Here is a 72,089-nt window from a genome sequence, read left to right as displayed (position 1 = left end):
CTTGCATAAATTTGCCATTATCGAATTTCGGGTTGCCATTCAATAGAAATATATCATCGAGCGGTCAATCAAAGGTCACATTCAAATAGGCATAGTTATATTCTATTGAATTTAAAGTACAGTCATCATGGTTATAGTTATAGAAATAGTCGTAAAATGTTAAGTATTTTGCATCTATCTTTTTTATAATCTTCATCATGTTCATTGCGAATCCCACAGAGAAATAATTTGAAGAAGAAAAAATTATAAGTGTGTACCAGTACTCACTGGTAATGTCAGACAAAAATTGTATGTCGTATACATGGTATATGTAATAATCAAAATGGAACTTTTAATAACCGTAGAAATATATATCAGAATAATTTATTGGGTTTCAATTATATGTCATATTCAATCAATTCGGATACAATATAGTATATAAAAAGTTACGACATATTAAAATAAATAATTAACCCAGTCTTTTTTAAGTGTTTCAGTGTAACCAAAAAATGATTTTCTCTTAGCCTTACGTGAATAAATACACAGTTGGTATACATTTTAAGTCTTATAAAAATTAGGAGTATATCTATATGTAAAAAGATGAAGATTTAATTGTTAAATTAATCTTAAAATAAATAAATTAAACCCCTTATGTTCCCTCCTTCTGCTTCAATGTTTTGACTCGCGTCCTACCGTCTATCAATGAAATATTTATCATGTTTATTACGCTTAATGGACTTCACGCTGGTCAAGTAGTTCTTCACTGCAGTAGTGAGACATTCTTATATAATGATTGATAATTTACATGCCATTGGCAATTGCATCAGTCTGGCCAAAGTGACGCGACGGCTAATGATCTTTTAACATGCTTGTGAAATATGAAGACTGATTTTAATAGGTGTCTTTTTCATATTATGAGAAATAAATTGCGGTCAAAAGGTTATCAGTAAAACCTTTTCTTCAGGGACGCTATTTGTAACGGGATATTTCTTTATTGGTTTTGTGTGAATTTAATATAACCTACGCTATTTTAACTACTTTGTAAACAAGAAAATTATTATGAATTAGCATGGACTAAGTTTAAGGTTAAACAGTTTCACTTTGTATCGTTATATTTTCAATCCCTTTTTTATTCTTTGATTTATTTCTTTTTCATTATTCATTAATGTCGACTATTTTAACATCCATGTCAGCAAAATCTGGTCAAGCTACAGACAACAAATTTCTTCGTTCTAAAGCTTTGACAGAATCCTGTTATTACCAGCAGTTTAAGCAACAACTAAACCTGTCGGTGCAAAACAAACAAAACAATACCGCCTATCATACTTATAATGAAATAAATTTAAAAAAATGAATGAATAAATAAATAAACAAGTGAGTAAAACATTACAAATAAATAAATAAAAGTTAACTTACATTTGAGTTTCTTCCGACTCAGAAGTACTGGTAGTTTCATCAGTTGTTTGGTCACCTGCAAGTTCACCGTCCGTACAACTATCCGAATCACTGTATCTATTGGTCAAAGCATTTAAATTGTTAGCCGGGAGGTGATTAGGTACAAAACGACTACCCCTTGCCATCGGAGGTGAAGGGGCGTCACTCTCGTCCTGGGTATTGTTATTGTTGCTAACATCCGTGTCCACATTATCACTAAAAGCCCGGTACATTTCAGTTTCCTCCCCGCTGTCCGAATCGGGCATGGTTACCCCTATTTTGTGATCGTTATCAGCGTACAGATCGTTCCTGTCATTCATAATTTTCCAATGATTTATTTCTCACATTTTTGAATGAATTCATTATTTAACACACACACACATATACAATTTGAACTATTTTAAAATTCATTCAAAATTTTAAATCATGATTTTTTGTTTTGTTTTCCGCGCCATTGGTTAACTGTTATCCGAAAAGAATAATACACAAAGGCGGGTACTGTATCACTACAAAAACTTTTGTATTCAATTTCCAGCACAGTGGAGACCAGATTTTGAACGACCCCAGCTCATCAACTTAACTGAGGCACGTCAAGGGTTAATCCAATAGTAAATTAAGACGGACACTTCTTCAGACACGTTGACTTGTTGATTTTCACAACTTAACATCTGACACGCTTCGCCTTGAGGTCGTTTATAGTTGAAAATAAATAGTCTTTATGCCGTTCTAAAATAACAGATGTTGAAGAGAGACATCAAACGCGTGTTTTCTCCTCTATGGTAATTGCTAATATCAGTAACAAAATGAAAACAGTCTTTTATAAATAAGTAATGTATTAGCAGAGAAAGTGAGTAATGCGTGGAACCACGTGTGAAAGTTATTTTGAAATAGATTCCTGAAATCAACAATATAAACATAAACATTGCTATCGATCTTTTATTCTATGACAAATTATTGGAAAACTATTGGAAATATACAATAATTGATGATTCATCGTTCATTGGAATCGAGGGAAAACCACGGAATTTAAGATCCCGTCATAGATATATGTGGTCATTTCTGTAGGCGAATTTTACTGATGAGTAAATTTACACTTTATAATGAACTCGTCACAGTTGATATGGTCAGCAATTCTAGATAGTCTGAATCAGCTGTTTTGAAACTGATCGATTATTTCAGTCTGTCTTTACTCTTGGAACAGTATATATATATCTGTTTCTGCTTTACTTTACCCAAGGATTTGTATAGTATCACTCTAACAAATCCTTGCTTTTACTTATAATATAAAAATATGGAGATATCGTAAAATTTCCGTCAATTTTATTTTTGTTGATTTATCTGTTTAATTGTAATAATGCATTTGAATTAATTCTCTATTTTGCATGGAATAATAATAATAATGGATCGAGTCTATAGAGTTCATTCAAAATATTATACGAAATACAAATTAATTTTAACAGGCAAGTATTTTCCAGTCGCCGGTAACTATTTGTGTAAAAACATAGCAATGTTATCAAAACTCCTTAACGTGTTCAGCCAAAATTGTTTACAAGCTCCGATTTTTTTTTAAATAGAACTTAGACGCATAAATGTGCATATCTAACCCATATAAAGCGTATAATAAATGGAATACCGAAAAAGTGCGTTAAGACGAGGAAATGCGGGGCCAACTTTTCTCTCAGATAATACGAGATCACAGTTGATCAGAACTTGACAGTTATCTAGAAACAATTTAGAAGTTGAAGCTTAAAGCAAATACACACACATGTAAATAAATATTTTAATTAACCTATACTGTTTGGATTGCTATCTCCATTTTCGTTAATCCCTCAACTTTTTACACGGACATTTTTTTATGTATACACTTTAATCATATAATAACTTACAAAACCATTATTAAATATGAAAATTATTAAAAAAGATATATTAATGTTCCAATATCTATAGTAACGGATTTTACATAAGAACACAATGCATCTCGAGCAATTCATACACACACATCAGGTATAAATGTAAGAAATTTGTATCTTTTGGCCTGGAGATATTTTCTATTTATTCAGTTTTTAATGAAATAAACTGTAATCCCCGAACCATTAAGATAAAAGGTTCTTTTACATAATAAACAACACGCCATTATAAATGATGTTATAAAACTAGATAAAAACTGCTGATAACAGATAAACAAAATATTTACAAATCATTATTTATTTCCGCTGGTAATACGCAAGTACAAAGAGAAACAAAACAAGAGGTCACCTTTGTCGATTCATATTCATAAGTTATCAGTGATCAAATATATTCTTTCTTGAATTTGCTACCTAACGACAACCAAATTTCATTAAACCATCGCGGAAATGTGGTATTTTCTGTGTATATTCTATAATTTGATTTAGCAATTTTTCACTTTTCTATATTTGTTTCCTCCATTATTCTCCATTCTTTTAATATTTTGTCTTTTATTCTCACTTCTTTTGATTTTTTTGTCCATAATCTATATATAATAATATGTAGTCAATTATTAATATGTTTTGTCAGATCTAATCACTCCCCTGTACATTATTGCCTACAGATAAACCAAATTGAAATTACTGACACACAGCATAACACAGTTAAATGGTTATTTCCTTGTAAAAATGCTGAAGATTTTTCGGTTAAAATTCTGATAATAAATTGGTAAAATAAACCGTTTTGCATTAAACAAGTTCAATATAGCAAACTAGTTTTAATAGTACATAACTAGAATATGTATGAATATGTATATGGATCTATATGGAATATGGGTAAATGACAATGGTTGGTTTAATCTATGTATGAAAAATGCATGCATAAAAAGGAATCCGTGTAACAACTCTTTGATGGGTCAAAAGGTGGCTTTTTGACTAAGCCAAATTGATACTCGTTTTGCAGAAGCCATTGAGTTGCCACCAGACCCAATTTGAAGAACCTTTCTATTAATTTTATTGTTCTTGTCATGCATATGGATGAAATATTTGTCACTGAACATTTAATATAAATCCATCAATCTTCTTGTGATTGTATTAAATTGTTCTCATAATGTTATGGATGGCAAACCTTATAACTAGTGCCCCTTGAACACTGTTTTGCTCACCTGGATACATGTGGATATAGTCTCCAATATAGTTCTTGACCAAAACTTTTTTTTTTCAAGTTTAAAGGTCAAAATGGGTCCTTTGTTTCTTTTTTCCATCTATTAGACCATGTTTTTCTCTATTCTTTTTTTTATTTTGTCCAACATTCTCTATTTTTTATTTTAAAGCAACCTATATTGTTTTTATTTCATTAGCTGTTTTTCTTAGTCTTTATTCAACACTTTTTGCTCATTATTTACTTTTTTCTGTAAACCTACGCCCTTCCTTTTAAATGGCATGATCCTTTAAATGGCAAGATTTTGAAAAGAGTGAGGAAAGGCTCATAAAATAGCAAAGTTTGGAGTTTTTAGTGGTCATGTAAAAAGTAAATGCAAATACCATTAATGCAGCTTAATTAAAAGATGGAAAAAGGGGGGGGGGGGGGGCAAATCCACCTGATTGCTGATTATATTGCCAGATAACAATTTCTACTTATGTATTACAAAATTTAATGTGATGGACATTACATGATAGTTTGTGGAAAAGGTTATTCAAAGGCAATGCCTTTGTTTAAACTTTTTGTGAAAATAGGAAGTAGATAGATCTTGCCGTTCTGAGCTTTTTTGCATTTTTCAGATTGAGGGGTCCAAAATATAAGACAATTAATGCATTTTAAAACCAGATGCTCCGCAGGGCGCAGCTTTATATGACAGCAGAGGTTGAACCCTGAACGGTTGGGGCAAGTATGGACACAACATTCAAGCTGGATTTTGCAACAATAACTACTCATTTAAATACATCATAAAATATTAAAATGTAACAAAAGGTGCTTGTTATCACTGAATGGTAAAGATTGTTTTAATTTATCAGTTGGTAGTAAAAGTGAATATACATTGTATATTGTATAAAACAATGATTTAAGTTGATTCAACTACTATTCTGGACAACTCCAATCAATTGAAAATTTCTTGCTATTGCACAATATTGTGCAATTAGATATTTCTTGCTATTGCGCAATACTGTGCAATTGAAAATATTTGCTATTGCACAATACTGTGCAATTGAAGATTTCTTGCTATTGTGCAATACTGTGCAATTGAAAATTTCTTGCTATTGCACAATACTGTGCAATTGAAGATTTCTTGCTATTGCTGAATACTGTGCAATTGAAAATTTCTTGCTATTGCACAATACTTAATATAATAATTTTGGATCCTGATTTGAACCAACTTGAAAACTGGGCCCATAATCAAAAATCTAAGTACATGTTTAGATTCAGCATATCAAAAAAGCTCAAGAATTCAATTTTTGTTAAAATCAAACTTAGTTAAATTTTGGACCCTTTGGACTTTAATGTAGACCAATTTGAAAACGGGACTAAAAATTAAGAATCTATATACACAGTAAGATTTGGCATATCAAAGAACCCCAATTATTCAATTTTTGATGAAATCAAACAAAGTTTAATTTGGACCAACTTGAAAACTGTGCCAATAATAAAAAATCTAAGTACATTTTTAGATTCAACATATCAAAGAACCCCAAGGATTCAATTTTTGTCAAAATCAAACTAAGTTTAATTTTGGACCCTTTGGACCTTAATGTAGACCAATTTGAAAACGGACCAAAAATTAAGAATCTACATACACAGTTAGATTCGCCATATCAAAGAACCCCAATTATTCAATTTTTGATGAAATTAAACTAAGTTCAATTTTGGACCCTTTGGGCCCCTTATTCCTAAACTGTTGGGACCAAAACTTCCAAAATCAAACCCAACCTTCCTTTAGTGGTCATAAGCCTTTTTTTAAAATTTCATAGATTTCTATTTACTTAAACTAAAGTTATGGTGCGAAAACCAAGAATAATGCTTACTTGGCCCCTTTTTGGCCCCTAATTCCTAAACTGTTCAGACCTCAACTCCTGAAATGAATACCAACCTTCCTTTTGTGGTCATAAACCTTGTGTTTAAATTTCATTGATTTCTATTTACTTCAACTAAAGTTATTGTGCGAAAACCAAGAAAATGCTTATTTGGGCCCTTTTTGGCCCCTAATTTCTAACATGTTGGGATCAAAACTCCCAAAATCAATCCCAGCCTTCCTTTTGTGGTCATAAACCTTGTGTTAAAATTTCATAGATTTCTATTCACTTTTACCAAAGTTAGAGTGCGAAAACTAAAAGTATTTGGACGACGACAACGCAGACGACGACGCCAACGTGATAGCAATATACGACGAAAAATTAAAATTTTTGCGGTCGTATAAAAAGTATTAATTAAATCCAGATTTTATTAAGGATTCTAGAATATGGAAACGTTCTGATCAAGCAATATTAATCCAGGTTTTTATCCAGTATTTATTCACTCTGTATTTATTAAATCTGATTAAAATTAGTTATGGCTTTTTCTCATTATTGAAGGCCTACAGTTGCCTATAATTACTTACATCCATTTGAACTGTGGTGGATAGTTTCATTGGCAATCATTTCACATTTCCTTATATTTATACATGTATCAGAGATTTACGAGAAGATCTTTGAGATGATACATGTATCAGAGGTTTAAGAGAAGATCTTTGAGATGGTACATGTATCAGAGGTTTAAGAGAAGATCATTGAGATGATACATGTATCAGAGGTTTAAGAGAACATCTTTGAGATGGTACATGTATCAGAGGTTTAAGAGAAGATTTTTGAAATGATACATGTATCAGAGGTTTAAGAGAAGATTTTTGAGATGATACATGTATCAGAGGTTTAAGAGAAGATTTTGGAATGATACATGTATCAGAGGTTTAATAGAAGATCTTTGAGATAATACATGTATCAGAGGTTTAAGAGAAGATCTTTGAGATGAAACATGTATCAGAGGTTTAAGAGAAGATCTTTGAGATGATACATGCATCAGAGGTTTAAGAGAAGATCTTTGAAATGATACATGTATCAGAGGTTTAAGAGAAGATTTTTGAGATGATACATGTATCAGAGGTTTAAGAGAAGATTTTGGAAATAATACATGTATCAGAGGTTTAATAGAAGATCTTTGAGATAATACATGTATCAGAGGTTTAAGAGAAGATCTTTGAGATGAAACATGTATCAGAGGTTTAAGAGAAGATCTTTGAGATGATACATGCATCAGAGGTTTAAGAGAAGATCTTTGAAATGATACATGTATCAGAGGTTTAAGAGAAGATTTTTGAGATGATACATGTATCACAGGTTCAAGAGAAGATCTTTGAGATGATACATGCATCACAGGTTTAAGAGAAGATCTTTGAGATGATACATGTATCAGAGGTTTAAGAGAAGATCTTTGAGATGATACATGTATCAGAGGTTTAAGAGAAGATTTTTGAGATGATACATGTATCAGAGGTTTAAGAGAAGATTTTTGAGATGATACATGTATCAGAGGTTTAAGAGAAGATTTTTGAGATGATACATGTGTCAGAGGTTTAAGAGAAGATTTTTGAGATGATACATGTATCAGAGGTTGAAGAGAAGATCTTTGAGATGATACATGTATCAGAGGTTTAAGAGAAGATCTTTGAGATGAAACATGTATCAGAGGTTGAAGAGAAGATCTTTGAGATAATACATGTATCAGAGGTTTAAGAGAAGATCTTTGAGATAATTAACTACAGATGCCAGTTAATGGCTGGAACTCAAAAGGTCTTTAAGGCAAGGATGGTTTAAAATGGAAAGGACTCTTTTTCCCCCTTTTTCATCGTAAAAAAACAAGGAAATTTCCTCAGCAGTCAGCATACTTGCATATATGCATTACAAGGTATGTTCATTCTGTTAGTGAACAAACAACTTAACTTGTGACAAGGCCTGACTGCAGTATGGAATACAATCAAACTGGACATCTGCCAAAAATTGCAGACCCATCCCAAGAGGCCAAAATGTATCAATGAAATTTTTTTTTTTTTTGTTGTTGTTGTTGTTGCGATTGTTCAATTGAATATGCCAAGCTTAGTCTCTACATGTAAAATATATGTTGACAGTGGAGACACCTGTCTGTTAGGCAACCATTAAAAATCAAAGTGCTGGATAGCACCTCTGGAAAGTTTGCAACTTTAGCTGTGTATTATTCCAAAAAGGTTATAGACGTGTATTATTTCGAATGCTAGTATGTATTTCATCACAGCTTTGATGTTTCATACTAAACCATTGTCTCGTCAGTAATTATCAAAAATCTCTTTTTTATGTTTATCATAAAAAGTTTTGATATTTTCTCATGATTGCAACCTTAAACTGTCATGACTGTAGATCTAAAATAATGAAATATACATGCAGAAAGCTCTGTTAATTTCTTCAAGTACCCATGCCATGTCAACTTCAAGGGCCTGTGAATTAGTATTTTTCTATTGGTTTAATGCCTTCATATTTGTTTTTAGTAAATTAACACGTAAGTTTTTTTTTGTTTGAATTGTTCCACATGTTTCATATCGGGGCCTGTTAAAGCTTTCAACATGTATATGGTACAAACACTTCTCATTATTGACGACCTTTATAGTCACTGTGGCCTCTAGTTATTAATACATTTTCATTCTTTGAACTCTTTTGGATAGCATTGGTTCTTTGCAAAAAATACTGCATCCTTACTTATAAATAAGACAGTTACAGTAACTTAAATCAATACAACTGTTAAGAAAGTGAATTTATATTAAAGGCTTTTATCAAAAAATAGGGAACATGTCCATGGGACTCAAATGATGCCCTCGCTAGCATTAACGTTATAAACTCATGAACTGTAAATGTGACACTACCAAATTTTTTACTTGATCTGAATTATGGGTTAATAAACATTGTATATCATTCTAATTATACAGTATTGTGCAATAGAATTGTAAGATCTTGACATTTGTTTTGTGTCAGAAACCAATGTTATGTCAACAATTTGATCGCAATCTAAATTCAGAGCTGTATCAAGCCTGAATGTTGTGTCCATACTTGTCCCAACTGTTCAGGGTTCGACTTCTGCAGTCGTATAAAGATGTGCCCTGCAGAGCATTTTGTTTCATTTGTAACAAAGCACAACCCTAGAGCAGTAAAACTAAATCCACAAATTCAAACTTGATCAGTGTTTGTGGTAATGAGAATTGTGTATAATTTTCATGACATTTGGTTAAGACAAACTATACTAATTAGAGAACAGAAACTTAAATTTCCAGCAACTTTTCTTTTTGAAAAGTCGCATTAAACGCTAGAATGGTACAAGTTACGCAAGAAAAATTCAAACTTGACCTGTGAATTGTGGTTATAAGCATTGCGTATCAGTTTCAATCATACAATTTGGTTCAGGCAAACTAAAGTAAGAAAACAGAAACGAATTTTGGGATATATACGGAGGTACTTATAAGTAAGGGAAGAATGTACATACTTACAGAAGAACAAGGATAAAAGTGAATACGGTGGGAGCATAACAACAGCAGTATGACCACATAAATAAAAGATTTATATATACGCTAGATTCATATTTTTTTTTGGTGCAAGCCATTCGTTTGATATATTATGGTAATCATTGCATCTGTGTTTGGATGACAAAGCAATTGAATTTCTATTTAAATAGGGCAAGCTATGCACATGTTTGTCTGTAATCTATATAAATTTTTGAGGTGAAATGCAGCCATTTAAGCCAAAGGGTACATTGTACACATCATCATAATTTCAAGAACGTTAATCATTTCTACAGCACTTGTCTTCATACCCTGAGCTATGTTATTCAAGAAGTAGATGCTGACCTGGTTGCTTTTAATATGGATGCTATATGATACGAATTTGCGATAATACACCAGAGGTGGTATGATGTAAATTATTGGAAGAAGACTGAAGAAGAATTAACGTTGGTCAATGTTTTTCTGCTCTCAGTTTAATCCACTTGAGCATGCTGAACGAGTGAAGGCCCTTATATCCACATTGGAATGTATTTAAAAAAGTTTTAGACGATTTTTGGCATCAAAACCTTTGAAGTTTCGATCGATGTCAGTTAGACAAAAACAATGCATTTTAAAATTATTCTTTTTTATGAAAGCCGGTACCGTATTTACCTGTACTCGTCCACTACTGAGACATTAGACATACAATACATTATCGAGTATTTTATATTCTAACCCCTGTGTTTTGTTATAATCAAAGCGCGAAAGCGCTGTAAAGGCAGTTAATTACAGGTTGTGTGTATTTCTAGTCCAGTTATATCATTATCTTCCATAGAACAGAGGTGGTTTGTAGAATTTAAGATTTAGAGTTCTTTTGTACCTAGTTCACCTATATCTATATAGTCTACTGTTTACAGTATATTTTCTGTGCCTCCCATGAAATGCATTTTTAGCCATGGTCTTGTCAGTTTGCTTTAAATTTATGAGTTTGACTGTCCCTTTTGTGTCTTTCGTCCATCTTCTTTAGACATATAAGAACTTTTTCTTTTCAATATAAATAGACTATTTTTAATTATTGATTGTATACGCATATTCTATGACTCCCATAAAAAATAGTTCACAAAGATTGACTAGTCTCTGTACTGTGTGTATAGCAAGAACATCAAGTAACATAATGGTAAATGTACATAGAAACATGTCAACTTTTTTGATGACCATACCTGCCAACTGTCAGTATTTGCAGAGTATTTCCCCCATCGAGCTTGAGGCTCCCAAATGGCAATTTTGTAAGAGCAATTTTGTCGACTATTTTAAAGAAAACAATTAATTCAACAATGGCTATGAGCTTGTTAATGCACGAAGAAGCCAAAAACCACATTAGAATATATTTGAAGGGAATCCATGACAAATCATCCCACTTTTTCACTAACTCGCCCCACTTTAAAAACAAGAGTGTACACACTGAAATGTCTCGCCTTCTTTACTAATCATTGATATTATGTTGATAGTCCTAATAATAAAGCTTTATTACAACTGTCACATAATCTTAACATAAACCTAGAAAACTAAACATTGACCTTTGGACCATGAAAATGAGGTCAAGGTCAGATAAACCATGCCAGGTTGGCATGTACAGCTAACAATTCTTCCATACAACAAATAAAATTGACTTATTGCTTATAGTTTAAGAAAAACAGACCAAAACACAAAAGCTTAACACTGAGCAATGAACCGTAAAAAATGAGATCAAGGTCAAATAAAACCTGCGCGACTGACATGTAGATCATGAAACATTTCCGTACACCAAATATAGTTGACCTATTGCATATAGTATTAGAAAAACAGACCAAAACTCAAAAACTTAACTTTGACCACTGAACCATGAAAATGAGGTCAAGGTCATATGACACCTGCCAGGTAGACCTTTACACCTTACAACCATTCCATACACAAAATATAGAAAACCTATTGCAAACAGTTTAAGAAAAACAGACCAAAACACAAAACTTAACTATAACCACTAATCCATGAAAATGAGAACAAGGTCAGATGACACTTGCCAGTTGGACATGTACACCTTACACTGCTTCCATACACCGAATATATACTAGACCTATTGCTAATAGTATCTCAGATATGGACTTGACCACCAAAACTTAACCTTGTTCGCTGATCCATGAAATGAGGTAGAGGTCAAGTGAAAACTGTCTGACGGGCAAGAGGACCTTGCAAGGTTTGCACATACCAAATATAGTTATCCTATTACTTATAATAAGAGAAGATTTAACATTACAAAAAAATTTAACTTTTTTTTCAAGTAGTCACTGAACCATGAAAATGAGGTCAAGGACATTGGACATGTGACTGACGGAAACTTCATAACATGAGGCAACCATATACAAAGTATGAAGCATCCAGGTCTTCCACCTTCTAAAATATAAAGCTTTTAAGAACTGAGCTAACATCGCCGCCGCCGTAGGATCACTATCCCTATGTCGAGCTTTCTGCGAAAAAAGTCGCAGGCTTGACAAAAAACTGCCCCAACCTGGATTACCAAATCGCCCCACTTGTGAACTGTGTTATATCCCGTTAATATTACTCCTGCCAACTGGTCCCACCTAATGGAAATCGGTGAAATCTAGATAAATATATTATTAACCAGGATGAATTTAGTAATGCCAACTGAACTCGCCCCACTTATGGAAAAAGATGTTATCCCATTGAATATAAGTTCAATTCCTTATATTGCATTATGATACATTTAACAGGTTTCTTTTTAATTGTTATGCAAATAACTAAGCTTCAAAACTTACAGTTATTCTTCAACAATCAGTTTTTTTTTAGAATTATATATAATTTCAGTATATATCAATAATAGTAATTAAATTAATTTTCGGTTTGTTTGTATTCTGTGTATATTAGTTTTCATTAAAGTGGTGTGAGTTTTTATTTTTAATTATATATATATTAATCTTAATATTACCGTTTTTTTATAAGTAGGGCGAGTTGGCAGGAGTAATATTAAACATGATTTAACCAATTTCACATGTGGGGCAATTTGATAAATCAGTTTGGGTCGACTTGTCCTGCTTCCATTTGAAGGCCCCCTTGAAGGTTTTGTATGACTATATGAACCATCTTTCACGTAAAACCCCCATGTGCATTTTGAAAAGTTGTCAGATATGTTTCTAACTCCAGACAAAATCTACCGGTATGAATGAAAAAGAAGTTTTCAATTAAGGCTCTGTGGCCATAACAGCTGTCTCATTAGCATTTTAACCACTTCCCATATTTGCAATTAAAACAATAGAAGAAAATTATTCAACGCAAAAACAAAACTTACTTGTAAATATGAAATTCTCTTTACGGTATGTGGTTTTCTCATTGTTTGAGATTGTACAGTAGTACCTGTAACTGCTTATACCTATTTCTTATTCATTTTTGCTTGATAAACTCACTAAATATCATGTATATACATTGTACCACATCTCCTTATTTTTATAAGCATTCCAATAACATGTACAATTGTAATTCAATTCTATATACCAAAGCAAAATGAACTGCACCACTTTCATTCACTAGTATGCATCTTTTGGCAAAATACAAGTTCTTAAATGACACAATATATATTTATTGATAAAAAAATAAAATTTAGTATACAACTCTTTAACAGGTATAAAAAAAAGCACAGCTGTGTCATAACTTGTGAAATCTGTGCTGAAAACATAGACATTGATGGTATTTGAGTAATTCCATATGTGAAGCTCAACATTAGCTCGTCAGTTGGTGGTGGACAGTTATAGTTCCTTCCTGCAGGCTAGGATGAATGACTTTTCAGGAAAACCAATTTCACAAATCAAAACTTTCCTCTAGATTTCTCCTACAATATTCATCCAGTTTAGTTCTTTTGTTTTAATTGGACACCGTCCTGATTTTTAATTTTGCAAACCATACAGTCTCTTGCTTGCAAATGGTGCATGAAAATAGGATGGGTATGGCAGTAGACAAGTCTCTTTAATGTGGGTTTGTGCCCTGAAAAAAAGTTTTATAACTTAAGTTTTTTGGAAACTTGTGCAACACACATACCTAAATAACTATAACATAGAAGAGAGCATCATTCGTGTCAATGTTTCGTTCCTGTTTACATTGTCATTGATATTTTTTCAGAAAGCCTGAGGCATAGCTCATGAATTCCTGTCATTACATCCTAAATTAATATAATTACTGCTAGTATAATTACTGCTAGAATAATTATCAGCATGATATACGTACACTATCATTGTACAACCCAAGTCTTCAGTATATACAATTGTTGCATTCATTCACTCCTGTGTTCAGTCGTTCAAAAATATTTAAACATCAACAAATGAACTTTAATAAGGACAAGAAAACACACGTACATACAACCCGTGTTTTACAAGTGTATTTGAAAGAGAAATATATCTGGTTAAACGATGTATAAAGGAGGAAAAATTGTAGATATTGCATAACGATGCTTTCTACCTAATAGCACGTGGATATGTTTACATATTTAGACTTGACCCAGTATGACCCGTACCTTGTAGGTCACCGCCGTCGTTTAAACACTAGACTACAGTCGTGTATAAGACAATAAAAAGCTTACGCCTGTACTATTTGTGTGAAGTAAATGTGTTTGTTCTGTACATTTAAATTGTTTTACCTGATAGCAAGAACGTATATCTATCCGTTTCCTTCTGAATTCACTTTGTCAAATTCTTCGAACTTCTTCAAAACATACGTATTACTGCGCCCGGAAGTGAGAAAAATATGAGAAATCCTCGTAAAATAATGCTATCTTCAATTTTGTGGAATCCATTTTGTTATATTAATTATACAAAGATAAAAAAAGTTACGATTTATTATGAATTTGCATATCATTATACGGCACGTTTATGGACTATTTTCCATAGCTGTATGTCGGTCATTTTGGCGGGAAATCATGTACACATACACACGTAGATTGGCTGGTACCCGATCGTAATGTTACACATCACATATATCAAATAGCTAATACCCGGAACGTAGTACCGGGAACCAGGATAATACGTAGACAACATACATAACTAATACCGAAATTGAAAACGCTTTACGGTTTCTCGTTCATAAACCGAATTCCGCTTTGATTTATAGAAGATGCAATATTAATCATGTTCAGTCGACTTTTCATTGTTTTATCAACGTCTGAAAGAATCTTTAGATGTCAGATAACACTCGAAATTGACCCGACTTCTTTCCACACGGAATACACATAATGATAGTTTGTAGTCAGGTTGACTGCTTATAATGCGAAATACACACTAATAACAAGTTCTATAAAACGAACAATACACACTGATCGTTTCTTTAGTCCCCAATGTAAATGAAAGAAACAAAAACCATATCATACCATAAAAAGAAGAGGAGAAATTCGAACATTTCCGGATCTATTTCTGGCAAAAAGACCCCCTGCAAAGATTGCGTATGAAAAGATGAACCTCATGACTTAAAAGTCAGGCCTTAAAGCACTGCCTTTAAAAACCATTATCACTTGTCAATTATCCGACGGCTTGCACCTCATTCCCGATTTTTTCGATACTCTCGGGCTTTTACCACGTTTACGTACGTACATAGTAAACAGGTAAAAGTAGAGCGGAAAATGTTCATTCATGAAATTTTCATGAATGAAACTGACGCAATCTGGCGTAGATTTCTTGTGATTTTCTCTTCAGCGTATGGAAGATCCGCGAAGTAGTGTTTGAGATACTCATTTTTAAAATGAAGTTAAATTCATCTGAATCGTCGGTGAACATTCAATTCTTTTTTATTAAAGCTGTAAAATTTTCAGTCAAATGAGAAGTTACTCAAAATTTTAAAAGAACCTTCCAAGAATCAGAATTCAAACACTAGTACTAAATTATCTCGGATCAGAATAAATGGCGATAATCTGTCACCATAAGTTTGAGGCCGATGGCTATGGAAAGTAGCAATAGCAAGCTATAGCAAACTTTCCAAAAAACATTTATTTGATGTTGCTTACCCATGCCTAAAAGATATAAATTAGGTACTGGTATTTTGGCCAAAAACATAAGTTACATGGTTTAGAAAAAAATGATGTAACAGTAGGAAATAAATTGCTTCCCTGAGCCCAGCTGGATATGACCCCAGATGTCCAACCTTGAAAAGTTTGTGTCAAAATGGACACAATATTCACACTTGATACAGGTCAGAATTTGGATTGTAATTAAATTTTTTTTGACACATAATAGGTTTCTGACACAGAATACCTGTAGTCAAAGAACTTCAAATTAATTATATGATTTGAATTTATATTCATTTTTTTGGCATTTGTGCAATATTCTATGCTGTTGAATATCTTAACAACTAAAAAAAATATTTGAAGAAATTTTCGTTTAATTTCTTAAATCTGAAATGAAAAAAATTGTCCCCTCCCCCTCAAATATTATTTTTCTCAAGGCATGGTCAGTAACTCAATTCAAATTTCTAATGGAGTTTACAACCATAATTACCCATTTAAATACATCATAAAAGTTTTAAAATATAAAATGACATACATTTGTACATAGTCATGGTTAAAATTAATATTGGCCAAGTTCGAATGGATATCTAGAGTAGATGGGTTTGCATGGTCATATATAACACCTGTTATGATTGGATATAGCTTTCCTGCCTTTAGAACTCTAAGAGCCCTGGGTTGTGGCAGGGTTCCTCGAGATCGACTTGATATCCTGGATGTTATGACATCAATCCAATCAAATTTGAATGTAAACATCTTCAGAGTAGGGGCCTAGTACTTCTGGTAATTTAGGGGCCAGTTGAAGGACGCCTCCGGGTGCGGGAATTTCTGGCTACATTGAAGACCTGTTGGTGACCTTCTGCTGTTGATTTTTTCTATGGTCGGGTTGTTGTCTCTTTGGCACATTCCCCATTTCCATTCTCAATTTTATTTAGAGACCTTACTCTTCAAAATTCTTTACCATTCATGTGGAACTCTAGTCAGAACTGGAGTTCCATTTGAACTTGGCCATTAGTATTGATTCATAGTAACTGCTAAAAATAAATTGACAGCTGATCAGCAGAAGACAATAATTTCTAGATACATCATTTACAAGCATTGAAAGGGAGGTAATCAAACAATGTTCTTTTAATTGATTTGGATACTCTACCCCCTTTTTACACTGCTTTTAAATTATCTCAATTGTCAGAAAAACTCTTGTTTTTCCCGTTTTTTTGCCCCTAATTCCTAAATTGTTTGAGCCAAAGTAAATCCTAACCATCCCTTTGTGGTAAAATTTCAGAGAGATTCATACACTTTAACACAAGGTATTGTCTGGAATTTACAAAAATACTTATTTGGGCCCCTTTTTGGCCCCTAATTCCTAAACAGTTGGGACCATAACCCCAAAAATCAATCTCGACCTTCTTTTAGTAGTTATAAACCTTTTGTTAAAACTTTTTTGATTTCTATTTACTTATATTAAAGTTATTATCCGGAAACCATCTGTCTTTGGACGAAGCTGACGACGACAAAGACAACGTGATACCAATATACAACATTTTTTTTTTTATTCTTGGGTTTGTTTAAAAATCTCCTATAAAAAAAAAGCCAAAATATGTCTATGGGACACAGCTAACACTTGCATATCAAATAAAGTTAAAAAGGGCCATAATTAAAGAACGGTAAAACTGATGGTAAAAAAATTGTACTTGTGCTGAGTTTTGTGGAAATAAGTATTGTGTATAAGTTTCATAAAATTTCATTGAGGAAAATTTAAGTTAGAGAACGGAAACAAAAAAATCTGCAATTTTTCCATTTATAAAGGGATATAACTCTAAAACAGTAAAAGTGACGCCACCAAAATTTAAACCTGATCTGTATTTTGTGATAATAAGCATTGTATATAAGTTGCATAACATTCGGCTAAGACAAAATTAAGTTAGAGAACGGAAACCAACTTTGGGATGTACATACATCCTGACAAGGGTAATTCTTAATGCCCCCTACACTACATTGACATAAAACTTTAAAAAGACCAAATGTAGGATCACTATGTCTCGCTTTTGCAACAAAAATTGTAGACTCAACAAAATTCAAAACAAATATCATATTTTATGACCATATAGTATACATGATTCATACAAAACCGTAACAAAAACTCATCATAATTAAGTATAATCTGTTATGTGATATCTTAAGATTGTTCAACAATACAAGGTTTTTACTATCATTAAAAATAACAATGTTGACATGTGGTGAAATGTGTTTGGTCCTTTAAAGCAGTATGGTTCTCCATTAATATGCCATTAATGTCTGCAACAGTTTGTGTCTTGCTTCTTTGGACTGGTCTAATAATGGATGAGGTCTGGAATAAAATGTTGTTTATATTAATACCTTGATATGGTATGAGTGTCAATGAGACAACTCTCTATATAATTCACAATTTATAAAAGTAAACCATTATAGTTCAAAGCATGGCCTTCAACACGGAGCCTTAGCTCACACAGAACAGCAAGCTATAAATGGTCTAAAAATCACTAAAATCAAACAATCATTTGCTACCATTTAATAATGCTAGATTATCTATTTGACTACAGTTTGTAATTTTCAAAGTATACATTAAGTTGAGTACTTCATACTTAATGTAGTTAGATTTCCATTGACATAATTTTATATTGAGTTATTTCCCTTTGCTGGCCAGAATGATTTTCTTATTTGACAACCAAGTTTTACCATGTATTGCATGTGAAGGTTGATAAACGTTCCTTAGTAGATCAAAGTGATGAAATAAAAAAAAGGGTTAAACAAATCAAAATAGATATGAAATCAACTTCTGTAAATTGCCCCACAACCTGGTGTCAAAGGGAAACAATTCTAGCACAAATTGAGAACTATCTATTGCTTGTAGATACTTTTTGTTTATAGGTTAAAAGTAAGAAAACTTGGCACTTATTCTACATGTTCTGGATATTACCCATGTAAACAAATATTTAATAGAGTACATTATTTCCTCTTTGTTCTTCTTTTAACTTGTAGAATGCATACATACAAAAGATCTGTTACATACTAAGAACTTTTGAAATATGTATATATTGCAAATTCAGAAATTATTGCGAGTTTTTTTTTTATTGCGAAAAAAATTGTAAATGCAATAATTTGAACCTGCATTTTGAAATATTTTATATGAATTAAACAAGATTTTTCTCTAAATCGTAAAAATATAAATCTCATTTAAATCTAAAATGACAAAATCACAATTATAAATGCACGCAATAATTTCTAAATTGACAGTAGACAAAAATATTTATAATTCTTTTTTACTGAAACATGATTGAGAAAACTGCATATTACTGTAAATTCCCAAAATTATTGCAATGTTTTTATTATTGCGAAAAATGTGACAGGTTTATAATCGCAATAATTTGATCTCGAAATTTTGAAATTTTTTGTATGAATAAAACACGATTTTTCTTAATTTTGCAAAAAATAAAATCGCAATAATAAATGCACGCCATAATTTCTGAATTTACAGTAATATACAGTTTCCTCAATCATGTTTCATTAAAACAAGAATGTGTCCTCAGTACACGAATGCCCCACTCGCACTATCATTTACCATGTTCAGTTGACCGTGAAATTGGGGTAAAAACTCTAATTTGGCATTAAAATTAGAAAGATCATATCATAGGGAACATGTGTACAAAGTTTGAAGTCGATTAGAAACATCAAAAACTACCTTGACCAAAAACTTTAACCTGGAGCGGGACAGACGGACGGACGGACAAACGGATGGACGAACGGATGCAGGGACGAACGGACGCACAGACCAGAAAACATAATGCCCCTCTACTATCGTAGGTGGGGCATAAAAATTATTAATATACATTCTAATCTAACTGTATGAATTCAAAATAAAAGATAGCTTACTTGCTCATAAACATAGATAATATTTCTCTTGAAAACTTTGGGAAGAATGGCTGCTTGACAAGGTGCTCTAATACCAACAGCGGCCCCATTAACGTACTCGGAGGTTTGTACTTCTTATCTTCACCCTGAAACAAACCAGTCTATAGTTCTAACAACAAAGATTAAAGGTATATATAACTCAAACTTATTTGAATGAGTTAAGAAGAAAAAAGTAATTTTCAATTGTTTCAGTATAGTTATATCATATTTTCTGGAACTATGACACATTTAAAATATCAAGATGCTAACAAAAATCAAGGTTCAAGGTTATACATGGAAAGTTTTATAATATAGATTTTTAAAAATTATAATGGTAAATTATTTCCAGTACTTAATCGATGAAAATTTCTTAAATATGCAGTTCTTATGTTGTACTGTTACACCACTGTTCCAGGTGAGTGGGAGGGTTTAACCCCACCACATTATGTATGTATGTGCCTGTCACAAGTCAGAAGCTTGTAATTTAGTGGTTGTCGGATTGTTAATTTGTTACCTTTTTGTTGTTTGTTCATTTTTTGTGAATAAATTAGGCTGCCAGTGTTCTCGTTTCAATTGTTTTACATTGTCATTTCCGGGCCATATATAGCTGACTATACAATATGGGCTTTGCTCATTGTTGAAGGCCATATGGTGACCTAGCCGTATAGTTTTTAATTTCTTTGTCAATTGGTCTCTTCTGGAGAGTTGTCTCATTGGAAATCATACCACATTTTTTTTTATAGTTAAAAACATTGTGAATTTTTCCAGTCACTCAATTTTTGTTTTCCAATTTACAACCATTTGCAAAATTACTCAAATATCATGTTAGCTGATTTGAAAAGATTTGAAAAGTCCCTTCATACCCTTCCACCTTCATGTGAATTGAATAGTCCAAAAGCAACATGGTGGGTGGTAAAGGGTTATTCTTGTGCAACATATTTTGCCATTTTTATTTCACATACAGCTGTGAAAAAGGTTCGTTATTCACCATGTTTTGTGAAATTGGTAAAAAGATCAACGTGCAAAACATTTTTAATTGTTTGTTCATTGTGAAATGGTAATTTTGTTTTGCAATCTTCCGTGTGGTTGGACTTTGTGAATACAGCTGTTTCTCAAACCTAGCCTCTTTTAAAGAGATCTAGAATATTCATAGAAAATTAATTTTGTTTACATACTGGTTCCCAGTTATGCTCTCAGTGTTCCATCTCAAAGAGACATAACTTGGGAATGTTACCAGTAAATATACATGTGTATATTGTTTACATTAAAATCTGTGGTAACCCTTCATTCGAGGTAGGGATAGCTAAGAAAATTTGTGTTAGTTTAAACTCTGAAATGTTCAGGGCATATAAATGTTGAAAATATGCCGCACAGCCCTATATTTGACCTTTGAAAAAAAATGTAGTGCATATGAACTTTCAATTCTAGAATAAGATTTTTTTCAAAACTTCTTAGTAAAAATGGTACAGTTTTAGCCATAAAAGAAGTTCCTATGGGAAATTGCATGGTCAATATTTACAGAAATGCAACATGTCGATACCCCCCTTTACGCCCCTAAATATGTTGTAATTATTGTCAGGGTCATAGTTTCATATTACTTCTATTTAGAGCTTGTTAATACTTACCTTTAATATTCCCATACTGACTAATATACTGTTAGCTAACATTGAACCTGTGTTGTGTTCACTTTTTAATGTCTCCTCTATAAGCTTTTCTGGAATAAATATATTTATGATGTTATAAAAGTGACAAATAAAAAAAATATTTGTCAACATGAAGTACACTAGCAGTGACAAAAAATATTTTATTTGAGCCTAAAAAATATCTACAATGTTTTCAATATTTAATTCTATAGCATTGCCAGTATCTGTGTCTCGGCTTATGATCAAGAGATACATATTTTCTTTGGGACCAAATAAGAGTATACTGAATGGCAAATCTGAAACCATATACATACGCAGGTAAATTTCGCTCACATGAATTTTACATGGATCTCACATGGATTTCACATGATTTTTTTCTATCTGAGATTTATCGGTAATACACAAGCCTTTGGATGCAGAAATTTCATCCCCTCGTTAGAGCCTTATGTCAAGTTAACAAACACAGTTCTATTGATTCTTATCTTACAAGACATTTTAACTTTTGAAATAGAATTTTAGGTTGAGTGAGAATAACATCTTTTAATTTTTTTTATTCCCAAGAAAAACTTATTATTAACACACAGTGTAGATACTATTCTGTACGCTTTCCGGAAGTCGCGATTTTCGAAGCGAGAACTTTTTGGATCACATTTTAAATTTGTCGGATATACTATATTAAACGGTAAGATGTTCATCTGTACATTGCTTAATGATTAATTCAGCTGACATCGATACTCACAAATGGTTTATAATTAAATTTAGCACATTCATTATTCGTATCTTTGCCTTAATTAAGAGATTTTCAAGTGCATCACTAAGGAAAATCAGTTGGTGAACCTAAAAACAATCTTTTTGCACTCTTACTGTACAAATTAACGTAAAATCCAGACTTAATTTACTAGATAAAGTGTATTTTAAGTGGTGGTAAAAGTTTCAGCCAGATCTTTGAAGCCAGAAATAAGAAAATTACACTTGTTTGAATTTCTCACTGTACGATCAGTCTCGCTTGTATATTTTGAAACTGTATGATCAGTCGTTATTTCACTGTATTCTAGTAGTGATTTCAAAGTTATTTACGATACATTAGAAGATGGCATTTTTCTAAATAACACAAATATATTTTAATAAATTCACATCCTGTAAACTTTTCAAACATGTTTTAGCTTGATAGGGTGTACTCGACTTATTACATTAAGTATAAGGATGTTTGAATGTGGCTGAAATAAGAAAAAGGTTTGTTTGTTTATAGAAGTTTCAGAAATGTCCTCCGTTTTACTTAAAATTGTACAAACACACAGATTTAATAGTTACTATATAAAAATGCATGAATTTACAAACATTCGAGGCCGTACTGTAGCCTATAATTGATCACAGTTCCTTCACTTTGTTTTGGATGTAGATCTGTCTCTTTCACACTCAATTGTACACCACTTTGTGAGGCGATGGTTTATAGTGATAATGAAGTCCGTCTTTCCGTTTGTCCGTTGGACCGGTACAACATGTTTCGCCGGTTTTGCAAGCGCATCTCCACATACACCACTTAATATACATTGGTGTTTCCAGACATTTTTAAATGGAGAGGGGGTCCAATCCAGGAGAAAAGAGGATTCCAAATATATGTTCCCATACAAATGCATTGAAAGTTAAAAAAAAAAAGAGTTTCAAACCGCCGGATCCCAATTTTCTTGAATCCGTCACTGGTATAACTATTAATTATTTTTTTCTCGGATTCCGTATCATAAATATAAAAAATATAAAAAAGAAGATGCGGTATGATTGCCAATGAGACAACCGTTCACAAGAGATCAAAATGACACAGATATTAACAAATGTAGGTCACCGTATGGCCTTCAACATTAAGCAAAGCCAATACCACAGAGTCGGCTATAAAAAGCCCCGAAATGACAATGTAAAACAATTCAAACGAGAAAATTAACTGCCTTATTTATATAAAAAAAGGAATGTATTTCTGATTTTATTAAGAATATTTTATGGGGTCTCTTTATATAAGATACCGACTTGGACATTGCATTATATGGGGGCACCCATCAGATATTTCCAACCGTGACCTCCAAAACCAATTGTTAAACTTTTCTAAAATTGCTCCATTTGTAATCTATTAATATATGTATGGACCTTCTATTTCGAATATTTTGTAAAAATATTTTTGATGTTTCTCTATCGTAAATACGGACTTTGTCATAACCTTATATTGGGCGTACCTATTTTATATCCACAACTTCCTTCAGACACTTGCCATAACTTAATGAATCTTTTTTTTCAGATTCCTTATCATTTAATTCAATTGTGTACCTCTTATTTTGGTTTTTCGAAAAATCATCAGTTTTTTATTTCCATGATATGGACTTTTCCATTACCTTATTGGGTGGTACCCGCTTACTATACGCAACTTTCAAAAACTTACCATATACTAGTATTAATAAAACTTTCTCATATTCGTTATTAAATGATGCCCCTGTGCACCTATAATTTAGTTTTTCTGGTGGTTTATTTTTTTCCAAAACATGGACTATAGAAGTGGCGGGGTATAATTTCGTTAATTCTTTCCTCAATACCTAAAGTTTTTTAACAAAGCTTTCTCTATCTATTTTTTGTCATTTTAAAAGAGACAGGCTTGATGTATGTAATCACCAATTGATCAACGGTAGACGGTGTAAATAGTCTTTAAAAATGTAATAGTTAAACAGATAACTGCAACGACACACTAATACAGTCCACAAGCGAATCATGTATTGCTTTTTAGGCATTTGATTTTAAGTAAGACTGACGGAACAAAAATTAATTTGCCGTCTACAAAAATCATCAGAAATATATTTGTATTGTCTGATGAAAGAAATTACACGTTATAGTTCCATGGACACAATCATAATATCACATAGACACGTACATACCTTCAAATTGCCGTTGTTTTTCAGTCAAGGTCGTTAAAAACTTCCATTTGTTGTTGTTTTTTTCTTCAAAATCACGACTGGTCATACAGACAAAAAATCTGAAATCGCTACTAGAATACAGTCAGTTTTAGACTGATCGTACAGTAATTTATTTTGGGTTCCTCAAGGAAAGCATATTTTTTTATTTGAAATACGAACATTCTACTTAAATACGGTAGGAATATTGAAACAGTATATATTTTACTGTAAACTGATGCAAATATTCGCAATAAAAGATTATCTGCTTTGTACTACGAGAGCAAAATTGTCAATCGATTTCACTTTTTTCTATGAAGTTGGTGTGATGCACGCGAATATTTTATATTCTACTGCATGTTTTTGTTACAGTTACTCATATTTATGATGTTATACATACATTTAAGATGTGCAAAGCACTTTATAGATATAGGAGTAAACAAATGATGAGAAAAAGCACCAAAACAAAACCGTTCTGTTAGCCAGTTTGAAATCCTCGCTTCGAAAATCGCGACTTCCGGATAGCGTACAGAATAGTATCTACACTGTGTAACATGATAGTGTGTTTTTATTTTTACTGACCTGCACATTCACATACAGAATCTTTTGTGTCTACATCGTCCTTTGTAACAATGGAGGATATCTACAAATCATCATACATAAGTACAAATATTTAAGGAATGACTGTAATATTTTTTCTGTCTATGAAGAAATAACATAAAAAATGTGGTGCACACTGAATAACGCGTGTATGTTATTTTGAATAGACAGAAAAAATATTACAGTCATTTCTTATAATTTAATTCTAAATTCCATTTTAAACTGTAGAAAACCATGAAAAAACATTGATGACTTCACGGTCACATGACTAAATTATGTCTATGGGCTCATAACAAAATAACGTCAGCCAATCAGAAGACGTGTTACATCCAAAATTAAATTATTTATAAATATTCATTGCATTTAATGACGTACAAACAAATCCTTATTGTTATATTAAATCACATAATAACAATCGTATGTGTGCAAAAAAAAAAATAGTATTCTCACGTGTCAGCAAGGGCCCTACATGGACATTTTTGTGTGCAGCACAGAACAAAATGAATTAGTACTGATGAAAATTAATCAAAGTAATACTTGTTACTAGAGTATGAAACATGTAGTTTTGTGCCAAATAATATTTTGCCAATTGATTTCGGACTTAGTTTTGAATTTTCCTCGTATAGATTTTTTTTGTTTTTTTACCTTATACTCAGTTTAAAATTTTATTTGCATCGATTTTAAAATCATTCTATTTTGAAATTGCGCTCAACATATATTTTGCAAATATAAAACAGAAAATATTTGAGATCAAAGATAAATTCATAAAAACTACTTTCATTCTTAAATCTTACCCTGAGAAATGTCTGCATGACTTTGTCTATATCGGTGATTTCATTCTGTAAATAAAAAAACCAATGCAAATCTACAGATTAATTTGAGTAATTTTTTTTTTTGGTTGATCATGAAATCTTTACTAGCTATTTAGAAAATATAAAAACATTGAAAGAACAGATTTTCCAATCACGTTATTTTATCTGCCGAAGGGCAATAACTCTAATGTATTATGTTTTTATTCATACATAAAAATCTTACATGAAATGTATGCCTGTTATCATTCAAGAAACCAAATTTTAATATCATTTATATTTTCAAAATACTTCGTTTTCACTGATTATCAATCTTTACTTAATTTTGATCCAAATATAAAAAAGAAGATGTGGTAGGATTGCCAATGAGACAGCTGTCTACAATCGACCAAAATAACACAGACATTAACAACTATAGGTCACCGTACGGCCTTCAACAATAAGCAAAGCCCATACCGCATAGTCAGCTATAAAAGGCCCCGATAAGACAATGTAAAACAATTCAAACGAGAAAACAAAGTTCTTTCAAAATTCTGCCCGTTACAAAGGAGAGGGTGATTTTTCCATCTGTCATTTAGTAACATGTGTTTCTGCTGTTGGTCTAATTCTTCTAAGCAAATTCGTTATAGTTCATGCAATTCATCTGATGTAGATAAACATGTTGTTTTTGTCTAGAAGCTCTAAATTTCTAGAGTCTTACTGTCTACCTACCCCAAGTTCTTGTATTAAGTTATCAGCTTTTTGTTTTCCCATTTGTTTCAGTTTCTGCGGTGATGGAAACGCCAAGAAGTCTTTAGCAGATACAGCCTAAAAATAATATTACTATGATTGTACAGATGTGGAAGACTTATCATTCTCACTAAATATCTGAAATGTTCGTCAAATACCTCTCTTAAAACCATTAAAGAATCTTTCTTAAAATCAAAACTACTGTCAACTCATTTCTTTATTCAATTACAACAAGAAAATTAAATCCTTCAATCAATTTGAAGAGAACAAGAAGGGCTTAATTCAAAATTAAGTAACTGCAAAAATAAGTTGTTATGTCAATGACCACAACAGTTTTTACCTCTAGTGTTAGTAAAATATTGGTATAAAAAAAGTCTATTGATTTTGGATTCCCTCAACAGATATTTGGATAGGGATACTGTGTAGGCACTCAAATTACAGGTGAGTTGTTAAACATATCTTTGTAGGTCAATCCGAGTAAACTTATCGATTACTAACCTTAACTGCTATGAAAGGATATTTTTAATTTTCCAGGAGGCATGCATTGTATGATACTTATCTTGTCACTCCATTTAATTTTCCTTCCCATAATGCAATGTTTGTTTTCAGTAGCCATTTTTTTTTGTTATAGGGATTCAGATACTACAGATACAAACATTTTCAGTATAAAAATTTATATCATGTGCTGGGATTCTGCAAGAATTTGTTTGTAAACTGATCTTAATATAAAGTACACAGCTACAGAACATTATATTATGACTTCATGAAATTAGGTGTTCCACAGTTTGGTTCCTTAACTGATTTTAGATTGATGATTAACACCACCTTGAAAAAGTAAAATCACAAAAATACTGAACTAAGAGGCAAAAAATCAATTTGGAAAGTCCATAATCACATGGCAAAATCAAATAACAAAACGCATCAAAAACGAATGGACAAGAACTGTCATATTCCTGACTTGGTACAGGCATTTTCAAATGTAGAAAATGGTGGATTAAACCTGGTTTTATAGCGCTAACCCTCTCACTTTGATGACAGTCTCATCAAATTCCGTTATATTTACATTGAGCGATATCTTGCATTGGAAGTCAGTTTTAATCAGTGTAGGAAACCAGAGTGCCCAGAGAGAATCACATGCTTTTTTCAGTAAAACGAGCAAACCAAAAAAAGAAAACAGAGGCCCTTAAAATTTAACACAAGACAACTGATAATTTTCACTACTTGAAGCAGGCACATGAACATGAGGCAGTGTTAAACTAGTTCCCTGAGATCCAAATCTTTCACCTAAAATTGCTTAAAACATAAAAAGGATAAGTATAAAACTATTTTGACATGAAAGGAAACTAATGCATTATGGGATTTTTTCCAAATCAATGGTGTATATGTCTCTTCAAACTACCAAAACACAAAAACAGATGTGTCAAAAGTTTATTCATGCTATTATGCATACACAGTTTGCCTTGATAAAAAAGTGCAAAAAAAGATCTAGCAAAAACATTGACACAGTAACATTTAAGTATGTAACACATTTTAAGATAATTGAATATTAAAATCATTTCAAAAATTTAATATCTTATAACATTTAAATGACAGTTGTATAGTTAAAGTATTTGTTTTTGACACAAAGGAAACATTTTAACAAGGGCTAGCTGAATGTTTTTTTTTAAACCATGGTTAATAAACTGTTGCATATATGTGTCACCTTTTTGTAATTTTGACATTAAGATGCAAATGTTGAAATTAAAATAAAGATACTGCATTTAATATGCAAATATTTTAAGTCAATCAACCATAACTGAAGGTATTGAGCAGTCAGAAACACCATACCTAAGTCTTGCTTTTTGACTACTTCAAGGAGAGACAAAAATACCATATTCTGAATAAAGGTTTCATACAATAACAAGCTATATTATGTCCAGTAATAATAAATAGTTGTCTTTGCAAACTCTCAATAATGTGTTTTTTTAATATTTTTGTTGTACAGTGCTTCTCATAGGTTTTAATACATGAATTAGCCCTTACATTTTAGAAGTCTTGGGAGAGATCCATTAGGGATTGTGAGTAAATATAAACAAACAACAAAAAAAGCCCTGATGGCTTCTATTAGCTCTCAAATATTGTAAACTCAGAATTGTTTGCATTGTTTTTATTAATGCGAAATTGTAACAGGTATCACAAATACAAAAACTAAAACTTTCTAGTATCGCAATAGTATATCTCACATTCGTGTCTGTTGTTCAATGATCAAAATTAATCTTAGGAGAAATTTCCTAATTTATTGTTTAACACTTTGTTTTTTTTTCTTCTTAAGAACATGTTCCCTGGTCGGAAAAAAGCTAACATTATATAACAAGTTGGACATCAATAGAGGAAAATCTATTATCATACAGATACTTCTCTACTGCTTTTGATGTTTTTAAACAGGATCCTTGGTTTTGCATGTTTTGGTTTTATTTGTTGTTATCACACAAATATGACTTAATCAAAGGACAAAGCAATGCTGAGGGACAATTGGACATATCAACAGACTCATGAATAAAAGGCAGAGTTATGACTAAAGTACACTGCTGAGGGGTTCTCATAAAAAATAATGCATTTAAAATTCTTGGAGGGAGTTTTATAAAAACAACACAGAAGCACCCTGAGATCATCTTAGAGAAATAGTCCTACACATTAAAATTAAAATATTCTATCACAGTTTGCTCATTTGAAATAACAGTCAGCAGGAACACAGTTCTAACAAATGCAATTGTGTGGTACACTTATGGTCATGTGATCTACACCTATACACAAAAACAATTTAACATTACACACTAAAAAAATAATGTTCAAAATTAAGATCACATTGTTTAAATTTCTTAGACAGTTTTGTTATGCAAACACATTAATTAATAGAACTTTTTGGTTTTTATTATAAATTTAACAAAATTGAAAAAAATCATTTACAATGATTGAAATTGAAAAATCTTACAATAATAGTAACATAACAAATTTATTCAAAAAATAGTTATGTGAAATATTGCATTTAAAGTACATAAAAATACTGCCTAATAACCTTATTAAAAGGTTACACTTAAGTAGATGTAACTAATGCACACTCGATCATGTCCCCTTTAGTAAGATATTTCAAGGTCAATAAATTTTCTAAAAATTTGCAATGAAGAACAACAAACTATCAACAGTTATGTGAAATTGCATTCTTGAAAATTTGTGGATTGTCAAACATTGAGAACTAATCCTATCTTTTGAGTTCCTGTTTCTATAGCAACCATCGTCATGACAAACTCAATTTCTGAAGGTCATCTTCAAGTGTGGCCTCCGTCTGAAAATACAGACAAAAACTTACTAATAATTTAGAATTAGTAAAAGAATTGTGGGAAAATTAATCTGTGTGAAAAGTGAAGATTGTTTTTACAGAAACACACACAAAAAGAAGAAAGGAAAGACTATTCTAAAATATTTAACTTTCTATATCAAAATTATGGTAAAAGTTTTGTAATTTGATATTAATCAAAATCAACAATTTCAGAAAGAAGACCACACCTGGTTGAAACTGAGTGCTAGCTATAAATATTATTAACTGTTGACACAGAGATATATGTCTTGTCTGTGTAACCTAATTACAATCATTAAATATTGATGATGACAATGGTGCAAACAGAATGGTCAAGTCTGGCTTCTATGACTTTTTTAAAAGCCAGAAAATAATCATATTTAATTTTCAATATAGATCTCTATTTATTATTTAAATGGTAAACCACTGCAATCCATTGCATAATTTACTGCAATACTTTTAATCATTAAAAACAAAATAAACCACCAGAAGCATATAAAATACTCTGTCCTTTGGCATGACTAGATGTGACACACATTCAATATTATGTAGCTTCTACAAAAGCATAACTGGATATTTGTAATTCTTTTGACCTTGACAAATAGCTGAGGGTCATCTTATCAGTGTTTGAGATGTATATTCTTTGACCAAGAGCTATAGCTAAGGGCCATCTAACCTGTTTTTAAGCATTATACTTTTGCCCTGGACTTGTAGCTCAGGGTCATCTAATCTGTTTTTTGAGATGAAATGCCTTTGACCATTACCAGTAGCTCAGGGTCATCTGTTGTGAGGTGTTATGGCATTGACCTTGATCTGCATCCTAACTATCTTACCTGTTTTTAGGTTTTATGCCTTTGGCCATCTTACCTGTGTTAGACATGTAATGCCTTTGGCCTGTACATGTTTCCCGACTAACTTACCTGTTTTTTAGGTGTTATGCCTTTGCCTTTGACCTGTAGTTCAGGGTCATTAATGATATCTCCTTCCTGATCTTCCTGTGCCTCATCCTCTTCTTCCTGAAAGTGATAGATTCATGAGCAATCACAAACTCCCTTTATGGTTGATTATGACCTTCACTGGATTTGGTTATCATTTTAGGTCCAGTGTGTGTAGCAATTGAATTATCATGTCAACTTTTGAAAGGTGTTCCGTATAATAACATCAGACAAAGCTCTAATCAACATGATCAATGAAAATGAAATATTGGAGTCATTAAATTTTAGCATGTTTAATTACTGCTAATCAAAACAATTTTGGAAAGATGAAAAAGGGGTGATTATTATACACAACTGTGTACTTTACACAGATAACTATGTACGGTACCAACCTCATCATTGTCATCTTCTACATCATCCTCATCAGCTGATCCTTCATCATCACTGCAAATAAGAAATTTAAGAATTTCTTGTATGTTTTGTCATGTTTGTGTCAACCATTTTAATTATAAATATTCTAAGCTTCTAAGTAATACTGCATATTTATAAATTTTATGTAAAAAGAATGGAAATACAAAGAAACTTCCCTTTTTTTATGCTATAACCTTTTAAAAAGATTATTTTGGGGTATATTGATGTAGTTAGACACATAATGAACTATCACCTAATGAAATTTGCTTTCTCTATTTTTTATTGCATGTTTTTGAACAGAAGTCTTCTTTCCCCTCAAACCATTCTAGTGCCATATAAAAATTAAAACAAACCTAAGAGACGCCAGGAGATCCACCTTGTCCATCGCTTCCATTGTTCCTTTTAATTCCTCTACACCATTCTCTCCTAACATATTACCTGTGTAATATAAACATATTACCTGTGTATAAACAAAATATTATCTGTGTAGTCTTCACGACGAACTGTTAAATCTACAGACCCAGAGCTCAATTTTTGTAAAATTTAAGTTAGATTTTGTTGGCCTGTAGATATGAATTTTACAGGCCCAAGAGCAATTTTACAAGTCTAGGCTGCCACTCAGTGTGAAGACTGCCTGTGTATCATAAACATATTACCTGTGTATTAATTATACACAATTTTTCGTGGGTTTCATTGGTACAGGTATATGTTCAACAAATAACAAATGGTCTATTTGCTAAATGTATGCAGAGATTGGTCAACCACAAATCGAATATATATCCATAAAAAAGGCAAATTTTCCAAAATCCATGAAAATAAATAAATCTAAGGTATGAAGTTTCCAGGGATTAACTAACGACCCATTTCAAAATGATCGTATTGTGGTAAACCAATGTAAAGCAACATACTATAAAGATAGGGTGTGAATACCAACAAACAACTCTCTACCAGACACAAAATGACATAGAAATTAGCATCTATAGGTCACAGATCTGCCTTTAATAATGAGCAAAATTATATAGAAAACAAGACTAATTTTGTATTCAATGAATGGACACCTGATGACACATATAATATTGACCCCATGCCATAGTCCAAAAAACAAAACTTCCCTTTCAACCCTTTTTCATCCATTTTAAAGGGGTTCTTATTGGGGGGATCTGATCCCAGATCCTGCTTACTGTTTTGTCAGATTCCTATATCTCACTTACACTATGTACGAAAGCAATTCTTATTTTTTTGTAATTTCCCATGTCTGGCTAGACTTCATTACCCATTTTCATGGCACAATACTTTTACGTGTCACGCTTACAAAAAATCAACAATCCTGCGTCTCGCTTAGACCCAAATGAGACCCACTTTAAAGGAATAGTCCTCCAGTTTAATGCAAATTGATCTAATTTCACAATAAACTTACAATTCAGATCTAATTTTGTCAGTTTATCCTTGCCCTCCATACTCTCTGCTATCGCCATTGCTCCATCTGTCATTATTTCATTCCCTGACAGGTTTAATTCCTATAATATAAATGTATTCCATATTACTGTAACCTGCACAATATCATACAATTGATTGCAATAAATGCCAATAAACATGATAGAGGTATAAAAAGGGGGGATGGTTTAGATCTCGTTTAACCCTGCCAATATTCATATTCCTGTCAAGCTCTTCATCGATGTTCACCTAACATTAAATCTTTGAAATGGAGTTATTGTAAATAAGTGTGGATGAAGGTGGCAAATATTTGATAATTTCTGTTTAATTTCTTCACAAATTTTATCTGACTTTTATACAAGTGAGAGGTTTAGCTAGCTATAAAACCAGGTGTAATCCACCATTTTCTACCTAAGAACATGTCAGTACCAAGTCAGGAATATGACAGTTGTTATCCATGTGTTTTGAGCTTTTGATTTTGCAATTTGATTTAAAAGGACTTTCGCTTCTGAATATTTCTCAGAGTTTGGTATTTTTGTACTTCTACTTCTTTGTAGAATTTGCTGTATTATTATTTTTGCTTTTGGGTTGCTGTACCATTGATGTAAATGCCGTTTCCTTTTATTCATATATATATTATCCTGTGAATACATTACTGTTCATGGGTTCCATTTTTACTTTGATTGCGTGAGTTTTCTTTTTAACTGAGCAACGAAGTAAACAATTTTTAAAGGCCTGTTTACAGAAATCGACAAAACAGTGATATAAATATCAAAGAAAAAGTCTTCATCAATTATCTAACATACACTGACAAGCCAACTATAAATTTTCATGGATATTTTGATTGATTGATTGATTGATCGGTGTTCAACTTGACTCATAGATGCCAACCCTCTTTTGACACAATCAGTAACAATCTATCATCAAATTTTCCGTAATTTTGAAAAGTTTTCAGTATTCAATCAAAAACGTGCATGTCCCAAAAAAATTACTGACGAGTGGTTTTAAAGTGATGTGCACTAACATGTTTCGTTAAACATGTTATCTATCAAACAATGATGTAGTATGTATTCCATTCATTAATTGTTCAGACGTTCTCGACTCGTACATTCGTTTTGTCAAAGAGAAGTAGAGAAAGGGGGAAAGCTACTTCATGAAATGCAAATTTGCCCCTTTGGAAGTCAGTTAGTAACCAAACAATAGGTCGATAACTCCCAAGAAACTGGAAGCATTACATTGGCATTTTCTAAATACTGGACCAGGACGCAAAAGTAATGATAAAAATCCGCGTTTTACAAAATTAAATGGTGATGACTGGGAATCCTTAACTATTTGACTTTGACCATAATAGCGTAGTTTTGATCGCAAAATCAGAAAAATTACGGAAAAATCGTAATGGTTACCATCTATGTTGACTTTGACTACTGTTGGCTTTTTGTTGCCATTTTGAATTGGTAGAGTAAGCTGAAGTGCCTCAAGAGAATTACTGACAATATTGAAGTTAGATTGGAGTAGAATACATCTGCCACATTCGGGACTCAACACACAGCCTCAGTGAGTAGTTGAACTACTTAGAAATATCATCCATCGACACCCAAGCTAATTTTTTAGCAGAGAAAGTTATGTCAACAATGTTATTAGTATCGTACTTACTTTTAACTTCTTATGTCCACCCTTCAAACTTTTGGCTAATATCTTTGCTCCATCTGTTTTGATAAGACAATCACCAAAATTTATAACTTCTAAATTCTGTAAATTTGGCAATACCTAAAAAAAAAATATAATAGGAAATTAAACAAGTTAACTTGTATCAAAGTGTCCTTTAATGAAAATATTTGAAATCTAAAATCTAAAAGTAAAAATTGACAGTATTTACAGTCTCATAAAGTCAGCTGTTAAATATTCAATAATTCATTTTTGGGGCCCTTAATAGCTTGCTGTTCGGTGTGATCCAAAGCTTTGTGTTGAAGGCTATACTTTGACCTATCGAGTGGGGTGCGCATATTCGCCGGGGACACAATTTCGCCATTTTACTATTTTGAGGTGTAAATACTTCAAAAGATGGCTGAAATGAAAGAAATATGCCGGTGACTTAGATTTTTATAACAAATATGGTTATTTTTTAAACTATGACAAAATTGCGGCACTTACCACAGGGGACCGAAAAACGGACAACGACTTTTCGGCCAATTTCCTGAATGAAAAACACGATTTCAAAGAAGTATTTACTAGTAAATTTTTTACTGATTGCCCTAAATTTCAGTTCTGTGCACCTTTAAAATGTCTGCTATTGCCATCTATAATGAAGTTGATTTGAAAAATATTGTTTAAAGCTGCAGTTATTTGGGTTTAAATAGATGTATAAAAACGGCGAATATGTGTCCCCCATTGACAAAACATCAGGCAATTTCAAACACCCTTAAATCTAACTTTTTAGATGATTATTTTTAAACAAACACGTTTTCAAGCTTAAGAATATTTTGCATTTGAAGTTATCTTCATATAGAAATATCAGTATACTTCAAAAACATATTGACCTGAACATAAACTGTAGAAAACATGGAAAGATATGGCGAAAATGAGCACCCCACTCTAATGGTTTACATTTTACTAATTGTGACTTGGATGGAGAATTGTCTCATTGGCACTCATACCATATCTTCTAATAATCAAATCAGATAACAACATCATTGAAGAAAAAATTAAAATCTTTATGAAAAAAATATAATGTGCCAGTATTTTGTAAAGATCCAATTTTAAAACCAAACTTGTTATATCAGCCCTATTAAGAAGTTAACATCAATTTTTCTCAAAAGACTTGTATTATGTAAAGGTTAACCTAAAGACAAGAAAATCTCTCTAGATTGTTCAAACATTTGATATTTCAAAAACAATGAAAAATAAAAAAATATCTTTGGTTGTTCAAAAAAGACTTGGTGTGTAACTATGTGTTACAAAATTATGAAAAGAAAAATAGGGATAGCTGAAACTAGCTGGCCAATTTTTTATGGCACTACATGGATAAAACCAGAACATTATAAATATCTAACAAAAAGTTAAACTACAAGACAATGAAACATCCTTAAAGTTGCTGGGGTGTCTGCTTCCATCTTGGATTTTAGCATAGCAGATAAGGGCTATTCCATTAAAATTTATGTGGGAGGGTAGGTAGGGAGTTTAATTATTGAATGTGGGTCATGGGTCTTTTTTCAGTATGCTTCTATTATAATTATGCAAAATTGGACCATTATCTAAAAAATGGTTCTTGATTGTAGGGATATTATGAAAATCCTTTCCTACCCTCCCATATACATTTTACACAACCTGTAGCCTGTAAGAAAACCTGGTGACAAATGTACTTGATATTATTTTTTTGAAAAAAGCCTGATATGAACTTCATTTTGACACATTATTAAAAAATTCTATGGATACTTATCTACATTAAATAACTCAAAGAATGTAAATAACAAACCTTGGCTATTCTTTGTGAACCTTTTAAACATTGCAAAGAATGTAAATAACAAACCTTAGCTATTCTTTGTGAACCTTTTAAACAACGCAAAGAATGTAAATAACAAACCTTAGCTATACTTTGTGAACCTTTTAAACAACGCAAAGAATGTAAATAACAAACCTTAGCTATACTTTGTGAACCTTTTAAACAACACAAAGAATGTAAATAACAAACCTTAGCTATACTTTGTGAACCTTTTAAACAAACCTTAGCTATACTTTGTGAACCTTTTAAACAAACCTTAGCTATACTTTGTGAACTTTTTAAACAATGCATAGAATGTAAATAAAAAACCTTAGCTATACTTTGTGTAAATAAAAAACCTTAGCTATACATTGTGTAAATAAAAAACCTTAGCTATACTTTGTGTAAATAAAAAACCTTAGTTATACTTTGTGAACCTTTTAAACAATGCAAAGAATGTAAATAAAAAACCTTGGCTATTCTTTGTGAACCTTTTAAACAACACAAAGAATGTAAATAAAAAACCTTAGCTATACTTTGTGAACCTTTTAAACAACTCAAAGAATGTAAATAAAAAACCTTGGCTATACTTTGTGAACCTTTTAAACAATGCAAAGAATGTAAATAACAAACCTTAGCTATACTTTGTGAACCTTTTAAACAACGCAAAGAATGTAAATAACAAACCTTAGCTATACTTTGTGAACCTTTTAAACAACACAAAGAATGTAAATAACAAACCTTAGCTATACTTTGTGAACCTTTTAAACAACTCAAAGAATGTAAATAAAAAACCTTAGCTATACTTTGTGAACCTTTTAAACAACGCAAAGAATGTAAATAACAAACCTTAGCTATTCTTTGTGAACCTTTTAAACAACACAAAGAATATAAATAAAAAACCTTAGCTATACTTTGTGAACCTTTTAAACAACACAAAGAATGTAAATAACAAACCTTAGCTATACTTTGTGAACCTTTTAAACAATGCAAAGAATGTAAATAACAAACCTTAGCTATACTTTGTGAACCTTTTAAACAACGCAAAGAATGTAAATAACAAACCTTAGCTATACTTTGTGAACCTTTTAAACAACTCAAAGAATGTAAATAAAAAACCTTAGCTATACTTTGTGAACCTTTTAAACAATGCAAAGAATGTAAATAACAAACCTTAGCTATACTTTGTGAACCTTTTAAACAACACAAAGAATGTAAATAACAAACCTTAGCTATACTTTGTGAACCTTTTAAACAACTCAAAGAATGTAAATAAAAAACCTTAGCTATACTTTGTGAACCTTTTAAACAACACAAAGAATGTAAATAACAAACCTTAGCTATACTTTGTGAACCTTTTAAACAACGCAAAGAATGTAAATAACAAACCTTAGCTATTCTTTGTGAACCTTTTAAACAACACAAAGAATATAAATAAAAAACCTTAGCTATACTTTGTGAACCTTTTAAACAACACAAAGAATGTAAATAACAAACCTTAGCTATACTTTGTGAACCTTTTAAACAATGCAAAGAATGTAAATAACAAACCTTAGCTATACTTTGTGAACCTTTTAAACAATGCAAAGAATGTAAATAACAAACCTTAGCTATACTTTGTGAACCTTTTAAACAACGCAAAGAATGTAAATAACAAACCTTAGCTATACTTTGTGAACCTTTTAAACAACGCAAAGAATGTAAATAACAAACCTTAGCTATACTTTGTGAACCTTTTAAACAACGCAAAGAATGTAAATAACTAACCTTAGCTATACTTTGTGAACCTTTTAAACAACGCAAAGAATGTAAATAACAAACCTTAGCTATACTTTGTGAACCTTTTAAACAACGCAAAGAATGTAAATAACAAACCTTAGCTATACTTTGTGAACCTTTTAAACAACGCAAAGAATGTAAATAACAAACCTTAGCTATACTTTGTGAACCTTTTAAACAACGCAAAGAATGTAAGTAACAAACCTTAGCTATACTTTGTGAACCTTTTAAACAACGCAAAGAATGTAAATAACAAACCTTAGCTATACTTTGTGAACCTTTTAAACAACGCAAAGAATGTAAATAACAAACCTTGGCTATACTTTGTGAACCTTTTAAACAACGCAAAGAATGTAAATAACAAACCTTAGCTATACTTTGTGAACCTTTTAAACAACTCAAAGAATGTAAATAAAAAACCTTAGCTATTCTTTGTGAACTTTTTAAACAACGCAAAGAATGTAAATAAAAAACCTTAGCTATACTTTGTGAACCTTTTAAACAACACAAAGAATGTAAATAACAAACCTTAGCTATACTTTGTGAACCTTTTAAACAACGCAAAGAATGTAAATAACAAACCTTGGCTATACTTTGTGAACCTTTTAAACAACACAAAGAATGTAAATAACAAACCTTAGCTATACTTTGTGAACCTTTTAAACAACACAAAGAATGTAAATAACAAACCTTAGCTATACTTTGTGAACCTTTTAAACAACGCAAAGAATGTAAATAACAAACCTTAGCTATACTTTGTGAACCTTTTAAACAATGCAAAGAATGTAAATAACAAACCTTAGCTATACTTTGTGAACCTTTTAAACAACACAAAGAATGTAAATAACAAACCTTAGCTATACTTTGTGAACCTTTTAAACAACACAAAGAATGTAAATAACAAACCTTAGCTATACTTTGTGAACCTTTTAAACAACGCAAAGAATGTAAATAACAAACCTTGGCTATACTTTGTGAACCTTTTAAACAACACAAAGAATGTAAATAACAAACCTTAGCTATACTTTGTGAACCTTTTAAACAACACAAAGAATGTAAATAACAAACCTTAGCTATACTTTGTGAACCTTTTAAACAACGCAAAGAATGTAAATAACAAACCTTAGCTATACTTTGTGAACCTTTTAAACAATGCTAAGAATGTAAATAACAAACCTTAGCTATACTTTGTGAACCTTTTAAACAACTCAAAGAATTTTAATAACAAACCTTAGCTATACTTTGTGAACCTTTTAAACAACGCAAAGAATGTAAATAACAAACCTTAGCTATACTTTGTGAACCTTTTAAACAACGCAAAGAATGTAAATAACAAACCTTAGCTATACTTTGTGAACATTTTAAACAATGCCAAGAATGTAAATAACAAACCTTAGCTATACTTTGTGAACCTTTTAAACAACGCTAAGAATGTAAATAACAAACCTTAGCTATACTTTGTGAACCTTTTAAACAATGCCAAGAATGTAAATAACAAACCTTAGCTATACTTTGTGAACCTTTTAAACAACGCTAAGAATGTAAATAACAAACCTTAGCTATACTTTGTGAACCTTTTAAACAATGCCAAGAATGTAAATAACAAACCTTGGCTATTCTTTGTGAACCTTTTAAACAACGCAAAGAATGTAAACAACAAACCTTAGCTATACTTTGTGAACCTTTTAAACAACTCAAAGAATGTAAACAACAAACCTTAGCTATACTTTGTGAACCTTTTAAACAATGCAAAGAATGTAAATAACAAACCTTGGCTATACTTTGTGAACCTTTTAAACAACGCAAAGAATGTAACTAACAAACCTTAGCTATTCTTTGTGAACCTTTTAAACAACGCAAAGAATGTAAATAACAAACCTTAGCTATACTTTGTGAACCTTTTAAACAAAGCAAAGAATGTAAATAACAAACCTTAGCTATACTTTGTGAACCTTTTAAACAACGCAAAGAATGTAAATAACAAACCTTAGCTATACTTTGTGAACCTTTTAAACAACGCAAAGAATGTAAATAACAAACCTTAGCTATACTTTGTGAACCTTTTAAACAATGCCAAGAATGTAAATAACAAACCTTAGCTATACTTTGTGAACCTTTTAAACAACGCTAAGAATGTAAATAACAAACCTTAGCTATACTTTGTGAACCTTTTAAACAATGCCAAGAATGTAAATAACAAACCTTAGCTATACTTTGTGAACCTTTTAAACAACGCTAAGAATGTAAATAACAAACCTTAGCTATACTTTGTGAACCTTTTAAACAATGCCAAGAATGTAAATAACAAACCTTGGCTATTCTTTGTGAACCTTTTAAACAACGCAAAGAATGTAAACAACAAACCTTAGCTATACTTTGTGAACCTTTTAAACAACTCAAAGAATGTAAACAACAAACCTTAGCTATACTTTGTGAACCTTTTAAACAATGCAAAGAATGTAAATAACAAACCTTGGCTATACTTTGTGAACCTTTTAAACAACGCAAAGAATGTAACTAACAAACCTTAGCTATTCTTTGTGAACCTTTTAAACAACGCAAAGAATGTAAATAACAAACCTTAGCTATACTTTGTGAACCTTTTAAACAAAGCAAAGAATGTAAATAACAAACCTTAGCTATACTTTGTGAACCTTTTAAAGAATGTAAATAACAAACCTTAGCTATACTTTGTGAACCTTTTAAACAACGCAAAGAATGTAAATAACAAACCTTAGCTATACTTTGTGAACCTTTCTTGGTAAATGTATTGTCATTTAGGTTGAGTATTTTGATCTGTTTATTTACTGACAATGCTTCTGCTAAGGCTGTGATTCCAGGATGATGTATCCCATTCTGTGGCATAGATATCTCTTCTAATGTACCAATAGCCTGTAAAAAAATACAAAAATTGGTTATTTTCCCCTGCAAATGTATTCATTAGATATAGTAAAGTTAAATTTTTATTTTCAACTTTAATAAGAATAATAGAATCTATTAATTTAACAATATCCTTTATTGAAAGAAAAAAAGAAAACGCATAATTGAGCATGCATCAACTTTGTGTACACAGCTGGTTCAGTTAAGGAAAATTATATGTACAGCACCATCTTGTATACTGTATCAGTTTAGTTCTTTCTTTCAATCTACAAATTTAAAGACAGAATGGCAAATTATGTGTCACATTAATATGAGGCAGGCATTTACCTGTAAATGGGGACGAAGTCTGTATGAATTATTTTTGTAACTTAAGTATTTGTTAAAAAAAAGAAACGGAAATACCGTAACGTTTCCGATTTTGGTTCTGTTGTTAGGGATTTTAGTTGTGACGTTATTTAAATTATGACGTCATATGCAATGTAAACAAAGAAACGTTATCATCAGGTAACGTTTTTTCATATCAAGGAATTATTAAAAATGAAATTGGTATTGCGCGTTCCTTCCTATTTTATACTAGACTGATAAATATATATTTTACTCAAAGTTTCATACAAACGAGACCGGAAAAGGAAGTACATTGTACATTTCTGCGCCGGTCCGGGATTTCAAAACACGACAAAAAAAATTTGAACGATTTTGAGTTCATTAGTATACAATAAAAAATTCGGGAAATTTTCCCGTATTTTTTTTTTATTGAATTTTCTACTGTTATTGGGGACTCCGTCCCCATATTATTTAAATAAGGAAAATTAAAAGATTGAATACAAATATTGAAATTGTTTTACTAATACCAAATACTTATTGTTTGTTCTTGTTCATTTCAATTTATCAACTCAAAGGACAAGGGGAGATAACTTTCATAGTAATTGTTTTATAAAGAAATGTCAATAATCACTAGCGTTGTTGGTTCACTGTAAACCCGGTGAATGTCAACTGCATTTGATATAAATATTCTCAATCAAGAAATAATTTTAAATGAATACCTTGTTATCTTTGTAAACTCTAGTTATCCTAGTTATTCTACCATACAATATGGCACACTTAGATAATAACCCACAAAACAATTTCTTTCAATGTATTACCTTAAATGCCTGAGCCAGTGCAATAGCTCCTTCATTTTCTTGTCTATTTCTCCCACAGACAAATACTTTTAGAGCCAGTGGTTTTCCTGCCTGACAACTGGTCTTGTGACAATCTAATAATGACTGGGACAACATCTGAAAGGTGGAAATATAAAAGATAATAGATACTGTGGATTCATTAATGTTCGTTGGATACCAATTTTCGTGGATTTCGTGGGTACAGGAGAACAACGAATTTAGATGTTCAACGAATAACGCATTTTCTAAAGGAATGAATGCAGACTTTGCCAAAACCACAAATTTAAATATCCATGAATACGCAAGTTTTCTTCAATCCACGAAAATAAATGAATCCATAGTATCTAATGGTACATTCCTTTGTAAACCTCCATATAAGCGCTAGCACATGAAGAGATTGATAGAGGTACATTCCCTTATTTTCTATAAAGTTAAATTTGCTGGTTGGATAAATCATTTTGATAAAAGTATAATATTTGGTGTCAGAATAATGTTTCCCTAACTGGGTTTGTGTTCTCTCAAGTTGCTTAAAAAATGAAATGAACTTAACTTCGTTTTTATATAGATTAGACCGTTGATTTTCCTGTTTGAATGGTGTTACACTAGTAATTTTTGTGACCCTTTATAGCCTGCTGTTTGGTGTGAGCAAAAGGTCTGTGTTGAAGGCCGTACCTATAATGGTTTACTTTTATACATTGTTACTTGGATGGAGAGTTGTCTCATTGGCACTCACAGCACATCGTCCTATATCAATTAACCATTTTAACAACTGACCTTTCCCCCACCAATACCCAGACCATTGTTGTTGAGCCTGAGCTCCTGTAATGTGTAACAGCTACTGCTCTTTAGAAGTTCTACTAATCCTTCAACACCCAATGGTCCAAAGGCATTGTCACTCAAATCAAGTTCTACAAGGCCAGCTCCAGATGACATGATGGCTCCGCCTAAATGTTTCTGAAATAATCAAACCTTTTAATTATATCAAATAAACTTCTGACAAAATTCAGTTCAATTTTAAATGAATATTTACTATAATGTTCATCTTAATTGTATTAAATGTCATTCTTTTTTTTAGAAATTATTTTCACATAAAAGTTCAGTTGAGGAAATAAAACTTTTCCAATTTTTTTGGTGAATTCATTGTTTTCATTTAGACATTGATTTTTGTGGATTTTGTAGGTATAGGGTTAACAATCAAATTAAATGTTTAAAAGTACAAATTTTACAAAGGCTTGAATGCATACTTTGGCAAAACCTTGAAGGCATAAAACTTTGCTCAGTGCTCGGAGCACAAAAATCATGCTCGACACATGAAATCCAGCAATTTGATTGATTGATTTTTGAGTACGAGTACAAAAAACTGACTCGAAAGTTTTAAGAACGCAAGGAAATAAATATCCATGAAAATAAATATCCACATTAGACAATGATATCAAGCACTTTCTATTAAACATAGTTTTGATCATGTTGATGCATCACATAGTCTCCTCAGAAAAATACTTCATTAATCATGTAATATCATCATAAGTGAAATATAATCCAGAGGTATAGGAGGGGGTTGAGATCTCACAAAATAAGTCTAAACACCTCCACATGTTTTTGTCTGCTTCAAGTCATGAACCTTTAGTTGTTGTTAAGTCTTTTGTGATTTTTTAATTATTTTGGTTAATTTATATGGTTAGGAGATTAGTGTTGTGTCCATCTTGCCGAACAAGTATACATTATTGTTAAGGGGTCAGCTGAAGCCAAACTTCAGTGTGTGGATTTTCTCTCTAGTTGAAGATCCATTGATAGCCTTGTGCTGTATTCCACTCTTAACTTGTTGTCTCTCCATTCTTTTTAACAATATTTTACTTCTGAAAAAGTGTAATAGTAAATGTTTAGATTCACTCACCAGTGCTTGTGGTATTTCTGTTTTTAACCTCCCAGTAAACATATCACTCCATAGTGCTCTCTAGAATAAGAAAATTTATTCATTAGTATGCAGCTAAAACAAATAACATTATTGTAAGTTGTAACCTGCTTTACAGGACTTACGCTACTTCAGAATTATAGGGAGAAGTGACTTCTCTTTTTGAAACTGATAGGGAGAAGTGGTGAGATTTGAAAGAGAAGTGCTTATTCGCGCAGGGCGCTACAATGTTTGGATTTTACTATAGTATAAAGATTCATATGTTAATAATGCTCTTTTTATATTGTTCTGAAACGGTACTTGTGGAAAGTGAAGTGACAGTCGGTAAAACGACTTCTTCGCCCAAGTCGCCTGGTAGTGTGAGCCCTGACTTTTAAGAGGGTTATATTTATTAAGAGTGTGAATACATCTAGCTTATGCTATTGTTTGAAGAGAAAAAAAAATGTTCCTGTTGTTTTTTCTGCATTGAAATTCAGTGCATACATATTACAGCATTGCACACACTGGTGAATTGTACATTTGTAATCATTTTTTAGCTTTGAAATATACATTGTGATATTTGTAAAGCATATTCAAGAAACTAAAAATTTGCTGGTACCAACAAATGTAATGATTTATTTTCTATTTGAAAACCCATGATGAAATCTTCATTTATATTGAACATGTTGAAGTCAACTTTAATTGTGGGGTCCAACTTGATAGCAATAGACCCAACCTAAACCAGATACTTTTGATTTAAATGCTGAAATTCTTTATATTTTTCTGAGTTCCAATGAAATGAATTTTGGATAATTTACTTAAAATTTGGATATTTTGACAAATAAATATTTTATGAACTTTTACCTGGAATTCCCAATTTATAGCTATAGCTCATTGTACAGTACGGGTAGGGACTTATTTTTATGGATGTCTTAATCCGTCTAGTCGGATATGAATAATCGGACATTTTTATGGTAGGTAGTATGTTCATTAAACAACAGATCCAGGTGTGAATGGTCCTTTCATCTTAATCCGTGTTGCTAAAATTACGGTTCACTGATTTCAGAATCAGATTACCTGTAATTTTAACCTCTCAGTCACTTTATTGATTATATTAGTTCTACATCGTATTTGACATAAAATATTTTTACAGGTGAAGTACTGGAGAAAACTTTGTTTAATAAAAATAGCCTATTTTTGTTAATTATGGTTTTGATATTTCAACTGTTAATATTTATTTTCTTTGTTCCTAAAAATTATTTTTATTTTATGTTCCTTTTTGTTTTTTTTTTGTTTTTTTTGTATCTTTTTGTTATTTGTTTGCATAAATTGTTTAAACATATATATTTTTACATGTATTCTATTTCTTGAAGCTTACGGTTATTTTTATTTTACTGATTTATTTTCCACGTAAATCCATTGATTAGCAGAATGCTATCTCAAGTGCTGCTGCATACATTTTAGTTTGACGCGGTCACATGCAAAATATTTCTAAAATTTGTATTTAATATTCAGTCTGTTGTGTCAGTTCCGAGATAAAAATAATTACAGTGAGCAACACTTGTATATTATTAGTAGCTTGATGATTCTTTGTAGTTTTTACTTTTTACTGTAAACAAATATTGTCAGAAAGTTGGAGATGTATGACTAAAATAGAACGCAAATAATAACACTAGAAGAAAATATTGATTCTTCCCGGGCATAAGTTTATTTTAAGATTTCCGTGTTTGTTCATTATGCTAAATTAATATAATTGATCTGCATTTGGGGGTTGGGGGTAAAAGGGGTCCGGATCTCGAAATCCCGGGCTTAAAAACACGAAGTCACAAGGTCCCGAATTTAAATAAATTTAAATCCCGACATCGCGAAAAAAGAATTCCCAGATCCCGAAAGGGTTAATCCCGAAATCCCGAACTTATTTGCATAATATTAATTTACGCACAATCCATGTAACAAAGGAAACTTGTATGTTATATCTTTTATAGCAATCTAAAAGAAAAAATTGCCGTGAAAAGACAATTCCATGATACACATATCAGTGATCAACAGCGTGTGCACGTGGTTGAACTTTAACTTGACTCCACTCTGAACAGATATATCATGTTAAGGAGGGGTATTTGCGAAAAATACCAGTCGAGAGAATGTTAAATTTCACGAGCCGTAAGGCGAGGGAAATTCATTCTCAAGACTGGTATTTTTCGCAAATACCCCTCAATAACATGATATATCTGTTTAATTACACCGAATGTTAATGTACTAAAACGCATTGATGATCGTGACGTTACAAGCGTCCAGTCGGATAGAGTATTTTTTGGCAAATACCACGGCAGAGAGGGTAAAAAAGGCATATCCTTTTAGCAAATACCCCGGCGGCGTTAAAAATGAACGATATTCATTTGATAACAGTAAATTGGTGAAAAATACACCGGCTATTAACCAATCAAAACCCCGGATTCTTACATAAGGTGTAATTAACAATAATATTGAATGCTAATAAAAGATATTAAAGATCGATTTTGTCCACTGCACGAGATTTTTATATGGCGGGAAATGTCGTAACAGTAAACACAGGTGACCTTACTGACCGACCGTGGGAAAATTCATTCATGATTAAATTTGATGTGGAATGATTGACAGTATTGTGTTTTAGTTTTGAGGCTCTTGATCGATTTACCAGAATAGAAATTTAATCGATTTACATACATGTATAATAAAAACACGATTTAGTCTTCTTTAACTATTTTTTTGTTTTATTTTTATCAGTTATTTCCCGGATTCCCATTTAAATAATCTATTTGGAGACCTCCTTTAAACTTCGGAAATAATACAACATCGATTTAAAAAATCAAACTGACTGCGCGAGCTTTAAAATGACTAGAAGTACGACGAAAAAGTAAAGACAGCTGATCATGACTAGTAGGACTAGCGTTCAACCCCATTGGGGTATAAATGTGCATTTAGTCAATAAACTATATAAGGTTAAACTTTGATTTTCGTGTATCGATTTGATACAATTTGTAAAATATATTTATAACACCCGCGATTTTCATAAAATATTTTAGACATGAAAATAGAAAGGCATATTATCTCGAGTGTCAACAATTTGAAATAAAATAAAAACCAGATGCTCCGCAGGGCGTAGCTTTATACGACCGCAGAGGTTGAACCCTGAACGGTTAGGGCAAGTATGGACACAACATTCAAGCTGGATTCAGCTCTAAATTTGGATTGTGATTAAATAGTTGACACAGCATAGGTTTCTGACACAGAATGAATGTGTTCTAATGAACTTAAAATTTTTGTTTCTCTTAGAGCAATTCACTATGCTGTTGAATATTAATCCTCTCAAAAAAATGTTTGAAGAAATTTTCTTTTTTATTTATGAAATTTCAAATGAGAAAAATTGAACCCAATTTTTTTAATCACATCCCCCTTTCCCTTATTCCAAAACTAATCTCAATTAAAATTTCTAATGGAGTTTGCAACAATAACTACTCATTTAAATACATCATAAAATATTAAGATGTAAAAAAACTGCTTGTTATCACTGAATGGTAAAGATTATTTTAATTTATCAGTTGGTAGTAAAAAGTGAATATACATTGTATATTGTATATAACAAAGATTTAAGTTGATTCTGGACAAAGAAAGATAACTCTAATTAAAAAAAAAATTTGATATTTCACAATATTGTGCAATTAGATATTTCTTGCCATTGCGCAATACTGTGCAATTGAAAAGACTTGCTATTGCACAATACTTAATATAATAATTTTAGATCCTGATTTGGACCAACTTGAAAACTGGGCCCATAATAAAAAATCTAAGTACATTTTTGGATTCAGCATATCAAAGAACTTCAAGATTTCAATTTTTGTTAAAATCAGACTAAGTTTAATTTTGGACCCTTTGGACTTTAGTGTAGACCAATTTGAAAACAGGACCAAAAATGAAGAATCTACATACACAGTTAGATTTGGTATATCAAAGAACCCCATTTATTCAATTTTTGATGAAATCAAACAAAGTTTAATTTTGGACCCCGATTTGGACCAACTTGAAAACTGGGCCAATAATCAAGAATCTAAGTACATTTTTAGATTCAGCATATCAAAGAACCTAACTGATTCATTTTTTGTCAAAATCAAACTAAGTTTAATTTTGGACCCTTTGGACCTTAATGTAGACCAATTTGAAAACGGGACCAAAAGTTAAGAATCTACATACACAGTCATGACAGTTAGATTCAGCATATCAAAGAACCCCAATTGTTCAATTTTGATGAAATCAAACAAAAGTTTAATTTTGGACCCTTTGGGCCCCTTATTATGTTGGGACCAAAACTCCCAAAATCAAACCCAACCTTTCTTTTATGGTCATAAACCTTGTGTTTAAATTTCATAGATTTCTATTTACTTTTACTAACGTTATGGTGCGAAAACCAAGAAAAATGCTTATTTGGGTCCCTTTTTGGACCCTAATTCCTAAACTGTTGGGACCTAAACTCCCAAAATCAATACCAACCTTCCTTTTGTAGTCATTAACATTGTGTTTAAATTTCATTGATTTCTATTTACTTAAACTAATGTTATTGTGCGAAAACCAAGAATAATGCTTATTTGGGCCCTTTTTTGGCCCCTAATTCCTAAACTGTTGAGACCAAAACTCCCAAAATCAATCCCAACCGTTCTTTTGTGGTCATAAACCTTTTTCAAAATTTCATACATTTCTATTAACTTAAACTAAAGTTATAGTGCGAAAACCAAGAAAATGCTTATTTGGGCCCTTTTTGGCCCCTAATTCCTAAAATGTTGGGACCAAAACTCCCAAAATCAATACCAACCTTCCTTTTGTGGTCATAAACCTTGTGTTAAAATTTCATAGATTTCCATTCACTTTTACTAAAGTTAGAGTGCGAAAACTAAAAGTATTCGGACGCCGGACGACGACGACGCCGCCGACGCCAACGTGATAGCAATATACGACGAAAATTTTTTCAAAATTTGCGGTCGTATAAAAATAGGAATCGAAATATGATCTCGTCGTTATAAATATTGTATTTAAGGAAACCAATTGTTTGACTTTCAAAGAGATTAACGGGAAATATGTCAAAATAGAAAGCACGAGTGATCTGTCTGACCAAAATGTTTCACTTGCGAGAAATGATTGACAGGTGTGAATAGATGTAGAGGCTCCGACGGGGAAAGTTGTATCAAAAGGAAAATAACTTAATTCACAATGCCTATATATATTTCATAAATACGATATGTTGGCCTTATACTTAAAATTGAGTTTCTTATAATAACATATAAAGGAACAGGACGTTAAAAGCGGGAAATAATATAACCATCAACGAAAACTCGTATAATTTACGGGATTGAAGTCTCAACAATTTGATAATGATTTAACTTTTAACAGTCTTGGTTGTTATTAGGCTTATTATTTTGAATTAGATGAAATATTTACGGTTTACAAATACAAATACAAAATAGTTTATTGGCACAAAACTATTGAAATAATTGGCAACACAATATATTGTTAAAAATCGTCTTTATTTCATTTTCAAATTATAAAAAAAATAAAATTATATTTAATTTTAATTTTTATTCTTATATTTAATTTTAATTTTATTTCTTATATTTAATTTTAATTTTAATTCTTTCTCTTTGAATACAAAACAATATTTTACATTTATCTATCCTCCATAAATACTAATATATCTGTACAGGTAAAATTTAATTCTAATCAAGCTGGTACAGATTGATTTAAGACCTTCCACTTGGATATTGCACAGCAGGTGTTTATTACACTGGGACAACTGTCCGACCAGTCTGACATCTAGACGGATTAAGGCATCCATAAAAATAAGTCCCTACCTGTACTGTATTATCACAATAACAGAAATTCTATCGGAAATCCTGGATGTTTTGCTAAATAGATATTCTGTGACTAACTGGACAAATGCTGGAATCCTGGATGTTTAGCTAATTAGATATTCTGTGACGTACCTGAAATTCTGGGTGTTTAGCTAATTAGATATTCTGTGACTTACCTGGAATTCTGGATGTTTAGCTAATGCTTTAGACAATTCTTCTGCTGCCTCAACACCAAGGGTATTCCCTTCCATTCTCAAGGCTGTCATAGTTTTGCATTTTTCAATTTCACTAACTATGTCTTTCACTGGAAAATAAGAGTTAATTGATTATCATACTTTTGACAATTAAATCTTATCCATCACCTTGTTTAATTCTAATTAAGGAGATATATTTTGCCATTTAAAATTACAAATATAAAGTGTGATTTATTTGATGTGGAGTACTTTTATGGTTTATAAAATTTGTTTGATTAAGAGTTGTCTCATTGGCACTCATACCAGATCTTCTTATATCTATCAACGGTTTATGACTGCATAAGTGTTAAATAGATAAATTGGATTGATTGATTGTTGGTTACTCTACTCTGCATTAGCACAAAAAGGCGACATATAAATAGGAGGAAATATGTATCTTTTACAAATTGTGTAGTTCAAGTGGGCCAGTTTCTCAGACTCAGGTCAAGTGGTGAAGATTTCCAATTAGTAATATTGGGAATGTGCTGGCGTTGCCATTTTAGCATTTTGTGAAAAAATAAAAGTTATGGTGATTAAAATTCAGTATTTGCGATAGAATTAGGCGAAAAAAATGTAAAAATTTGATTTTGTCCATCTTGTTTACTTTTTACGGTTTTCTCTGCATTTACATGATCGGACTGTATTTGGAATTCACCTTGACCTCGTTTTGACTTTGACAGAAAATCAATTATCAGGTGAGTGCATTTTATACCTGTAGGCAATAATGGACTTATTAATAAACTTTATTGAAAGCACTTTACGCCCATATGGGCCAATGGCTTAAAACATTATACATAATACAGTTTTGATTGTACTATTTAATGAAATGATGTAATTTATAGGTGTCACATGTCATCTGAATCATGTGAATGATTAAATAACAACTTTGAAATGTAAGCGTTTAAAGCATAATTTTATGTCTCTATGTTTTCTTTTATAACGATCATGACGATGCTAAACAGAAAACTGTTGTAACATATTACGAAAAGCTGTTCAAATGCAAGAAAAATCTCATACTTTATAAACTTTTTCCTTAAATAACTTTGATAATGATTGATTTCAAGTGAGTACCAGTACTTTCAATTTTTTTGGGTGACACACTTATTTTAACTTGACCTGCATCATTTGCATAGTTAAATGTCTTGACATTTTCTTTTTAAGATGGTCAAATATATACCTGGCAATCTGATTTTTGTATAAGAAAAATCTTTTTATGTTAGTTTTAAGTAAGCAATAAAAAAATGAAAGTTTGGAAAATGTGTATATTGAATTTTTGGCACGCAGATGGCAGTTAGGTCCGCTGCTGTATGCCCTGAGGTAATCGGTGCCCTCAGGTAATCGTGGCAATAGTGCCCATATGCGTAGTAATTACATGTTCTAAAAATAGAATAAACTAAAAATACATCATTGTACTTTCTATTTCGACTGACAGTATATGTGCGACAAATAGGAGAAAACAGGAACACATACAATTTTTTACAATAAGTTACGACAAATAATTCACGAAAAAATCCAAATATTTGGTTTATTTGTGATCATTGCAACGTGAACAGATATTTATTTAGTGAAACGTAAATGACTTAAAATAATTAAATAGAAAACACTTTTTGAATGGCGATTTAAACTTTTATAATAATAGTTGTCAAAAACTGGTTTCATAGAGATTTATGTAAATAAATGTATATACAATTATTTAAACTAACTATTAAAGAATAAAAGTTATCCACACATGCCTAAGGCAGCCAACATTTGATTTTCGGGGGGGGGGGGGGGGGGGGGGGGGGCTATGGATTTTTTTCCTTCGGCGAAAGACAATATTTTTTGGAGACAGGTCGAAAACATTTCTTTTCTTTCATTTCAATTTTAGCATTACATATAGTGGCAGAACAATTAGAAACAAACTTTAAAAAAAACAACCATACCCCCCCCCCCCTCCCTGAAAATAAAATGATTGCTGCCTAAGTTTCGTGAATGTCCTGTTGAAACTTTGACTATCATTGTGTTTGGTAATATATGACACTTACATATGGACAGATTACGCATATATTGATTTTGGTTACTTTTTTTTAAAGTAACATAAGTAGCAAATGATAACATTTAATAGATAGGTTATTAAAATCAGTCCATCTTGTTCGACTGCATAAGGGGCAATGGCGGATCCATTCATTTTTTTTAAAAATGGGGGAGTCCCCAATCCAGGACACAAGGAGGGGATTCCAACTATATGTTCCCATTCAAATGCATTGATCTCCAAAAAAAAAGGGTTCCTATCCCCAGAACACCCCTGGACCCACCACTGAGCTGTTACAAAAAATATCGCTATAAACTGTCACGGCATTATTCGAATTTAAGTGTACTGCATGCATCTTGCACTGTAAGATTAGCATTAACACTAATGCAAAATTGTTAAATAATTACCACTTTCGTTGGTTTTTTTTTATCTTTATTTGAAATGTATTTTATTTAAAGCTTCTTTGTGTACCATTCTTTGTTTATTCGAAAGGGGTAGTAGATATATATATATGTACAATTAAAATAGAAGAACCTAGATAACGATATGTATGCGTTCAATAATGATACATATAAAAAAGAAGCTGTGGTATAAATCCTAATGAGACAACATGTCCACAAAAGGACACAGAAATTAACAACTGTAGGTCACCGTACGGCCTTCAACAATTAGCAAAGTCCATATCGCATTGTCATCTATAAAAGGTTCAGAAATAACAATGAAATCCAATTCAAACGAGAAAACTAACGGCCTTGATTATATAAAACAAATGAACAAAAACAAATATGTAGCACATACTAGTAAACAAACGACAACCACTAAATTACAGGCTCCTGACTTGGGGCAGGCACATACGTTTTTTTTTCTTATAAAAGTTGTACAAACAATCGATATGTGAAAAGTATTCCATCAATTATATCAAAGTATAAATAATCATAAATCTTTATCATTTAAGCAAAGCATACATTTATAGATCCGTATTTTACTCGATTGGCTTTAAAATAGTTAATAATATATAACACTAACATATGGACAGATTACGCATATATTGATTTTGGTTACTTCTTTTAAAGTAACATAAGTAGAAAATGATAACATTTAATAGATAGGTTATTGAAAATTAGTCCATCTTGTCCGACTGCATGAGGGGCAGTGGCGGATCCATCCATTTCAAAAAGGTGGGTTCCTAATCCAGGACACAAGGAGGGGGTTCCAACTATATGTTTCCATTCAAATGCATTGATCTCCAAAAAAAGAGTTCATATACCCAGAACACCCCTGGACCCGCCACTGTCCATTGTTCAACTACTAAATTGTCTGTTTTACTTACTAGTACACTTGGTACAATAAAAAACCTGATAATAAATTGTTCAAATAAGGCCTTTGAAAATAGTGGAATTAATTACTTTTGGAGTGTCAAAAACTCGTTAGAAGTACTTGATAAATTGCATGCATATATTGGTGATTTTAAATCTGTTCAAAGTTTTGATTTTTCTACCCTATATACCACTTTGCCTCATATTCTTATTAAGAAAGAATTCACATCCCTAATTAACTGGGCATTTAAAAAGTTGGAATGCGAGTACATATGTTCAAGCTCTTTGCGATCATTTTTTAGTAGCAATAAACAAATGAACTATGTCAATTGGACATGCTTTGATACTATTTATGCGCTTGAATTTTTATTTGATAACATTTTTGTTCGCTTTAGAGATTCCGTATATCGTCAAGTTATTGGAATTCCAATGGGGACTAACTGTGAACCAATTATTGCGGACCTGTTTTTGTATTGTTATGAGTTACAATTTATGACTTAAATTAGCTAAGACCCATCAAAACAATATTTGATACAAAAATTTAACAATACTTTTAGATATTTGGATGATGTATTGGCTCTCAATAATAACGACTTCCGTATGTATACTAAAGAAATTTATCCTGTAGAACTTACTTTAATTAAAGCTAATGATAACAATGACCACTGCCCTTTCCTCGATCTTGATATCTATATCATAAACGGGAAGATTAATACAAAAATTGTTGATAAGAGAGATGTTTTTTTCATTTCCTATTGTTAATTATCCATTTGTAGATGGTGACGTTCCCTTGTCATCATCTTATGGTGTTTTTATATCTCAACTTGTACGATTCTCTCGTGTATGTAACAACGTATTAGATTTTAGCGAGAGAAATTTATGTATTACTAAAAACTTATTACACCAGGGTTTTCGATATCACAAACTGGTCAAAACATTTACTAAATTTTATCATCGGTATAAGGAAATAATTCGTAAATATAACTCAACATGCAGACATCTTATACGTTCAGGTATTTCACATCCAATTTTTTATGGAAGTATTCTATATAAAGAACAAAAATGTCAGTATTCTCCTCAGAAACTAACAAAACCTTTAAATAGACTTATTAAAAATGGATATAGTTACGAAACTGTTGTCAGGTCATTAAAGATTGCATATTTTGGCTTTAATATTGATTCACTGATAGAATCTTCGAATCGGAACTAAACACATCTATTTCTAAAAAACAGTTGTTGGCATGACACGGGTTATGTTCTTCTCAAATATTTTATGATAGTATGATACTAAACCCCTAACGGGAGGGATTGTGCCTGATATTCATATGATGAACACAGAATCTTTCAATCAGTTTAACTGAGGTCTGGAGCTGATATGTAATTTAACTGCTAGTAGTCTGTTGTTATTTATGTACTTTTGTCATTTTATTTATTTTCTTTTGTTACATCTTTTGACATCGGACTCGGACTTCTCTTGAACTGAATTATAATGTGCGTATTGTTATGCTTTTACTTTTCTACACTGGCTAGATGTATAGGGGGAGGGTTGATATCTCATAAACATGTTTAACCCCGCCGCAATTTTGCGCATGTCCCAAGTCATGAGCCTCTGGCCTTTGTTAGGCTTGTATGATTTTAAATTTTTGTTTCTTGTGTATAATTCGGAGTTTAGTATGACGTCCATTATCACTGAACTATTATGCATATTTTTAGGGGCCAGCTGAAGGACACCCACAACTGCGGGAATTCTCGCTACATTGGAGACCCTTTGGTTGCCTTCGGCTGTTGTCTGCTCTATGGTCGGGTGGTTGTCGCTTTGACATATTCACCATTTCCTTTCTCAATTTTAATAACTATGTTTCTGATCTAATTTTGTATTCTATAAACGGCATCTATATATTTACACTACAAATCTACAACTCTCAGTCTATGGCTACACGTGCTGATCTTATCTATATTCATGCATAATATTCATTAGCTGTGTATGAGTATCAAAATCGTATCATACACGATGATGACCAGCCAGTACACACTGTAAGGATTTTATTTACCAGTATTAAAAAAGAGAAACATTGCAGTACGAACAGTAATCTAATTTTTTTTTTCATTTGACATTACTCTGAAAGTAACGTAGTTACAAGCACGGGTTATATAGTATATAACTGCTTTTTTAAAATGTTAATTGTCTTAATCAATCTTATTTGAGAGATGTTGGATATTTTCAAGGAAAAACCTCACTTCTCCAGTGGACTTTTGTACATGTTCTGATAACCTTAGGTCATCTCTAAATTACTGTGTATTTCCTGTATCTCAGATCATATCTATGATTGCTCACATGGTGAGGTTACCTCAGGTCACCTCTGTATGATTGAACATTGTGAGTTACCTAATATTACCTCTGTATTGCTATACATGGTGAGGTTACTCTGTATTACTGCACATACTCGTATTATCACACTTTGTATAAACTTTACAAAACACTATTTTTTTAGTTTTTCTCAGGGCACTTCTGCATTTCTATACATGGCCAAGTGCACATGTTAACTAATGTCATTTCTTAACTACTGTATATAAATATGTAACCTTAGAATACCTCTGTATGTTAGAATATGGTGAGATTACCTAAGGTCACAACTTCATGGTCATTGTACCAGCTGCATGTTACCACAGATAAACTTTGCAAAACGCTAATTTTCTACAAACCTCAGGTTACCACAATTGAATGTTCATAACTCCCTTCGTCAGCTTAGTCAGTACAGATTACATCTATGTTCTTTTTTTTTCACGGACAGGCTACCTCAGGTCATCTGTAAATTACTGTATATGACCAGGTTACCTCAGGTCATCTGTAAATTACTGTACATGACAAGGTTACCTCAGGTCATATGTAAATTACTATACATGACCAGGTTACCTCAGGGAACCATTGTACTACTGTGCATGGTAAGGTTACCTCAGGGAACCATGGTACTACTGTGCATGATCGGGTCACTTCAAGGAACCATTGTTCTACTGTGCATGGTCTGGTTACCTCAGGGATCCATTGTACTACTGTGCATGGTCATGTTACCGAGGGAACCATTGCACTACTGTGCATGGTCAGGTTACCTCAGGGAACCACTGGACTACTGTGTATGGTCAGGTTACCTCAGGGAACCATTGTATTACTGTGCATTGTCATGTTACCTCAGGGAACCTTTGTACTACTGTGCATGGTCAGGTTTCCCCAGGGAACCATTGTACTATTGACATGGTCAGGTTACTTCAGGGAACCATTGTACTACTGTGCATTGCCAGGTTACCTCAGAGAACCATTGTACTTCTGTGCATTGTCATGTCTCCTCAGGGAACCACTCTACTACTGTGCATGGTCAGGTTACCTCAGGGAACCATTCTACAACTGTGCATGGTAAGGTACCTCAGGGAATCATTGTACTACTCTGCATTGTCAGGTTTCCTCAGGAAACCATTGTTCTACTGTGCATGGTTATTTCACCTCAGGTAACTATTGTACTACTGTGCATTGTCATGTAACCTCAGGGAACCATTGTACTACTGTGCATAGTTAGGTTACCTAAGGAAACCATTGTAATACTATGCATTGTCAGGTTACTCAGGGAACCACTGTTCAACTATGCATTGTCAGGTTACTCAGGGAACCACTGTTCAACTATGCATGGTCAGGTTACCTCAGGAATAAATTGTACTACTGTGCATTGCTAGGTTACCTCAGGGAACCATTGTACTACTGTGCCTGGTAAGTTTATCTCAGGGAACCATTGTACTACTGTGCATGGTAAGGTTACCTCAGGGAACCATTTTACTACTGTGCATGGTCAGGTTATCTCAGGGAACCATTGTACTACTGTGCATTGTCATGTTACCTCAGGGAACCTTTGTACTACTGTGCATGGTCAGGTTTCCCCAGGGAACCATTGTACTATTGACATGGTCAGGTTACTTCAGGGAACCATTGTACTACTGTGCATTGCCAGGTTACCTCAGAGAACCATTGTACTTCTGTGCATTGTCATGTCTCCTCAGGGAACCACTCTACTACTGTGCATGGTCAGGTTACCTCAGGGAACCATTCTACAACTGTGCATGGTAAGGTACCTCAGGGAATCATTGTACTACTCTGCATTGTCAGGTTTCCTCAGGAAACCATTGTTCTACTGTGCATGGTTATTTCACCTCAGGTAACTATTGTACTACTGTGCATTGTCATGTAACCTCAGGGAACCATTGTACTACTGTGCATGGTTAGGTTACCTAAGGAAACCATTGTAATACTATGCATTGTCAGGTTACTCAGGGAACCACTGTTCAACTATGCATTGTCAGGTTACTCAGGGAACCACTGTTCAACTATGCATGGTCAGGTTACCTCAGGAATAAATTGTACTACTGTGCATTGCTAGGTTACCTCAGGGAACCATTGTACTACTGTGCATGGTAAGTTTATCTCAGGGAACCATTGTACTACTGTGCATGGTCAGGTTACCTCAGGGAACCATTTTACTACTGTGCATGGTCAGGTTACCTCAGGGAACCATTGTTCTTCTATGTATGGCCATGTTACTGTACTACTGTGCATGATCATGTTACCTCAAGGAACCACTGTACAACTGGGCATGGTCAGAAAACTTCAGGAAAGCATTGTACTACTGTGCAGGGAACCTTTGTACTATTGTGCATGGTCAAGTCTCCTCAGGGAATCATTGTTCTACTGTGCATGGGCATGGTCCTTCAGGGAATCATTGTACTGCTGTGTATTTTAAAGTTACCTCAGGGAACCATTGAACTACTGTTCATGATCAGGTTACCTCAGGGAACCATTGTACTACTGTGCATGGTCAGGTTACCTCAGGGAACCATTGTACTACTGTGCATGGTCATGTTACCTCAGGGAATCACTGTACAACTGGGCATGGTCAGGTAACCCCAGGGAACCGTTATACTAATATGCAGGGAACTTGTACTGTGTATGGTCAGGTTACTTAAGTGAACCATTGTACTACTGTGCATGGTAGGTAACCTCAGAGAATCATTGTACTACTGTGCATGGTCATGTTACAACAGGTAACCACTACACAACTGAGCATTGTCAGGTAACCTCAGGGAACCATTGTACTATTGTGCATGTTCAAGTCTCCTCAGGGAAACGTTGTTCTACTGTGCATGGTCATGGTACCTCAGGGAACCATTGTACTGTTGTGTATTGTGAGTTTACCTCAAGGAATCATTATACTACTGTGCATGGTCAGGTTACCTCAGGGAACCATTGCACTACTGTGCATGGTCAGGTTTCTTCAGGGAACCATCGTACTACTGTGCATGATAGGTAACCTCAGGGAATCATTGTACTTCTCTGCATGGTCAGGTTACTTCAGGGAACAATTGTACTACTGTGCATGGTAAGTAATTAGGGAATCATTGCACTACCGTGCATGGTCAGGTTACTTCAGAGAACCCTTGCACTACTGTGCATGATCAGGTTACTTCAGGGAACCATTGAACTACTGTACATGGTCATGTTACCTCAGGGAACCATTGTACTACTGTGCATGGTCAGTTTATCTCAGGGAACCATTGTACTACTGTGCATGGTCAAGTTACCGATGGAACCATTGTGCTTCTGTGCATGATCAGGTTTCCTCAGGGAACCATTGTACTACTGTTCATGGTCATGTTACCTCAGGGAACCACAGTACTACTGTGCATGGTCAGGTTACCCCAGGGAACCATTGTACTACTGTGCATTGTCATGTTACCTCAGGGAACCACTGTTCAACCATTGTTCTACTGTGCATGGTTATTTAACCTTAGGGAACTATTGTACTACTGTGCATTGTCATGTAACCGCAGGGAACCATTGTACTACTGTGCATGGTTAGGTTACCTCAGAAAACCATTGTAATACTATGCATTGTCAGGTTACTCAGGGAACCACTGTTCAACTATGCATTGTCAGGTTACTCAGGGAACCACTGTTCAACTATGCATGGTCAGGTTACCTCAGGAATACCTTGTACTACTGTGCATTGCTAGGTTACCTCTGGGAACCATTGCACTACTGTGCATGGTAAATTTATCTCAGGGAACCATTGTACTACTGTGCATGGTCAGGTTACCTCAGGGAACCATTTTACTACTGTGCATGGTCAGGTTACCTCAGGGAACCATTGTACTTCTATGTATGGCCATGTTACCTTAGGAAATCATTGTACTACTGTGCATGGTCATGTTACTACAAGGAACCACTGTACTACTGTGCATGATCATGTTACCTCAAGGAACCACTGTACAACTGGGCATGGTCAGAAAACCTCAGGAAAGCATTGTACTACTGTGCAGGGAACCTTTGTACTATTGTGCATGGTCAAGTCTCCTCAGGGAATCATTGTTCTACTGTGCATGGGCATGGTCCTTCAGGGAATCATTGTACTGCTGTGTATTTTAAAGTTACCTCAGGGAACCATTGAACTACTGTTCATGATCAGGTTACCTCAGGGAACCATTGTACTACTGTGCATGGTCAGGTTACCTCAGGGAACCATTGTACTACTGTGCATGGTCAGGTTACCTCAGGGAACCATTGTACTTCTATGTATGGCCATGTTATCTTAGGAAATCATTGTACTACTGTGCATGGTCATGTTAATACAAGGAACCTCTGTACTACCGTGCATGGTCATGTTACCTCAGGGAACCACTGTACAACTGGGCATGGTCAGGTAACCCCAGGGAACCGTTATACTAATATGTAGGGAACCATTGTACTGTGTATGGTCAGGTTACTTAAGTGAACCATTGTACTACTGTGCATGGTAGGTAACCCCAGGGAATCATTGTACCACTGTGCATGGTCATGTTACAACAGGTAACCACTACACAACTGGGCATTGTCAGGTAACCTCAGGAAATCATTGTACTACCGTGCATGGTCATGTTACCTCAGGGAACCACTGTACAACTGGGCATGGTCAGGTAACCCCAGGGAACCGTTATACTAATATGCAGGGAACCATTGTACTGTGTATGGTCAGGTTACTTAAGTGAACCATTGTACTACTGTGCATGGTAGGTAACCTCGGGGAATCATTGTACCACTGTGCATGGTCATGTTACAACAGGTAACCACTACACAACTGGGCATTGTCAGGTAACCTCAGGGAACCATTGTACTATTGTGCATGTTCAAGTCTCCTCAGGGAACCGTTGTTCTACTGTGCATGGTCAGGTTACCTTAGGGAACCACTGTACAACTGTGCATGGTCAGGTTACCTCAGGGAAACATTGTACTCGTGTGCATGGTCAGGTTACCTCAGTGAACTACTGTACAACTGTGCATGGTCAGGTTATTCATAAAGATAGACAAGAATGAGATTTACAGATAATTTAGTAGACTGAATTTTTTTCTGAACTCATTTTTTTCTGTTTGTTTATAGGTTTATGGTGAATGGAAACATAAATATAGACTTTAAAAAAAATCTTGCATCTTTTGGGGATATCATTCCGGGAAAGTGGAAGGATATCATGTTTACTTGAAGTGGTGAGGTCTAGTAAAAATAGCAAACAGAAAGTAGAAAAAAATGAGTTGACTTCAGGATTGCGTAAAGTTTTATTCTTCGTGGCAAGACCCCCTTTTTCAATTAAATCACCATTTCGCTTTGGTACATCCATGATATGAACATGATTTTTTTTTCTAAGATCAGCTGTTTTGCATGTAAGCCTATGGAGCAGTCAATAACAAGACTGCAACATTATGTTAATTTGATTTGAATCGATTATATTTGTTGTTATTTTTTGGGTTACCTGAGGTAATCCTGTTATGAAAGAATACTTCGTAAATACTTTGCTGGTATATGCATTTATGCTGTAATTACACAATTTCTTAATTTAAAATGTAGGACTTCATATATTTGTATTGTTTATGCGATTATATGTAAATGTTAAACGAGTTCACCTGAGTTAAATGGGTTGTATTTGGTGTTATAGTTGGGGTTACCTGAGGTAACCCTGTCATGAATGAATACTTCGTAGATACTTTGCTAGTCTTTACATTAATTGTAATAAACCAACTTATTCATTTTAAATGTAGGATGTCATTGAAGTTATATTGTTTATGGGATATATATGTAAAGGTGATCTCAAATAACTTCAGTTAAGTGGGTTATATTTGCAATTATATTTGGGGTTACCTCAGGTACCCCTGTTATGAAAGAATGCTTATTAGATAGTTTGTTAGTGTGAACATTTATGTTGTAATGAAACAATTTCTTTGTTTTACATGTAGGACTTCACAGAAGTAAATTGCTTACGCGATATTTAGAAAATGCGATCTGTCTTAACTCGATTTAAATGGATTATACTTGTAGCTATTTTATGGGTTACCTGAGGTAACCCTGTCATGACAGAATACTTAGTAGATACTTAATTAGTATATGTTTTTATGGTCTAATAAACCAACTTCTTCATTTTCAATGTAGGAATTCATTGAAGTTATATTGTTTATGTGATGTAAATGTAAAGGTGATCTGAATTAACTTGAGTTAAATTGGTTGTAATTGCTGTTATTGCTTGGGTTACCTCAGGTAACCCTGTTATGAAAAAAATATTAGTAGATACTATGCTAGTGTATACATTTGTATTTTAATCACACAATTTCTTAATTTAAAAATGTAGGGCTTCATAGATTTGTATTTTTTATTTGATGTTATTGTTATGGTTACCCGAGGTTATCCTGTCATGTAAGAATACTTTGTAGATAGTTTTTCAGAATATACATTTAAGTTGTAATAAACGATTTACTTTTTTATAAATTTGAACTTCATAGATGTGTATTGTTTATATGATATTTAGGAAAGGCGACTTAAGTTAACTTGATATGAATGGACAATACTTGTTACTATTTTATGGGTTACCTGAGGTAACCCTGTCATGTCAGAATACTTAGTAGATACTTTATTAGTATATGTATTTATGGTCTAATAAACCAACTTCTTCATTTTCAATGTAGGAATTCATTAAAGTTATATTGTTTATGTGATGTATATGTAAAGGTGATATGATTTTACTTGAGTTAAATATATTGTTTTTGTTGTTATTGTATTGGTTACCTCAGGTAACCCTGCTATGAAAGAATTCTTAGAAGATACTTTGCTAGTGTATACATTTGTATTGTAACTCCACAATTGTTTAATTTGAAATGTAGGACTTCATAGATTTGTATTGTTTATGTGATGTATATATATTAAAAGGTGACCTCAGTGAACTTGAGTTAGATGGGTTATCTTTGTTGTTATTGTTATGGTTACCTAAGGTAACCCTGTAATGAATGAATCCTTCGTAGAAACTTTGCTAGTGTTTACATTAATTGTAATAAACAAACTTCTTTATTTTAAATGTAGGACTTCATGAAAGTTGTATTGTTTATGTGATACACATGTAAAGGTGACCTCAGTTTACTTCAGTTAAGTGGGTTATATTTTTAATTATGTCTGGGATTACCTGAGGTACCCATGTTATGAAGAATGCTTTTGAGATAGTTTGCTGGTGTAAACATTTATGTTGTAATCGGACAATTTCTTTATTTAAAATGTAGGACTGCATAGATGTGTATTGTTTATGTGATATTTCTGAAAGGCGACTTAAGTTAACTTGATATGAATGGATAATACTTGTTTCTATTTCATGGGTTACCTGAGGTAACCTGTCATGACAGAATATTTAGTAGATACTTTGCTAGTATATCCATTTATGGTGTAATAAATCAACTTCTTCATTTTTAATGTAGGAATTCATTAAAGTTATATTGTTTATGTGATGTAAATGTAAAGGTGATCTGAATTAACTTGAGTTAAATTGGTTGTAATTGCTGTTATTGCTTGGGTTACCTCAGGTAACCCTGTTATGAAAAAAATATTAGTAGATACTATGCTAGTGTATACATTTGTATTTTAATCACACAATTTCTTAATTTAAAAATGTAGGGCTTCATAGATTTGTATTTTTTATTTGATGTTATTGTTATGGTTACCCGAGGTTATCCTGTCATGTAAGAATACTTTGTAAATAGTTTTCCAGAATATACATTTAAGTTGTAATAAACGATTTACTTTTTTATTAATTTGAACTTCATAGATGTGTATTGTTTATATGATATTTAGGAAAGGCGACTTAAGTTAACTTGATATGAATGGATAATACTTGTTACTATTTGAGGGGTTACCTGAGGTAACCCTGTCATGACAGAATACTTAGTAGATACTTTATTAGTATATGTATTTATGGTCTAATAAACCAACTTCTTCATTTTCAATGTAGGAATTCATTAAAGTTATATTGTTTATGTGATGTATATGTAAAGGTGATATGATTTTACTTGAGTTAAATAGGTTGTTTTTGTTGTTATTGTATTGGTTACCTCAGGTAACCCTGCTATGAAAGAATTCTTAGTAGATACTTTGCTAGTGTATACATTTGTATTGTAATTCCACAATTTTTTAATTTGAAATGTAGGACTTCATAGATTTGTATTGTTTATGTGATGCATATATATTTAAAGGTGACCTCAGTTAACTTGAGTTAGATGGGTTATCTTTGTTGTTATTGTTATGGTTACCTAAGGTAACCCTGTAATGAATGAATCCTTCGTAGACACTTTGCTAGTGTTTACATTAATTGTAATAAACAAACTTCTTTATTTTAAATGTAGGACTTCATGAAAGTTATATTGTTTATGTGATGCACATGTAAAGGTGACCTCAGTTAACTTCAGTTAGGTGGGTTATATTTGTTTACCTGAGGTAACCCTGCTATGAAAGAATTCTTAGTATATACTTTGTAAGTGTATACATTTATATTCTAATTACACAATTTCTTAATTTAAAAATGTAGGACTTCATAGATTTGTATTGTTTATGTGATACATATATTTTTTTAAAGGTGATACCTGAGTTAACTTGAGTTATATTGGTTGTATTTGTTGTTATTATTGGGTTACCTGAGGTAACCCTGTAATGAATGAATTCTCTGTAGATACTTTGCTATTGTTTACATTAATTGTAATAAACAAACTTCTTTACTTCAAATGTTGGACTACATGACACTTGTATTGTTATGTGATGCACATGTTAAGGTGACCTCAATTAACTTCAGTTAGGTGGGTTATATTTGTAATTATGTCTGGGGTTACCTCAGGTACCCATGTTATGAAGAATGCTTTTGAGATAGTTTGCTAGTATAAACAGTTATGTTGTAATCGGACAATTTCTTTATTTTAAATGTAGGACTGCATAGATGTGTATTGTTTATGTGATATTTCTGAAAGGCGACTTAAGTTAACTTGATATGAATGGATTATACTTGTTTCTATTTCATGGGTTACCTGAGGTTACCTGTCATGACAGAATATTTAGTAGATACTTTGCTAGTATATCCATTTATGGTGTAATAAATCAACTTCTTCATTTTTAATGTAGGAATTCATTAAAGTTATATTGTTTATGTGATGTATATGTAAAGGTGATCTGAATTAACTTGAGTTAAATAGGTTGTTTTTGTTGTTTTTGTATTGGTTACCTGAGGTAACCCTGCTATGAAAGAATTCTTAGTATATACTTTGTAAGTGTATACATTTATATTTTAATTACAAAATTTCTTAATTCAAAAATGTAGGACTTCATAGATTTGTATGGTTTATGTGATTTATATATATTTAAAGGTGATACCTGAGTTTACTTGAGTTATATGGGTTGTATTTGTTGTTATTGTTATGGTTACCTGAGGTAACCCTGTAATGAATGAATTCTTAGTAGATACTTTGCTATTGTTTACATTAATTGTAATAAACAAACTTCTTTATTTCAAATGTAGGACTTCATGAAAGTTGTATTGTTTATGTGATGTATATATATATAGGTGACCTCAGTTAACTTGAGTTAGATGGGTTATCTTTGCTATTATTGTTATGGTTACCTGAGGTAACCCTGTAATGAATGAATCCTTCGTAGACACTTTGCTAGTGTTTACATTAATTGTTATAAACAAACTTCTTTATTTTAAATGTAGGACTTCATGAAAGTTGTATTGTTTATGTGATGCACATGTGAAGGTGACCTCAGTTAACTTCAGTTATGTGGGTTATACTTGTAATAATGTCTGGGGTTACCTCAGGTACCCATGTTATAAAGAATGCTTTTTAGATAGTTTGCTAGTGTAAACATTTATGTTGCAATCAAACAATTTCTTTATTTTAAATGAAGGACTTCATAGATGGGTATTGTTTATGTGATATATTGGAAAGGCGACTTAAGTTAACTTGATATGAATGGATAATACTTGTTTCTATCTTATGAGTTACCTGAGGTAACCGTGAATGACAGAATATTTAGTAGATACTTTGCTAGTATATGCATTTATGGTGTAATAAACCAACCTCTTAATTGTTAATGTAGGAATTCTTTGAAGTTATATTGTTTATGTGATGTAATTAGTATGGCGTTCATTATCACTGGACTAGTATATATTTGTTTAGGGGCCAGCTGAAGGACGCCTCCGGGTGCGGGAATATCTCGCTACATTGAAGACCTGTTGGTGACCCTCTGCTGTTGTTTTTTATTTGGGCGGGTTGTTGTCTCTTTGACACATTCCCCATTTCCATTCTCAATTTTATATGTAAAGGTGATCTGAATTAACTTGAGTTAAATAGGTTGTATTTGCTGTTATTGTTTCGGTTACCTCAGGTAACCCAGCTATGAAAGAATTCTAAGTTGATACTTTGCTAGTGTATACATTCATATTGTTATTCCACAATTTTTTAATTTGAAATGTAGGACTTCATAGATTTGTATTGTTTATGTGATGTATATGTATTTAAAGGTAACCTGAGTGAACTTGAGTTAGATGGGTTATCTTTGTTGTGATTGTTTTGGTTATCTGAGGTAACCCTGTCACGTAAAAATACGTCGTAGATAGTTTTCCAGAGTATACATTTAACTTCTAATAAACCATTTACTTTATCATTTTGGACTTCATAGATAAGTATTGTTTATATGATATTCAGGAAAAGCGACTTTAGTCAACTTAATTTGAATGGATTATATTTGTTGTTATCTTTGAAATAACATGAGGTATCCCTGTTATGAAAGAATACTTCGTAGATAATTTGTTGGTATATGCATTTATGCTGTAATGACACAATTTCTTAATCTAAAATGTAGGACTTCATAGATTTGTATTGTGTATGCGAGGTCTATATAAATGTAACCTGAGTTAACTTGAGTTGAATAGGTTGTATTTATTGTAATTATTGGGATTACCTCATGTAACCCTGTCGTGAATGAATACTTCGTAATACTTTGGTAGTGTTTACATTTATTGTAATAAACAAACTTCTTTATTTCAAATGTAGGACTTCATGAAAGTTGTATTGTTTATTTGATTTACATGTAAAGGTGATCTCAGTTTACTTCAGTTAAGTTAAGTGGGTTATAATTGTAATTATATCTGGGGTTACCTCAGGTACCCATGTTATAAAGAATCTTATTAGATGGTTTGCTAGCGAAAACATTTATGTTGTAATCAAACAATTTCTTTATTTTACATGTACGCCTCATAGATGTGTATTGTTTATGTGACATATCGGAAAAGCGACTTTAGTTAACTTGATATCAATGGATAATACTTGTTGCTATTTTATGGGTTACCTGAGGTAACCCTGTCATAACAAAATACTTAGTAGATACTTTGCTAGTATATGCATTTATGCTGTAATAAACCACTTTCTTCTTTTGTTATGTAGGAATTCATTGAAATTATATTGTTTATGTGATGTATATGTAAAGGTGATCTGAATTAACTTGAGTTAAATAGGTTGTATTTGCTGTTATTGTTTGGGTTACCGCAGGTTACCCTGTTATGAAAGAATTTTTAGTACATACTTTGCTAGTGTATACATTTATATTTTAATTACACAATTTCTTAATTTTATAATAGAATGTAGGACTTCATAGATTTGTATTGTTTATGTGATGTATATATAAAGTTACCTCAGTTGACTTGAGTTTAATGGTTGTATTTGTTGTTATAATTGGGGTTACCTCAGGTAACCCTGTCATGAATGAATACTTCAGATCATTAATTGAACTTTTATAAAAAAAAAAAAAAAAAAGTTTATAATTTTACCAGCCATCCCCACCCTACACGTACATACGAAATGAATGATCGGTGAAAACAAATAATAAAATCATTTGGGAAGTTTGTTGACATCTTTGGTATTTGGTCACATTAAAATTTGGTATTAAGATCTATCTAAATAAGAACTATATTTTCGTGCGTATTTAATCAATGACGCATTACCACGATTACCTCAGGGCACCGATTACCTCAGGGCATACAGCAGCGGACCTAACTGCCACCTGCTTTTGGCACGAGGTGGCGAAAAAGAAAATTGCCACTGGGGAAACCCTGGATATTAAGGTGTATAATAAGGCCCAAAGTTTGTAGCATTGCAGTGAATGAGTAAGCATGAAACTTTCCTTTAGCTTAGTATATCCATTCGGGTGCTACGTCAACACAATGCGCTTAATAACTTATATTTGTTTTTGTTTTGTTTGTTTGTTCTGTTGTTATTTATGATTACCATCAGCAGCGCTATTTAGCTTCAGTCCCTTATTTTTGAAACTTAGTTCATATGTTTCATTAACTTTGGTCTTTGCCAACTGTTCAGTTACTGATGTCAAGTCTTTTGATGACATTTTAAGGGTAATATTTGTAAAATCAAGGCAGTTGGGCCTTCTCGCTTTCAAGTTTATGGCGCTGTTTGTTACTTCCGTTTCAATGGTCTGACCAAATACCATGAATATTTATATATCGCCCAATGCTTTATTCGTCCCAAAATCAAATATCGCCACATTAAAAAAAAATGTTTTTAAGATTGGCTAGAACTACTTTTTCATACATCTAGTGTACTGTGCCATGAGTTCTTACGACCACTATTGGTTTTTTTGCATAAGATTTCGAATATATAAAAAAATAAATTTAGCTAATGTATTCACCGCCGGGTTGCGTTTCAGTTTTAAAGGATTTGTATCATGGCTAGATCTATACAAATCCTTGGTTTCAGTATATTTTGTATATATTTCTTTGGCCTTGTTTATTTCTTAAATACATTAAGTATGTGCAGGTACATATATGTTTCTGGTTTTTGGTTTGTTAGTTGTCAGTTAATTTGTTATTTTTTTTTTACTTTTTATAATTATTTTGTATGATTTTTTTCAGTAATTTTGTAATAATTTTGTATGATTTTTTTCAGTAATTTTGTAATAATTTTGTTAGATTGCATTGTCAGAGACAGAAAATACAATAATTCTAGGTTGTTTTTGTTTACAGGTCTTTTATAGTTTATTGTGTCTGTGACTCGTCCCTTTCACATTTTGAATAGTTTAGAAGGTAAAAACATAACGGATGTTGAGATGTGAGAACATTGGTTCCATTTTACATGTTTAGTTATTATCATATACTTGTTCTATAATATTTACATGTTTGTATATAATAAAAGTCAATGGAGTTATCGCCCTTACACAAAGGAAACAAGATTCAAGATTTCTAGATTGTATTTGAACACTCAGACACAGATACATGTTTTAGAGGATGGTAAAGGGTTATTTTCGTGCAACGTACGTGTTTCAAGTACCATTTTTATTTCACGCGCAGCCGTGCAAAAGGTTCGTTATTCACAGTGTTTCGTGAAATCGGAAAAAAAATCATCTTGCAAGAAATTTTTATTTGTGATTCTGTGCAAATACTTGGCCTCTTTTTACGCCCCTCGTGCAGCAAGATGTCATTCTTTTTAAAACAGTCAATAGAACTGAGGACAGTGGACTCTTGATATATACCATGGTTAAAAGTTTTGTGGTATATTGATATGTTGTAATTTGTGTTTTGACTTGTCACTATATTTTATACTTGCAACAATTGATATATGTATTATTTATTACCGGTATATGTATGAGTGTATGTTAGTTTTTGTTTGTTTTAGTTTGTCACAAACATGTATCATTTGTTTATATGGCAATACAGATTATTATTATTAATATTAGCATCACACGAACACGACGAAGTAAACATGTGGTATCAATAACATAGATTTATCGGTCGTCCCACTGTCTATATCACTCTGTTCAGCTCTTAATATTATTCCGTATCATGTCTTTGTGACGTCAAATACGTTGACCCGGCCTTAATAACTTTGACCCGGACATATCAGCGACGTCATAATGTTTGAACCGACGTTAATAACTTTGACCCGAACTTATCAAGTCATCTTTTGTGTGCTGGTGAAACAAAGAAAACACTTCCGAAACACGCAAATATAGCCCGATAAATCGATTATCAGATTATCTGCATATTTATATTGTAAAATATCAGCTGCTTGACATTATATGAAGGCTTTTTGATCTCGTTCGCTACGCTCACTCGACAAAAAGCTTCATATTATGTCTCGCAGCTGATATTTTACGATATCAACATGCAGATAACCTGATAATCGGTACATATCATTTAGATATAGCAATAGTATAGAAATATGTTTTTGATAAATACAAAAAAGTCGTTTATACAGTTGTACATTACATATTGAAAGAAGACCTTTGATTTTTTTATAATGAGAATTCACTGTGTAGTAGCTTGGTCGAAACTTTTCATTTAAAACAATAATATTTTGATAAGTATATTTTAATAACAAATGAAATTCATAACCAATATTACTCCTACACAAAGTACATATTGTATCATGTATCGAAATATTTTGCCATCTGCCTGTTTTATGCAATAGACAGACGCAGATTTGAACACCGAAAATGTGTAACTCAAAGCCTGCAATATTCAGGAAGTTTTAGAAGGTATGTTTCTAAAGTAAACCTTAAATGCAAAAATATATCCAATGCCAGTACTGATTAATATTATTGTGTCAACCTATACAATTTATCTATTTAAAGATTTAGGCTTTAAACCAAGCATCAGTCTACAGAGTAAACTGCTTTCATTCATTACTTGCAATTTTAAACCAAAATATCATTCTAATTTTCAACTTTATCTCCAGCTAGAGGAAATCTATCCAATTCTCCATTAACCATAAAAAAAATAGGCGTAGTGTTTATACCAACTTTTTTTTCCTTTAAAAATAAAATGTCCTGTACCAAGTCAGGAATATGGCCATTGTTATATTATAGTTTGTTTCTGTGTGTGTTACATTTTAACGTTGTGTTTCCGTTGTGTCGTTTGTTTTCTCTTATTTTTTAGTGTGAATTCACATTACTTTAAGACGTGTCACGGTACGTATCTATCCCAAATTCATGTATTTGATTTTGATGTTATACCCCGATTTTGTTTTTTGTCCATGGATTTATGAGTTTTGAACAGCGATATACTACTGTTGCCTTTATCTATATCAAATCAAATCAAATAATTTTATTGCCATATAAATCAAAAGCATGATCTGTGACAAACATAACATATATACAAAAATAGAAAAATACACTATTTAATATAACTTTCAGCGCCCTTTTTTAAGTGAGTCTCTTCGATAATTTTCAGTTTTTCAAAGTCCCAAACTAAAGAACCATACAGTGAGATATGTTCTATCATAGAATCAGAAAGTTTACATTGTAGATCAATGGGCAAAGGTTCATTTCGTATTATTTTGTAAACAGTGCTGGATCTTTTGGGCTTGATCTACAAAGTTTCTCTTTGATATCAAAAAATGTACCCGATTATATTTGAAAATGACACCCAAATACGGAAATGTATCTACATTTTCAAGTAAATCATTTTGCCACGTAAATTTCAGATTTTGTTATGAGTTCCTCTTGCTAAATATCATAACTCTAGTTTTCTTAACACGCTCCTTCAGGTTCAAATTTTTTGCAGTACAACGGGGAAATATATAAGGAATTTTGCAAGCCTAGCTTCTTTTGTTTTTGAAAAAAATAATTATATCATCAGCATACAGTATTACGAACAATTCAAAAAAATATATGTAGCCCGTTTTTAATTTTTCCTTTAAAGTTCTACAGGAATACCATCTAAATCATTAAATTATTCCAGATCGTTCAAGAAAATAGAAAATAGAAAAGGAGACAAGTTCTCATCTTGTCTAACACCAATCAGACATGGGGGAAAATCTAATTTTCATCATTATATTGAACCAAAAAAAAATATTACCTTGATACATATGAAAAGAACTTTGCAACATGATTTTGCCCTTGATTTTACGAAGATATAGGTATTGCCATAAGCAAGTTCTTCGAATAGCGTCAAAAGCTTTTCTACAGTCAATAAATGTACAAAAAAATCAAAGGAAAAAAATATAATTCTAAAGTGCATGTAACACAACAATACTATCTGTTGTGCATATTCTTTTCTAAAAAAAACTTTATTGTCTTGTATAATAGAAATTGCATTCGCAAACAAATTTAGTCTGGAATTTATCATAAAAGTAAATAATTTTTCCAACAGCTGATAAGTGTTATAGCTCTAAAATTATCAGGGTCTGAAAGAATTGCCTTTTTTTTTGTAACACGGGTTTAAAACACCACTTGTCCAAGAGTCTGGAATGATTTACAATATAATGATGCAAAAACAGGAGGTGAATTTTTCAAAAATTCATTAAATATTTTTTCTGAACCAGGAGCCTTCGGTTATTTTTCAAATTCCTCATCGCTTACAAGATTTCTAATTCAGTAATATTTCCATTCAAGATATCAACAAAAATGGGATTAATAGATATCTG

The 72,089-nt window shown here is 32.3% G+C and overlaps 2 protein-coding genes and 1 long non-coding RNA gene across 3 annotated transcripts in view; all 3 read right to left on the bottom strand.

Annotated features, from left to right (window-relative positions):
* LOC139486246 (proton channel OtopLc-like) overlaps positions 1–2,210 on the bottom strand; it is a 16,772-nt gene extending 14,562 nt beyond the window's left edge. Inside the window, exon 1 of the mRNA XM_071271024.1 lies at positions 1,396–2,210. Within this exon, the coding sequence (XP_071127125.1) occupies positions 1,396–1,733 (338 nt within the window). The 5' untranslated portion in view covers positions 1,734–2,210. The remainder of the gene's footprint in view (positions 1–1,395) is intronic.
* An 11,291-nt stretch (positions 2,211–13,501) lies between these two features.
* On the bottom strand, positions 13,502–15,425 carry LOC139486241 (uncharacterized). Its single transcript, XR_011655526.1, has 2 exons — positions 14,568–15,425; positions 13,502–13,918 (listed from the first exon to the last, which is right to left on the bottom strand). It is a non-coding gene; the product is annotated as an uncharacterized lncRNA (long non-coding RNA).
* Positions 15,426–18,001: 2,576 nt separating this feature from the next.
* On the bottom strand, positions 18,002–68,146 carry LOC139486240 (ran GTPase-activating protein 1-like). The gene is made up of 17 exons (XM_071271021.1): positions 67,941–68,146; positions 49,910–50,037; positions 43,861–43,920; positions 42,741–42,920; positions 41,949–42,083; positions 40,660–40,818; positions 34,323–34,436; positions 32,653–32,752; positions 31,589–31,673; positions 31,217–31,268; positions 30,810–30,905; positions 26,538–26,633; positions 25,812–25,856; positions 25,000–25,060; positions 21,473–21,561; positions 19,830–19,954; positions 18,002–18,267 (listed from the first exon to the last, which is right to left on the bottom strand). Exons 1-17 carry the CDS (start codon positions 68,053–68,055, stop codon positions 18,198–18,200), a joined length of 1,710 nt encoding a protein of 569 aa, XP_071127122.1. The 5' UTR covers positions 68,056–68,146; the 3' UTR covers positions 18,002–18,197.
* Between the last annotated feature and the right edge of the window lie 3,943 nt (positions 68,147–72,089).

Source organism: Mytilus edulis, chromosome 8 (assembly GCF_963676685.1).
Source record: "Mytilus edulis chromosome 8, xbMytEdul2.2, whole genome shotgun sequence".
In the NCBI taxonomy this organism is placed as follows: Eukaryota; Metazoa; Mollusca; class Bivalvia; order Mytilida; family Mytilidae; genus Mytilus; species Mytilus edulis.
Note: the sequence above shows the minus strand (reverse complement) of the source record. Positions and strands in the feature narration are given on the sequence as shown.

Coding starts and splice junctions, on each gene's coding strand:
- LOC139486240 (XM_071271021.1), bottom strand. CDS start 68,055: ATGTCATCAAAAGACTTGACATCAGTAACTGAACAGTTGGCAAAGACC. Junction 43,921..49,909: donor CTAAACATCCAGAATTCCAG/GTAAGTCACAGA, acceptor TTCTTATTCTAG/AGAGCACTATGGAGTGATAT. Junction 34,437..40,659: donor GTTCACAAAGTATAGCTAAG/GTTTGTTATTTA, acceptor TTTTTTTTTTAG/GTATTGCCAAATTTACAGAA.